The sequence below is a fragment of the Lynx rufus genome, unplaced genomic scaffold (assembly GCF_022079265.1).
Source record: "Lynx rufus isolate CCGP_SWC_20201006 ecotype Redwood Valley unplaced genomic scaffold, mLynRuf1.p SCAF_16, whole genome shotgun sequence".
Classification (NCBI taxonomy): Eukaryota; Metazoa; Chordata; class Mammalia; order Carnivora; family Felidae; genus Lynx; species Lynx rufus.
Window position 1 is genome coordinate 55142384 of NW_025814830.1, and position 69633 is coordinate 55212016.

The window sequence follows — 69633 nt, forward strand, 5'->3', positions numbered from 1 at the left end:
GGGCCCGAGTTCAAGTCCCGACGCTCCCTCTTCCCGTGAGTGCCGGCAGGCGCTTCTGCTCCCCGTGCCTCGGCCTCCCCACCCGTGTGGCGGGGGTGCTGGTAGGAGCACGTCTCTCGAAGCCCTGGTGGGCAGCTTAGGTGAACTAAAGGCCGTGCAGAGCTTCCGGTGACGGAGAGGGAAGGCGCGTCACCTGAGAAGGCACAGCTGCGCCACGTCAGAGCTGCACTCGCCGCCAATCCCGCGTGCCCGGCTTCACCACCACACGCCTCAACCACCAAGTCATCTCTCTGGGGTCCCCCCCCGGGGCCCTGCTGGTGGCCAAAAGGGGATCCAGCAGCGTGTCCCCAGGGGACGGGTCCGGCCTCGCCCTGTCTCCCCCACCCGGGAACGGGGAGCCTAAGGGTACACGCCTCGTGGGGTCCTTCCGAGGGCTGAACAAGTTAACCCGCCCTCTGAGGAGGGGAGGCATGTGTGGTCTGCTCAGAACCCGGCACTTGGGGCCTGAGTTTATTGCTTCCAAACCATCCACAGTGCAAAGCGTCCACGTTACGTGGTCACAGGTCAGCTCCCATTTTAGCCTTTGTGATTTAGGGACACCGAAAACAAAGGGCTCCATCCACAGGAAGGAATCCTGGCCCGCCAGAGGCACGGGAGTGTGCGCCCGTCTGCAAGGCTGTCCAGGCGGTCTCTGGTGAGAACCCAGACGACGACAGGGACCGGCCAGGTGGCCGGGGCCCCCGGGGGCCGGGGGGCGGGGGGGGGGTCCGGAGGGGCTTTGCCGCACACCAGCAACGGGCCGCCGCTGCCCCCTCGCCTACCAATGCCGCGAGGCACGGGCGACTCCACGCAGCAGAGGCCGCGCTGGCTCGGCGCCCATCACACCAGGGGCTCGCCACGGGTGGGGGGAGCTGCTTAGAGACGCGCAGACGGGCTCCGAGGGCAGCAGGAAGTCTGGACACAGAGCCACGGCACCCGGGCCCGCACGCTTCCGGACTGAGCAGGCCTCCGGCATGCCGCGGGGAGATCACACCTCCCCCGTTCCCCTTCCGGAAAACGCCTCGGGTGACCAGGTGAAGACGGGCCACAGGCACGGAAGACGCACAGAGGGCGCTGGCGTAGTCTGTGATCAGTGCCTAAGACTCCACCTCACGACCGACCAGCGGGGGGCTGAGGGCAGGTGGACTGCGGTCTGTGAACAGGGGCCCCCCCAGAAGCGGTAGTGAGGACTTAGTGAAATTCGGCATTCGCTTATCCACGCATGTAACTTGTGTTTACAGATTTTACCTTCGATGACACGTGTGAATACGTAGAATCTATATATGAACAGCACAACACGAACATTATACAACTGATTACTCCGAACAGCAGATCACCCTCCAAACCTGAAGCGGCAAAAATCCCCCGTCTCGCTCCCGCCTGCGATTTGGGCAGGGCTCAGCGGAGCGCCCGTCTCTGCCCCAGGAGACGACAGCTGAGCCGGCGCATCTGGGGCCAAGGGACCCCCTTCCAAGGTGGTGCTCCCGCAAGGCTGGTGAGGGGGTGAGGTCAGTTCCTCTCCGTGTGGGCCTCGCCCTGGGCAGCCGGGGGCTTCCTCACCGCGTGGTGGCTGGGCCCCGACAGCCGGTGTCGGCCTCCTCCTGCAAGCTGGCGGTCACTCCTGCCACAGCCTATTAACCACGCTGTCCCAAAGCCTGGACTCAAGGGACGGACGCAACGGACACTTCTCTCAATAGGAGGAGTGTCGGAAAAACTCGGGGCCACATTTTACAACTTTCACAGCATTTAAAACAGCTCAATATGGGGCTCCTGGTGACTCTCGAAATTGTGGTTGTGAGTTCAAGCCCATGCTGGGGATAGAGATTACTTTTAAAAAAATCCTAAAAAAAAAAAAAAAAAAAGAGATAAAACAGCTCCATCAATTCGAGCCATTACTAGGAGGGCAACAACAGCAGACAATATAAGCCAGTCTAGGTGAGGATGCTGTCCCCTCCGTCAGCTGGGAGAGAAAAGGGGGAAGGGGGTCAGGTAGGCAGCAGCCATTAAAGAATGACCTTGGGAAGTGACTGTATCTTCACGTACCCAGTAACCTCCTCCTCTTGCTTTTGTCTGGGGTTGTGTGTAGGATTTATTTTGAGGGTTCCCTTGGGACCCCGCCGCCTTCAAAAATTGTTTTTGAAAATGACTAGAATCCTTAAGTTTTAGGACTATTTGGGACACTGGTTGGATTAGACCCAGATAAAGGGGAAGGGAGCTTAGCAATCCCTATTTCTGCTGGGGGCTGGGGGTGTGAGAACCAGAATAAACATTTTGGAAACCGAGTCAGGTGCAAGCCAGGTGCTTCCTGGGGCCGCGGGGTAAGGCAGTCGAGAACACTGCTCCCCGGGAAGATTAGAGGTGGCAGAGGGAAGGGAAGGAATCCTCACTTGCGCTCCAATGTCTCGTGCCCGGTAAGATCATCCGGCCCTGGCCGCTGGTGTGCAGGGGGAGGTCTGCCGTGGTGCGAGCGCAGACGGAGCGGCGGGCCCCGGGTGGACCAGCCCTGGACCTGGTTAGTGGTTCTCTCTGCTCTCCCCTAACGTGTCTTCCCCTCTCCAGCGTCCCGTCGCCTGTGCTGGCTCCTCGGGCGCATCTGTCCTCAGCCCTCTTACCTGCGGTCCTGTGTCGTCACAGGTCTCCTTCCCCTTACGTGGTGTCTGGGGTGAGGCATGTGCGGGTCACGGGATGACAAGCACCGAGGGGCCACGTAAGGCCCCGGGAGGGTGGGCAGGCCCCTCCTCCTGAGGGCTGGCAGGGCGGGCCGCTGCCCAGCAACCGGGGCACAAGCCGCACTGCCCTAGCGACTTCCCTTCCCCTTTTTAGAAGTAAGACGAAGTTGGGCGTCTGCCCCCAAACATCACCGAAAGGCAAAGAATCTTCTGTTTTATCAACTCCGCTTGGGGGCAGCTGGACTCACGGGCTTTCGAGCATTTGAGAGGCCGTCTGGCAGCCTTACAAAAGCTACTCCTACTCAATACGCATGGGTTGATCTTGCACTTGAAGGGGTACTCCTCAGAGAGCTCCCGGCGGACGGCGTGTCTGGACTCTGTACGAACCAGGACCCGATACCCCAACGGGGAGCAGAGGAGTAGGTTCCTCCCTCCACTCAGGGTCTGTCTCTTAGGACGCCCCCTCCCCCATCCTGACACTACGGGTGGGAGAGCACACTCTCTTGAATTACCCTCTGATTCTCTCCGACTGGCCTGGGGCTCCCTCGGCAGGGAGGTGCGCATATCCTACGCGAGTCCTCCCTCCCTCTGCAGTTACTCTCTCGCTGCGGATTCCCACCTGCTTCAGAACTTTCTGTTCCGCTGCACTGCTACACGGACTCGGGGCTGCTCCCCTCTCCTCCCCTCCCCTGCCGGGCGCCATCAGGGACAGGATATCTCACCAGGGGGAGAACTCTCTTTATACTACTGAACCCCACAGCTATAGCACACAGCGTGTCCTTTTACTCAGACCTCTCCTCTTTCTTTCAGGAACCTTTTAGAATTTCGTCCATCCGGGCACTGGACAGCTCATTAGGTGTGTGCCAAGCACTTCAGTTTTGCTGCTGCTGCATCGAAAGGCGTTCAGGAAGTCACGGTCACTGTGGGGGAAGGCCACGGATTTACATGCTTCCGTTGGTTTCGCCTTTGAAGACTTTCTCCAGGCGAAGTCAAATCTTTCTTCAGCTAAAGAACATTTCAGTTTATTTCTCCCACTGTTTCGTACTTCCCTCCCCTGTTCCCTCTGCACTGGTGTCAGGAGAGTCCCGTGCCTTAACCTTCCGGCTCGCGTGTGCATCTATTCTGACCTTAGTTGGACTAAGCTTATGATGTTTTCATTGCTAAGAACCGTTTCTTGTTTTTTTTTTCCCTTACCAGCTTGCGGGTTGTATCTATCATCTATCTATCTGTCTATTTAAAAGAGGGTTCATGCCCAGGGAGGAGCCCAGCTTGGAGCCTGAACTCAACACCCTGAGATCAAGACCTGAGCTGAGGTCAAGAATCAGATGCTTAACTGACCGTGACACCCAGGCGCCCCCAGTTTATTCTTTTAACGGTAAGACGGCTTTCGAACCACCTTCTGATTCCCGTACTGGCGGTTGTGCAAGGGCTGGATGCGGTTTTGAGATGCCGACCGTCCGCAGACCACCGGGGCCTCGGGCACACGTCATCTGTGGCGGCCCCCTCTGCTGGAGGGCGCACGTGCGGCTTACCTGAGCGGGGGCTCCTCAGGTGCCCAGCCACAGCCCCTTCTCCTGTCCTCCTGCCTTCTTGCTGGAGGACTTTCTCCTCCAGGTCACGTCTTCCAGCACAAAATTCAACGCTAAACCAGGTGTCTGTGCTTTTAAGAGACATCTTCACCTGTCTCACTTGAGAGCAGAGCAGAAAAGGGCAAAAACTGACTCGACTTTTTCAAAGGAGCGTGGAAACCGTTTTCTCAGATCTCCCAGAATGGAGCAGGTGCTGCCTGGGACCCGCTTGCTTCTCAGAGTGTATCTGTCCTTCACACCTCATCTATCAGGTCCCTCCACGTGGAGACAGCCTTCCAAAGAGGCCCTGTGTTCATCTCTTTATTCACCTGAAGTGGATCTCAAACGGGAGGGACTGTTTCCAGCTCAATGATCTGGTCATCTAGAGGCTGGGGTGGGGCCTGGCCATGGCTTCTCAGGCCGAGGAACATAGGTCGCGCGTGCCTTCCTCTGTTCCAGGGGGAAGCCCGTAAGCCAGGGCCAGACCACACGACAGCCGGCCGCCTCCGGGGCAGAAAGAGCTGCTTCTCCCGGGCCTTTCTAGCTGCTGTGCCCAACGCCCCTCACAAAGGTGCTCTCCGGCAAGCTCAGTGTCGCTGCCACCCTGCCTGCTTCCACTGGTCTCAGCATCCAGGACTGTCGCCTGGGATGGCTCCTGGGACAGCTCTAGGGCCGTCGCCACCATCACTGATACCCGAGCCTCGGGAACAAGAGGCTGGGACACTGAGCACCCGCCTCATACTCTGAGTGCCCTTCCTGGTGGCCCTGAGAGACTGGCACTCCCAGGCCTGCCCAAAGCAGGAGGAGGAGAAAAGGCGTGTAGGCTGGTACGTTCAGGGTGCTTCTATCTCAGGCACTTGGGTCTTGGGTTTTGCTTGTACTGATCTATTTCCCACAAATATAAAAATGGTGAACTCACTTGGATTATCTGCATTTCAACATATCTGGATTATTCTGGATGCAACGGACAGAGAAGCCAAGCAAGCTGGCCTAACTGAGAGGGATGATGCCATAGCCCAAGGCAGGCTGGTGTCCAATTGCTGTGATCAGGCACGTTCCTCCCCCAGCCCACCGCCCCCCCACCCCCACCCCCCCGTTGGCTCTGACGCACCCATGCCCGTATCCCATGTTTCCCAGCCGGCGTATCCACCAGCTGTCCTCACGGCTGGGACACAGCACGGGGCAAATAGGACAGCCACACGCTCAGCTCCTGGTCTCCTGGAGCACTGGTCTAATGGTGACAGATCGACGACAACAAAGTCCACGAGACTAAACGAGAATATGTCAAATACAGGGAAAATTTATGGAAAAAAGGAGAAACAGGGCAGAAAAGCAAAACAAAAAACCGTGAGGAGTCAGACGACCAGACTGCTGCTCTGGGTGAGGGGGTCAGGTTCAGCCTCTAACATCTGAGCCGGGCACTGGGTGACGAAGCAAAAGGCAGCCACAAGGGTGGGGTGGGCGGTACAGGAGGGAAGAGAGAGCCCAGAAGATCTTTCCGCCCTTTGTTTGATTCCTGACGCCTTGGGAAAGAAGCCTACATTTACTGAGCAATCTCAGGGCAGGCTTTTCCGACGTCTCCACGGTATTTTCCTTGTAAAGCCAATAAGAAAGTGCTTTGGCGAGGGAGACCGAGTGCCTCAAGGTTTTCTTGAAAGCACACGCAAGCCAGGCCCTCCTGAGGTGTAACAATGTGCTTGCAACGTGCCCAGCACGACCTGTTGGTGAAAAAACTAAAATTTCTCACGTGTATACATTAAAAAAAAAAAAAAAATCTCCATGTAAATGCTTTCTTTGACTTTTTGCCCAGGATCCATTGCAAAAGTGCTTCTGTTTAGAAAGCATAGTTCAGCCAAAATCCAGTTTGCTTTTTAGGAAAAGTGGAGGGAAAAAACCAAGAAACGTGGGGCATTAGGCAAACCGGCATGAGCGTCTGTCACTGTCTGTGACACAGGCTGGGACAGCTCATTCTCCATGGCGGGTACCGCCTACAAGACCATGTGGAGTGGAGGGTGTTCTCCCGGACGGAGGGGTGAGGCCGGAGAGGCAAGGAGGGCAGAGCAGTGAGGTGCGTACCGCCCCCCAGTCACACGGGCTCTCCGTCACGGACGCCAGCGCCAAGTTGTGACAAACAGCTGCACCCAGGAGACCGCGCTTGTTGGCTTCTGCGACTTGAACACAGCTCTCCCCCTGCGGTGGTTCCAGACCCAGGATCCCAGGACAGCAGGGCGTGTACCTGCCCCTGACCCCTGCCAGGGCCTCGCCCCTTACTCCCCCTCCCCCCAACCACAAACCCCTGGCTGCCACCGTTTACTCCGACTCGGTCCCCTGCGGCCTCTGAATAACCAGAGAAGCCAGTGTGGTGGCAACACCCGGCAGGTTACGGGACGCAGACACAGCAGGGCTGGGACATGTCGGCCGTGAGCCACTGGCTGACTCTCTACTCGTCAGGAGGTCCTGGGCAGTGACACAAGGCCGGGCCATCCTGGAGAGGCCTGGGCCCAAAGCCGCTCACACAGCAACGCTCTGCCGAGTCCCGCTGCCACGCCCCTCCAGTTCCACGGGGACCGGAGCAGCGCCCCATCACAGGTCGGCGACGGCCGGGCGACAGTCACCCTGTGGCTCCTGCACGCGGCCGCCCGGCAGGTCGCTGGCCCTCTGCCGCCTGGCCAGTGCCACCGTCACGGTGGCCGCCCCCAAGCGCAAGCCCTGCAAGCGGGAGACGGCCTGCTGGGCGGAGGCCGGGGCCTGGTAATGCAGGAGGGCCCTGCCCCGGGGCCCCTGCCAAGTGAGCCTCTGGGGGACCGCTCCGAGTTCTCGGAGGGCTCTCTTCAGCTCGCTCACTCGGGCGTCCCGGGGAAGGTTCCCGACGCAAACGGTGCCAGTGGGCCCGTCCTCCCCCTGCGCAGGGCAGGGTTCTGGCAGGGGTGGGTCCCGGGGCCCCCGGACGGCGCTCAGGTGAGCTGGCTGCTGGCTGCTGGCTCCCAGGAGGCGCCGGGGCTCGTCCCGGAGGGTGACGTCTTTCCCAGCCTGCTTCTCTCGGTGACGAAGGCTTTGGAGTACTGGGATTTTCCCCATCACCTCCCAGCTGATCTGAAAGAGCAAAGCAGTCCCAGCTGTTCTCCGGGGGTCCCAACACGGTCACGAACAGAGGAGAAATCAAAGTCGCACGGGGGCCTCTGCCGCACACGCTCAGGTAAGCAGTCTCGGCCATGCTGCCCTAGGGGCCCACCCTGGCCCTCTGGGAAGCAGGACCCCTCGGTCCCCGTCCTGCCCCAGCTTAAGTGAAATCTGGGACCCCGAAGCCACTTCAGACTGTGCCCGACGTGCCACGGCAGCTGGCAGGAGTGGAACGGTTTTTTTTACTTGGGAAACAGAAAAGCGAAGGCCTCCTATGCAGAAGGGATAGCGGGGAAGGTCAGTGGAAAGAGGGTGACGGGTCACAGGTGGCAATCCCCCTGGTGACCTCCATGATAATCGGGGCTTTCTGCCTCCATGCCAGCCCCTCCTCCCAAGTCCCCACCCTGTGGGTGGGATGAGCTCTTTCACGGGGCTCCCTGGGGCCTCTCCCTTCCCCCCACTCCTCCACTGGAGGAGCGTTCCTCAGGGACCGAACCTTTCAACGTGTTGCCAAAAATGCAGAGACAAGGCAAAGCTGAAACAGAACGCCACTTCTGAAAACTTTCTAGCAACGGGTTCATCAAGCTACAAAGCAGCCCTACACGAAACGTTAAGTCTCAATGAACAGGATTTCTACTTTGGCTCTTTGGGAAGCTGCAACAAAGGAGGCGATAAAAGCACCCCGAGACAGGAGGCAGGGCCCCCCTCGAGTACCGGGATGGACAAGTGGGGTCCGCGCACAGAGGCGACTGACTCGAGCCCGCTTGCCACATGGCAAGCCCTTCAGGTTAGGCTGAGCCTGGACGACTGAACCCGGGACAAAACCCGTCTTCTGTCGTTTAAGGAATCACATGGCAGAAAAGGAAGAGAAAGGCACTGGTGAGCCCTTCTTAGCAATCCCCAGTCTTTACAGATGCGTTCTGTCCTGCGTTAGGGCACAGAGCTTGTACATGACCAATTACAGGGCATGGTGGGCAATGGTCCCAACACGGGACTTCCCACAAACGTGGGCACGTCAGGATACGTATCAGCGTACGAGCCGGATAGATGTAACTTCCCTCTACAAGTAAATAGCCCACCTAGTAATGATGTTCTCTTTCCATTCAGAACCGTATGTCACTAGAGTAATGGTTCTTATCCCCGGCAGGGGTCAGACACCTTGGGAGAGAAGCCGGGGTTCCTTCCCAAGGAGGAGTCCCCTGCAATTCTGGGCGCAATTTGCCAGTCTACTCCGGGGTCTCCAAACCGCAAGGGGCACACAGGCCCCAGGTTAAGGATCAGCGATTTAGAGAAAGGGTCAAAGAGACTCAAACACCCAAGAACGGTCGAGCCCCTCCTCGCAAACTTCAAGGCTGCTGGTCCTCATTAATCTGGCACCTGGTTCTCTCTGCCAGCACTAAGTGGACAACACGCCCACCTTGGCCCACCTCTCCGCTGGCTCAGATCCCTCTCCAAACGGACACCACCCTCGCTCCCGGGCACGGCCACGTCAGAAGCCTCTGTGCCCGGTTCTTGCCCACTCACGTCCTCAGAGCAGCACAGAGACTCTCAGCCGTCACAGAAAGACCCTGTTCAGAGACAACCTCCCCCTAACGTTTCCCAGTGTCGAGACGCCAAGAGACAAGCAAAAACCACGTCTGCATGGACACATGCGTGAGATGAAGCTTCTCTTTTCTAATCAAAAGGGATCTTTCTTCCACTGGACTCTCTGCAATTCTCCCGAACTGATTCACTCAAAGGTGACAGAGCTCCCAGGCCAGTACCCTGGAGGCTCTGGTCCCAAGGCGTCCGGAAGATGGCCTGGTCCAGCAACCGACCCTCCCACACCTCCATTCTACCTTCTTAAAGAGTTCACATTCCCGTGTCCTTTCAGAGTACTTAAAAACAGATTGAAACTGGTCATAATCAGATTCTTTTTATTTTCTAAGGAATCTCTACACTCGACGTGGGGTTTGAACTCACAGCTCTGGGATCAAAAATCACGTGCTTTTTTTTAAAGTTTATTTTGAGAGAGGGAGAGAGCGTGTGCCGAGAGTGATCAGGGGAGGGGCAGAGAGGGAGAGAGAGCATCCCAAGAAGGCTCTGCACTGTCTGCCTGTGCAGAGCCTGACGCGGAACTCAATCTCACAACCGTGAGATAGTGACCTGAGCCGAAATCGAGAGTTGGACGCTTAACTGACTGAGCCACCCAGGCGCCCCAAGTCACATGCTCTTCCAATGGAGCCAGCCAGGTGCCCCCAAACTGGTCATATAGGTTCTTCAGGATGTCTTGAAGTTACCAGATCTAGTATTTAGGAAGGATGACCCAACTCAAAGTTGCAATTACAGTCGGAGGAAACGTGTGACTACGTACTTCTGTGGCAACGCTGAATGTCGTTCCACCCAACACCCGCGAGGCCAGATCTCCTGGTAACAGCACTTGCGCCAGCACCCGCTCCGAGCGGTCTTGGCCGGGTGATCGCCCCACATGCTGAAACCCCCACGTGCTTCTGCCCAGCGAACCACGGGGCTCCCTCCGGCAGAAGCTAGCGTTCTCAGGGAACCTGACCCAGGGGGCGAGGTTCCACACTCAGGCAGCAGAGATCCATTTAAAAACGCGTCACGGGGGCGCCTGGGTGGCTCGGTCGGTTAAGCGGCCGACTTCGGCTCAGGTCATGATCTCACGGTCCGCGAGTTCGAGCCCCGTGTCGGGCTCTGTGCTGACAGCTCAGAGCCTGGAGCCCGTTTCAGATTCTGTGTCTCCCTCTCTCTCTGCCCCTCCCCTGTTCATGCTCTGTCTCTCTCTGTCTCAAAAATGAATAAATATTTTAAAAAATAAATAAAAAAATAAAATAAGAACGCGTCACATGGGGCAAAAGCACACCCGCTCCGCACCCCACAGGGGGGCGCTGTATCCCAAGCAGGCACAGGTACACACTGCGAATGGCTGAACAACAAAAATGTTTTCACTGGGTACGCATTCTGAGCTAAGTCTACAGCAACCGCAAACACACTCAGACACACACCCCACACACACACACACACACACACACACACACACACACACACCCCCTTTACAAGGGGAAATGCCAACTGCGTCACCGTTGCCTAAAACTGCTGGTCTCAAGACAGGATGGTTTCAGGTAAGGAAGGACAAAGCTCAGCGTCGGCTCATGCTTGCACGCCCACACGTTCTCAATGGAAAAATCTCCCCGACTAAGAGGTGGCCACTTTTGCCACTTTCCCAGCTGTCTGCCATTTCTGGGCTCTTTGCGGAGCGGCTGGGGCTGACGGCTGTCCCACAGCTGACACAGAGGCCTCTGTGCGCGGCTAGACGGGCTGGCTTCACGCTCAGGACAGTCCACGCGGTGCTACGCTGTTTTTCCTGGCTGGCCATTAGGAACATTTGCTACATCTGTGAGTGTGCCATGTGACACGAAAGATTTTTGCCTATTAACCAAACATACAAATACGTTTCTGCCTTTCAATAACTAATCATTCCATTAAAAGATAGTATAGCGAATTTAACTTTCTTTTATGTGCCAAAACCATTCTCCACTGACGTTTTACGAAGATCGTGCATAAACATACGTTCTCTTTAAAGATTAAAAATCCTGTCCCCTAGAAATACATGCTAAATCCAATGCAGATCAGCAGCCTAACTCTCAAGGCACCTGCGGCCAACTCAGAAGGAAGACTCCGGTTCTAACCTTGCCTCCGCCAACCCCTGGCTTCAGAATTTCACACCTGTTGCTTTTCCCGACTCTCCCTTTACTTGAGCAGAAGATACAGAGACTGGGAGGGAGGATCCTCACTCTGAAATGCTAGCACACGTTTGAGCTATTGCTGGCAAAGGAACAGGAACACCATACGTATTTCTCATGTGACATACAATGTCCACACAAATTACTACTGCCACACATGAGACCAACACTTGTCATTCATGGATCGAAAATACTTTTATTTAAAAAAATTTTTTTAATGTTTATTTATTTTTGACGGGGGGAGGGAGGGACGGAGGGAGACAGAGCATGAGAGGGGGAGAGGCAGAGAGAGAGAGGGAGACACAGAATCCGAAGCAGGCTCCAGGCTCCGAGCTGTCAGCACAGAGCCTGACACGGGGCTCGAACTCACCAACAGTAAGATCATGACCTGAGCCGAAGTCGGAGGCTCAAGTGACGACCCAGGTGCTTGGATCGAAAATTCTTTCAAATACGGTACTTTCAAATGAGCAAGGTGAAGTGACTCGAGTAACCAAGCATGCAAGAACACAGCACAGCTAATGAACGTGCTGTCTTCCAAAAGTCATTCCTGCCTCGCAGCATCTGTTGGCTAATTATAGTGTCTCCTGATTGTAACAGGGCTCAATTTGTACGTCTTTTTGCACAGAGATGATCAAAGGTGTCACTTAATAGAAAAGGCCCCACAGGGCCACTCCTTTATAATTATGCTCTTACTGTGGGTGCTGAAGGACCAGGAGGGCAGTGACCGCACACCATCGCCCCATCGCACGCCACGCCCACAGTCAGGAAGAGAGGGGCCGTTTGGGGGTGGCCACGGAATCACTACGCAACACGGGGTAAAATGGTGTTTACTTGCTGGAACACATGATCACCTCCAACCCGTGCCACACATGCCAGCTTCTGTCCGCACACTTCGGTGCCCGCCCATCCTATGCTGTTCGGAGGGTGGGGACAGCCCGACAGACGAGCCCACGAGCGCAAGGAGTCCCCTCCCACCGGGCCAGTTCGGAGCCGGGTGTGGCACGCGTTCCTGCCAGGCGGCTCCGGGCTCAGCTCCACACCGGGGCGTCCGCCGCGCGGGGAAGAGCGGCCCGTGTGGCCCCACCTCACGTACAGGCAGGTGCTCTGCACCAGCAGCTGGGGCAGGCCAGCGTCGCCCCCACGCACAAGCACAGGACTCCTGAGAACTGGGGCATCGTCTCAGGCGCCTGTTCTTACCCCCTGGGCGCGCGGCAAAGGGAGGCTTGTTGCAGAACTGGAGGCGAGCGCCCGGGGAGAAGGCTGCCCGCGGAAACCGTCTCTCCTCGGTAGTGTGGACGGGGGGCACGCGCCCGCTGTGGGAAATTCAGAAAACGGTGAACAGATATCAGAATCCCCCTCTTGGAGACGGCTACGGTTCACACGCGGGCCTACTCCCGCCCCTTCCTGCGCGGGTTCCAGCGCCACGGGCTGAGGACACACGACACCGCAAACGTGCAGAGACGCACACACTGCCCGTCCACCCGGCACATATCACACGAGCGTTTCCTCTCACCTTCAAATACTCTCAAAAGGCTGCGTGTACTTTAATGACAGGGTTGGCATCTGGGACCCTGACGCACCTCAGGGCCCTGCATTATATGGGATGCACGCATCTCTACCTGAATTTCTAAGTATTTCTCTAGGACAGGTTCCTAGAAGTTCAATTACTGGGACAAATACAGCAAATCTTTTTAAATGGAAGGATCGGCCTAAGTCCCCGGCCCCGTTGTAGGTGTGGCTCAGTCCACATCTGGCTGTTACTTCCAGACAACACTGTGATGCGGGATCGGAAAGCGGGCGTCTGCGTCCCAGGACGGCTGCTGCTCACAGAAGAGGTCCCTGTCCCCAAACCCTTTTCCTCAAGGCATGTGTCATTCTCAAGAAGTCAGTCAACCGGCGTGGTGACCATCTGGGAACAGCACTCCCTAACAGCTGTGGATGCTACAGAACTTTTTGTTTCTTTGAGCCTGTATACAAGGATGACCCTGGCAGAGCCCCATTTCCTCACTGAAGGACAAAATGAGTTGATCCGAGAAAGACAAACATCCAGACGTTGGTCAACAGAGTCCCACTGCTCCCTTCCGTAATCAGTGATGACACCTTTCCCACAATTACTGCAGGGAGCAAAGGGGCTGGGAAGCAGTCCTTTGGTCTGTGGCTTTGGTGGCAAGGAGCAGTCTCGTGGGTGCCCTGGGTCTCTCTGGAGCTGCAGCCACACCCCGTTGCCTGACCATGTCTCCAGGGTACCCTTAAATAAGTATCATACCCTCCATCTACCCCATTCTAGCTCAGCAGACGTCAATAAAGGCACGGGTCTCGCTGTCCTGAGGTCCGGTCCGGTGGGGCCATGCGAGGGGAGCGGAAGTGTCAGAAACAACCTGGAGCCCCACGCGCAGAGGGCCCCGTCCTGCTTTCCAGATGCTCGTCTGGGTCTAGCGGGCAGCCAGGCTCTTGGGCAGGACACTGCACTGCTCTGTCGTGACCCGCCACCTTGCAGCCCTGGGAGCGGATGGGGCTGTGCGGGGGCTCCAGCCAGAGCTAAGGCCTGCAGGTCACTTTGCACATGGCCATCCACATCTACCCGGGGGTTTGGGACCCACCTCAATGGCCGGGTCTCATACCGTCCACCGGCCAGCTGGGCAGAGATCCTGGGAGGAACACCTCCTTTCACCGGGTTGGACCTGCTGGGCCAGGGGCTCAGGGGAGGCAGCTTGTGGCTGGAGTGGGGCAGTCATGGCACCTTGTAGCTTAGACAGGGAAAAGTCCCCTGAGTTTGACAGGTCGGCAGGTGAGAGGCCACTCTGAGGGAACAGAGGAACCCACACGAACAGAGCAGACGCACTTTCCAGGAGGAACGTCTCTTTCTCCTTCACCGAGAGGCAGTGAAGGGCACACGGTGATAACGCACAGCCACGGAACGACTCGGGCCAGGCCCAGTCTTGGCTCAGTGAACGTCTCAAAGGGGAACCGTGAGGACGCTGCCAGCACCAACAGTGTCCAGGCACGTTTCTCACAATTACCGACTTCCATTTCACGCCTGTGACAGCCACGCCGGCAACAAAGGGCAAGTTTAGCCAGTGCTTCCGTGCTCTGCCTGTGGGGTCAGCACCGACGCTCTCCACGCTACAGATAAACTAATGGGGGGGGGGGACCTGCAGAGGGTGCACCAAGGTCACAGATACAGCGACTGAGAGGCCCTACAGTGGCTGCTGGGCTCTCCAAACTACTGCGCCCCCTGGTCACCCGTCTTTAAAATCACAAAGCACTTGGGGCGCCTGGGGGGCTCCGTCGGTTAAGCGTCCGACTTCAGCTCAGGTCACGATCTCGCGGTTCGTGAGTCTGGGCCCCACGTCGGGCTCTGTGCTGACAGCTCGGAGCCTGAAGCCTGCTTCCGATTCTGTGTCGCCCTCTCTCTGCCCCTCCCCTGCTCATGCTGTTTCTCTCTCTGTCAAAAATAAATAAAACATTAAAAAAACTTAAAGTCACAAAGCACAGGCAGAAAAGAGGACAAGGTGGGTCAAGGGCCCCCCCTCCCCACTGCCCAAAGGAACTACAGCTGGACAGCAGAGTCCATACCCGCTGGCCCCCAAGCGGGAGCACCACGTGCCTCTCTCAGAAGGTGGGACAAAGGCCAGGGGAATCGAATGCTGCACAATCTTTGTGTATTAAGAACGAGTAAAAAAAAAAAAAAAGAAAACGTATCACACTTTGTGCTTATTTCGTAACCTTCATCTGGGAGGTCTACAGTGGTTAGAAAAAAACTGTGATTCCAGATATTCCACAAAACAGACGAGAAGCAAACTCGGGGATTCTAATACCCACACGACAACAGTCTACGGGTAGAATATCCACAGGAGGATATGCCAACGTGTATCTCATAGTCCATCTGAAATCAAACCGTATCCTACGACTGAACTTCCCCACCCTTTCCCAAATCCTCAGTGGAATTCAGGGGTTCCCAATGTCAGTGAAAATTCCTTCCGGCTGCACACAAAGCGAGGCCAGAACAGAAGCCCCAGGGACTGGAGAAAGTTGCTGCTTTCACATGACCCCGTGCAAAGGGACGCCCTGTGGTGGGTGAACTAACACAGGACCCCAAAATGAGAAATGGCCTTTTAAAAGTTTGAGATTCTTGGGGCACCTGGGTGACTCAGTTGTTTAGTGAAGCATCCGACTCTTGATCTCGGCTCAGGTCATGGTCTCACAGTTCGTGAGTTCAAGCCCCATGCTGGGCTCTGTGCTGACGGCACAAAGCCCGCTTGGGATTCTCTCGCTCCCTCTCTTTCTCTCCTCCTCCCCTGCCTGCACATGCTTTTTTTCTCTCTCTCAAAATAAACAAACATTAGATAGATAGATAGATAGATAGATAGATAGATAAAAGTTTGCGATTCTTGTGACACCAAGCTGGCTTAGTCGGTAGAGCACACAAATCTTGACCTCGGGGTTGTGAGTTCAAGCCCCACGTTGGGCGTGGAGCCTACTTAAAAAAAAATAGTAAAAATAAAAAATAAAAGTTTGAGATTCTTGCTCAGGCCTCATTAGCAATCGATCTTCCAGGAAGGGGCTGAAACAGTGGGGGCGTCAAAAACCAGTAAAGGCCCCAACGCCCTACGTACAAAGTATGGCTACTTCTTTGGGATCCCTGGTTCATTTGGTTTTCTTTTACACACGAGGAGTTATCTTCACCTAACACGACCAATAACATCACCTGTTGATATTTTTCTTGTTAAAATCAGCAGAATGTGACCATGACTATTCCCCAAAGCAACACATCTTTGTTTTTCTTCCTGGAGAGGCCGCCCAGAATCTTCCTAATGTGGGCTGCAGTCGGCCTTCCGTCTATGAAGTGCCGTCCTCCAGGGGACCTGTAGCCTTGCTGTAGTCAGCCTCTTGTGTAACCTGCCCCGACTCACATTCTCAGCCATGAGCAAAGGCCACCTTGCTCCTGTGACCTGTGTATCAGCCTCCACTCAGAGCAGCTGTGGCCCCGAATTCCAAGTTAAACCCAAGTTCTCAGGAGAGACACCGAGGGACATCTTAATACTCACTAAGGGTGCCACTGGCTTCCCCACGGTGCTCAGCACGCACTCGGACCCCCACCGGCCCACTTTCAGGTCACGCCTGCCTCTCCTCTCTGCTTTCGTCGGGCTAACCTAGAAGGAGCCCAGAACTGCCTGGCCGTGGCGTCTGTGGGAAGGCCCACTGGGCCGTAGCATTTCATTTTGGTGTCAAGCTTGGAGGTGGAGGTTACGGGGTCTCCATGCCCAAGGGGAGGCTGCTTTCCAACTCTGGGCAATTCGGGTTCCAGGGATGGAAGGTGTGGAACAAAGGCTTCAGTTCATACCAAGCCCAAGCTGTGCCCGTCTCCTCAGTAGCTCTGGCCGGCAGGCGGGGCCCTAACCTGCAGGCTGGCCTCTGGGACCGACTTCCTACCGCAGACTATCGTGCCGTGTGCCGTGCAAATGCTGCGGATAAAAGTCACCAAGGCATCAGCTTACGAAGGCCACGGGTACCGCGTGGACAGCCAGGTCACACGAGACAATCTGGGACTCCCAGCGAGAAAGCCGACGAGGCAGCAGGAGGCTGTGGCCAGGACGGTGGCACGCAGCCCTGAGATGAGACCCGCCAGCAAGGGTGTCGGGGCATCGGCCCTCCGAGTGGGCAGCTCTTTCTGCCATGGACAGCTGGTGCCCTGCGGCGGGAGACCTTGCACCTGCCTGCTTACCAGAATCCCACAGGTTTGCAAAGTATATTCTTGGGCCCATGCCGGGAGACAGATTCAGGAGCTCAACTGTTCAAAAGCTCGCGGGTGATTGTAACGCACAGACACGCCAGGCCTGGGGACAGCTGCCATGCCAAAGGACGCCACACAGGTGGGGATGCCTCTGAGCTACAGGCCACTGCCGGCCACGGCACCCACCTTGGACCATAAGATTCCCGTTGGCTTTGGGCGCTCACACCCCGTGGCAATGACTCTCGTCGGAGTGAGAATGTAGTCCACGGTGAGGTCGTGGTCCTCGAGCAGCGCTTCAGGTATGTCGATGACCTGGTCAAACAGAAGGGGGTGAGGGGGCTGGCGGGCACACGGCTCCCGTGCTCACCGCACACACAGTAGACGCACGTGCCAGGCCCGAAGGGAGAAGGCCGCACCCGTCATGCTGCCAAACAGATCCGGCCCCCGCTGATGGCCACCACTCGCGACAGCCGCGGAGCGAAGGCAGAGACCACTCCGTCTCTGTCTCTCTCCCTCCCTCCCCTCCCGCTCTCTAGGGTGTGGCAGTGGCTCTGCTGGGCCCGTACACGGGCAGCACCTGGCAGTCGTGGACGATGGTGACCACTGGTGTCTCCGGGCCGACCGCTCCCATCGACACCATCATGGCATATTCCAGATCAGCGTAACCTTCTCCCTTCCCAATTCTCCAACCTGAGAAACACGCAGAGCATCAGTAGTATCTCCGGAGTACATGTTTCATTAGGTCACAGTGGAAGCAGAAACCGGGACCCAGTATCCCCGGCCCCTCCTCAGAAACTGCCACAGAGAGCCCACGGGCGGGCGGCCCCCCAGTAGTGGGGTTCAGGGGACAGAAGACACTGCGCATGCACAGCGGTCAGCACGCAGTGACGTGAACCTCGAGCCCTTTAAACGTGTTACAAGAGGAAATGGAACCTTGTGTTTGTATGAGCAGAACTCAGGTTTAAAAGTAACGAAAGAGCGGTTTCTAAAAAGATTAAGAACAAATTTCTACTAAACACAGAATCTTTTTAAGCTATTTCTCTTGGAAGAGAAATAAAAACGAAAATGAGGGACAGGCGATTTAAGACGGCATCACTTTGCCTTGTGAAAAGCGCCACAGGGGGGCGGGGCCGGCGGCCCTGGTCCCAAACTGCAAAGTCCGAGGTGGGGCGAGCGGAAGGCTGAGCCCGAGGCTGGACGAGAAGCTACGCGGCAGGAAGGAACGCGGCAAGACGGGAACCTGGCTCCCAAGAGGATCGACACCGTGCCGTTAGGAAGCCCGTGACACTGCAGAAATCCTGACTTCTGCACAACCTCAGCATCAGCATCATCACAAAGGGCATCAGTGCTCATGGGTCTAAAATGCTGGTCTGTCACGCAACTCTTACAGTCACCAACGTCCAGCCACGCGTGAAAATACACGAGACAAAGACAGTTCCACGCAGAATTGTCTGAGTCACAAAGGATGTGGACAGTCTGCACGAAGAGACAGGCAGGTGAGCAGCAAACACAAGAAATGACCACCTTTGCTCACCATGGAATGCAAATCAAGCGGCAGGTGGCACACGACGGCTCACTATGGGACAGGTAAGCACCAGAGTGTGGTTATTCTAGTTACTGGCACGGGAGCAGGGAGGGAGGCGAGGTGGGTTATGTGGCTGCAGCCACCGGGGTTGAAAGTCCACCCTTTGCCTCGGCAATTCACTTGCTAGGATTATGCCACGGAAAGCCCTGGAAGGCACCACAGACTCAACCCCAGGACTCTGGCTCCCTTTAGCGTTATCTGTAAGGGAAAAGCCAAAACCAAACCCTGGTGACACCTTAAGTGCCCATCAGTCTGCAGGGACGGACATCATCTGGCAGGACACACAGTGCCGCATGTGCTGCTGCCCCCTTCTGGGGAAACAGAGTCAGCACAAACCACCCCAGAGAGAACGCAGGACACGTGTGGACTCACAGGCATCTCTCTCACAGACACAAGGAACTACGGACGGTGGACGCCTGGGAAGGGCACGGGTGATGCTTTGAGAAGCGCCTGATCATCTTTGAAAAGAAGGCCCTGCTAACTGCCCCTTGCCAAGAGCACGGCCCCAAGCCTGTCCCCGGGCCTCGCGGCCTCTGGGAAGCCAACCCCAACCTACCCAGGGCTGTGCTGCCCCTCCTCCTCTCCTCTCCCGCTGCACCCACCTCCGCCACCTGGCACGTAAGGGCCAGCCCTGAGGTCGCTTCCCAGATGATGCCCAGCTCGAGGCCTTAGGGTCCCTCTGCTGACCCTCGCCGGTATCAGTGCTCACTTCCGTGTCGGGCACTGAGCACATCACACCGCAGTTCAGCCGCTGTGTCTGCTCTTCCCAGGCCCTGCGGCCCAAGGCAGAGACCACCCAGAGCTGGCCTGACACGGGGCCCAGAGCAGGCACCCAGGAGACGTGTGCCTCTGGGGACCCATCCCCAATGACACAGACAGAGCGCGTAACTGGAATACAGAGAAAGCAAAAGCGCGAACGAAGCACTACAACGGCTCCCCTACTAGGGCAGAGTGAGAGACAGAGGCGAGCCCCCCGCCCCCCGCCCCCACTCCCCCCCTCCGAATGGCAAAGCACCAGGCCTCCCGGTCAGGTTCGGGACAACACGCGTCGCCCAGAGGCCGCCGCTTCCTAACGGAAACAAAGTTTAGAGCCTGACGTTTTCCCATTCACTGGAGGTTCTCCAAAACCAACCATTACTGACACACTACACACAAATCCAGCTCTGGTTCCAGGTAGCTTAAGAACAGAGGAAATATCTCTCACCACCTGAACAGAGATGATGTCACTTTATTTTTCCTGCTAAGAAAACTGAAAACACTGTAAAGGTATTGAGTGTGAGGGACAAAATGAATGAGAGAGACAGTGGTGACTCAGAGGACAGGAACGTGTCCAGAAACTGAAATTACTTACCGTCAGGGTCTAGGAGACGGAGAGACAGCAGAATGTCACGCTGCAGGTCACGGTGCGATTTTAACCTTACCTTTTTCAGAAACGGCAACGGACCCCACCACCACCAAATCCACAAGGACCCTGGAATCCAAGCCCACGGGGGTGCTGTAGTTGCGCACGCCCTGCGAACAGAGACGTGGGCCTGAATGCTTCCCGGGCGGCGAGCAGCTGGCCCCCCTCACAGTCCACGGGCGAGGAGCTCGCAGGAGGCAAACTCGTGCCCTACGACAGGCACACAGCATCATGGGAGCGGCATTGAGGATAATTTCCCACAGTTTCTGCCCCAGGGCAGATGGCGCTTTGGAAGGGACAGCACAAATGGGTAAGGCGGTAATTTCACAATACGGAGCAAATCAGAGGAGTGCCGTGGTTAGAAAAGAGGGGGGGGAGTCACACGGAACCATGTGCAGACCCCTGTGCGCCCCGTGACCTCAGCAGGAGGAAGCTCTCTGACCCTCAATGTCGCCATCCGTAAGGCAGAGGCGCTGCCCACGGCCTCGTCAGGCTGCTGTGGAACGGAAGGAGGTGGCGGAGGTGATGCACTTCGTGCATGAGATGGGGCCAGCAAGCGCGTGGGGCAGACTCATTAAGTGTGAGATGCTGGGGGCCGCCACTGGCACGCAGAGCGTATTCACTCCTGAGATAGGACTCAACCCACACCCACCTAACGTACACACGTTTACACTGAGGGGGCCCGTATTTCAAGAACAAGGGGGCTGATGTGGTCCTGCGTCTCAGACGCGAAGGGGCACAGATCAGTCCGGCAACCAGATCACGGCCCCGCACGGACCCACGTCTGTGTCCCGCCCTCCACTGCTGGGCACTCGCCACCACACGGTGACAGCCGTTGTGCCACTCGGCTCTGGCAGCACAGACAATCAGCGCACCACGACCCGCATCCGTGCACACGCGCGGCCGTGAGGCTCTCTCCACGTTGCCATTTTCCCCAGCCAGGAAGAAAAGGAAAACCTCCTTCTCGGGTTCCGGTGCGTCATGTTGTAACAGAGCCCGAACTCGGCCATTCAAACCCTCCTGAAGCTCAGTCACGAGTGCTGGCCCGGCTCCGCTCGGGGCCCAGTCACACTTTCAGGGGCACGTGTGAGGGACCGGCCACCTGACCCGGGCCTCAACCCCAGGACGGGAACTGCGCTTACTCTCCCGAACCTACGACTGCTGTGCGGCTCATCACGCTCCCCGCCGGCTCTGGGAAACGCGAGTGCGTACCCGTGGCCCGTGCTGCCAGCCGCGGACCATCCCACAGGGTGCGTTTCTGAACACCAACCAGAAGCACGACCGTCTCTCGTTTTTCTACTTTGAATTTCCCTTTGCACTTTTTTCTACACGTGTTTTATTACCGTTCTCTATTACACGGGTTTTTGTAAACCACATCAGATTCTATTTTAGGAATAAAGTTATCGATAAGTAACAATAAGCGTTCAATTTTTAAACATCAGACTTAAGCGGAAAATCTCTTTTAAAAAGGAATATCTCTTAATTATACAGCTGGCTACAGACACAATTAGCCCACGGTCATACACCAGGAGGAAAATCGTGTTTAGGTGACACCTCTGCAGCCTCCACTGAAATGCCCCGTGTCGCAGAGCTGCTGATACACAGCCTTCAGCCGAAACCACTGAAGGAATGAATTCTACACCATTTATTGCACGATTCACATTTGACCAGCATTATCTGGCCAGGTGACCATCTTATCCTGCTTGTATTAAAATGATGCGATGGAAAAAATAAACAGGAATATCTTGATGCCTTAGTTTTCATTCCCAATAGATTAGGAATCAAAACGAGCGGGGGTCTATTCCAGGACTCTGAAACAAGTCACCAGATTCTATTTCTTCATCTGCAAAACACAAGGCAAATCCCACTACAGGGCAGCCTAGGATAGTATTTACACACTTCCGTTTGACTACACTGTGAGACACTCCGGAAAAGCCCGTCCCCGAATTACCCAAGTCGTTATTCAGAACTGCTGAGGCCACTTCCAGCTGAAGGGTTCTGCAAATCCCTGAGTCCCCACTTGCTCTGGTGGCAGTTCAGAAATCGCTAGGTACCAGACAGTGACAGGCCAACACGGGGAGGTGTCAGAGGCCAGGCAACTCATTTCCTCTTCCTTTTTAACGGGAACTTTACAATCTGCAAACCTGTGCCAGAGGGAAACCGAGCAGCTCAAGTGGAGCCCGTGTACCTGCGGTTCTTCGACGTGGCTCCTGTATCACGGGACGGGTGGATGCTTGTCCACTTCTGCTCATCTGGCTTTGCGGGAAATGAAGTTCAGTTCTGTGGGGCACTTTGCGCCCGCACTTACCTGAGAGGTGGCGCATTTTCTCAAGACGTCCTTCGTTGCGCCGGGCGGCGGCGTGATCTTATTAAATAACCCCGTTCTCAGCCGTGGTGTTGGCACCAACAATGTTTTTTTGCTCTTTTAAAAGAAAGACAATCAACGAATTATAAAGTTAAACCCAGGAACTTCTTGTGCGCATTTTTAACGTTTCAGGCGCAGAGGCAAGCTGCTGTGACTGGCATTGTTGGGGAACGACTTCTTTGCATGCCTAATTAAATACAAAGAGTCACTCGGGCCACTGGCCCACCCCACAGCTGGTCATCAAACACGAATTCTAGTCTACTTGCCACTCAAAATCGACAGGCAATGACGATGCAAATGGGCACAGAAGCCCAAGGATTCCAACCAGGCCCTTCCTGTGGCCCCTCCCCAGGGTTACACACTCTGTAGGTACAATGCTTTCACTGGGCACCTGCTGCCCGGCCTGAGCCTTCTTTCTGTCCAGCAGATTCCAATCTCATTATAATCGATATTTTGGATTGACCTGAGTCCACAGCCCCTTTTCTTCTATTTAGTTCCCAAATGCCTTGGTTCTCCAAGTGTGGTCCCCAGCCAGCAGCGGCCCCTGGACGCCTGTGACAAGTGACCAGAAGCTCAGGGGGCAGGCACACAGGTGACTCTGATGCCCAGGATGGTTCCAGAACCACTGCCACAAGCATCCCTGCAGATTATGCAGGGGCAGCCCATGAGCCAACTGTAAACTTATAAAATCTTTGGTGTAAAAAGAGTATATTTCAGTCTTTGTGCAGGAGATGACAGCCTGAGACCAACACAAGACCTATAAAATCGCGGGTTGGCATACTTAAAGCCACGACAGAGGAAATATTTCAACACAAGCCGTGACCACGTGCTCTTTTCGAGTGTGAAAGAGGTCTGGGTTCATCTGTAGTCTGGAGACACTGGTGTGCTACATATTATTCTGGTTATTCCCTCTTTTCTGGAAGCTTCTCACCTACCAGCTCAGCGGCTCTCAACCCTACCTGCGCTTTAAAATCACCTGGGGAGCCGTCTAAGACTTAGCCAAGGCCCAGGGCCACTCAGAGCCTCTCATTCAGAAGGTGACACCGGCAATGACTAGTTTTCACAGCTCCCTGGGTGGGGCCGACGGGCGGCCAGTGCTGGCCTGGCCAGCGGCTCTCAAAGCACCAGTGGGGTATCTGTTAAAAAGAGGCTCCAGAAACCGACTGAAGGTCTGGGAAACTGTGTATCCCCAAGAGCAGGCTTCCGTGTCCCCAGGCACCGGCTGTGGCCACGTGCGCCACCGTCCCTGCCGGAGCTCGGGAGGTGTCGCAAAGCCTGCAGGTCTACCTGCTTCCCAGGTGATTCTTAAGCTACTGAGTGTCCAGCAACAGCGAGGAGCCGGCGGCCCCGGAGCCCCAGAGCGCGGGGAGCACACGTGTCTTTTTCACCATCACGTCCCCGTGCTCTCAACCTGGAATAGAGCAGCTTCTCCGGCGTGGCCATTTCTCTCCCCTGAAGACAGAGAGATGGGGAGGGTGCTGCTACTCCATCCGCCACGTGGCTGTGCTCCTACAGGACGCCGGGACTCATCTCCAACCCACTCAAGGCTCTGACCTTGTGCTGAGGGGCCGACGGTTAAGAACCTCGCACACGGACAGAGCTGGCCCCGTGGTCACGGTGCGGGTCACGATCCCAGCCCCACCACTGCCGACGTGGGCCTCGGCCAAGTCACCTGACCTCTCAGGGTCCAGTTTCCTGTGTCACGAGGAGCGGGGATCTCCCCTACAGGGCAGCTGGTAGGATTTAATGAGGTGATACAGCCAAGTGTTCAGAGAGAGCTGTGCCCTTGCACACGGCGGGCACTCGCTGCAGGCCCTTCTCTGCTGCTGCAAAAATTACCTCATTCATTACAGTGAACTATTGTCCAGGAAAATAAGGCTGGCAAGACAGAATGCTTCCAGAAGAAAAGCCTAAATGGGGGTCTCCCCCTGGGGCTGAACCACAATCAGCAAACGTGAGGATTCCCCACACGCGAGCCTTGGAAGGGGCAGAGCAGGAGCCCCGCACCCCCTCGGTCGCCGCAAAATCACCTTCGGGTGCTCCCTTCGCCACAGGCTGCAGGGCGCCCCCAGGCCCGAGGCCTCGGGAGCCGCGGGAAAGCCGGCCTGCCACAAGGCGCACGGCTGCGCAAGGAGCTCCGGGGATCCCTGTTCACGTTCTCCACGGCGACTGGTCTCAGCAAAACAACAGCCACCATCACCTTGAATCGGTGATGTTACTACCGCTGTTATCTGCATGTTACTGCTTTTACGGTTTAGACTTAACTTACACGTGTATTTTGGTTTTACGGTTGCATGGGAGCTATGAGCGTTTAAGTTTATACCGTTCTGTTTACACGTACTAAGCTAGTGAACTGACAGCAACCCTGGGGGAGTTTTTTTTTTTTTTTTTTCTTTAACAGGGGCCTACATATTTTAGGAAACGCTGTTCTGATTTGTATATTCTGGAGATGTCATCAGATCTCTCACTCACGGGTTATCAAAAATGTCAAAGAATTATGATATAAAAGCAGCAGAAGTAAATAATCTTTCTCTTCTGACGAAGCACATCCGATTTAAGAATGCTCGAGGTGACCGTTCTGAACATCTTTTACCTGTGGATTCAGGAACACTCGTGACTTCTGACAGACAAATGAAAGACACGTGGACCGTTCTCAAGTAAAACTCCCAGGGTGTCCTGCACTGGAGGGAGTCAGAAGCCCCATCTTCCCCAACAGAGGCTTGCGCCCATTTGCAGGCACCTGGAGCCCGCATCTCGCCAGCGGCCAGGGCTCTGGCTCAGGAAAACGGGGTTACCTGCAGCGCCAGCAGCCGGATGCCTTCCAGAGGTTTGTCGGGGTCCACTTTAACTTCCCGTGTTCTGGCAAAAACTTCTAGGTCTCTGACGTTTTGGCAAGCCAGATAAGAGCCCTAGTTAGGCAAACAGACAGAGGTGCACTTACGTCGAGGACGAAGAAGCGAGCGTTTGTCTGGGGAGCGTCAGGATTGACCTTAATGGTTCTGGCCATTTTGAACGCCTGCAAGCGTGGGAGGTGCTCGGCAGCACGGGAAGCACCCTGTTTTTAAATGCAATTGCACATTACCGACAGGACGGCTGGATCCCGGGCCTACAGCACACGCGAGCGAGCGGCTGCTCTAGCTTTTCACCCAGACAGGCGGGGGGGGGGGGGGGCACTAATTCTCAGGCAATATCCAGGAGTCGCCCAGAGAAAAGTCTGGGAAAGCAGTCAGTGTAGAAAGGAGCTAAAAAAGCCAGCCTCACCCCAATTTATTTTTATTTTTTTAATGTTTATTTTCAAAGACAGAGAGAGTAAAAGAGAGAGAGAAAGCGTGTGCCACAGAGGAGGGGCAGAGAGAGAGAGGGAGAGCGGGAAACCCAAGCAGGCTCTGCCCTGTCAGCGCAGAGCCAACGTGGGGCTCGATCCCACGAACGGTGAGATCATGACCTGAGTGGAAATCAAGAGCCAGACGCTGAACCACCCAGGCGCCCCATCCCCAGTTTATTTTTAACTGAAATACGATATACATTCCAAAAAGGCGTAGACATCGTGTACAGTTTGATGAATTTTCACAAAATGAACACGCCTGTGTTTACTACTGCCTAAACCAAAAAAGAGCGGATTACCACCAACTCTCCAAGTTGCTTCCTTTTTAAACATTTTTTACTGAATCTGTGCACCTTTCTCTTTCTCCTGTACCTCACGGCAATTTCTCTCCCTGGGAAAACAAGCACTAAAACAAAACAAAGCAGCAACACAAATCATACAAAAAGCACGGGTTTTCGAAGCAACAGGGGCTTGTTTCCAAGAGGCCGGGGGTGGGGAGACGAGGTCCAGCCAAAATGGAGGATGACGGCAGGAAACGGCCACACATGCTTTGGGCTGACGGGGCATCGGTGTGTTTTCAAAAAGCGCTTTGTCGGGGCGCCTGGGTGGCGCAGTCGGTTAAGCGTCCGACTTCAGCCAGGTCACGATCTCGCGGTCTGTGAGTTCGAGCCCCGCGTCAGGCTCTGGGCTGATGGCTCGGAGCCTGGAGCCTGTTTCCGATTCTGTGTCTCCCTCTCTCTCTGCCCCTCCCCCGTTCATGCTCTGTCTCTCGCTGTCCCAAAAATAAATAAATGTTGAAAAAAAAAAAAAAAAAGCGCTTTGTCTTTCTTGTGGAAAAGGAGCCCAAATTAGGAGCTGTGTACGCTTGCCCGTCCAAGCAAACTTGTTTCCTGTGAACGCTACCACACACAGGCATCTCGGATTAGCTTCTATTCTGCACACGGGGAAACTGAGGCCTGGCATCACCGGGGGCTGCTGAGGCCTCCTTTCCAAAGAAACTGGCTGGGGCTCCCCTCTCAGAGCGCATCACTCGCTGCTGCTCTTAAGGAGCCGCTTGTGAAAAGGCACCACAATGACATGCTTGCAGCCAGGACAAGTGTCTTACTCCCTGTCAAGGGGTGAACAGGCCCCACAGCATCAGCTCGTGACAAGACGCCACCAACCGCCAACCCCGCGCAGAAGGGCCAGCGGCCGCGAGAGCGAAGCTTAAGTGACTGGGATGAGGGGCGTCTCAAACCAGAGGCCAGGCCAGCGGCACGGATTTCGCACCACTACTCACTGCCCACCCCACTCGGATGCACCACGAGGCAGGACAGTGACCGCATGACTATCTCGCTCACTCGGGACTCTCCTGTTTTCCTTCTGAATGCTCCGGGAAGGCTTCAGTACCTTGAAGTTGGGAATCCTGTGATGAACAGGCCGGGGAAAATCCGCTAAGTTTCGTGATTCCATGTAGTCCCAGATCTGTTCGCGAATGTCCTGTTTGGAAACACCTATGGCAACAGAGGGTGGGGGCGGTTAACGCGGCACAAGGGAGTCCCGCAGAGGTGCGGCCGCTCCAGCACGCTCGCGCCAGACCAAGCCAGCGCTTCTCATCTGCACAGCGAAAAATCAGGGTTAGTGATAAAGTCGCAACAGATTGGTAACGTCCGAAAACAGAGTAAACTCAAGACAACCCAGGTGTTTAATCCGGCCCTGCTGAAAACAAAACGCAATCCAAGCCCCACGCCCTGTCCTCGCTTGGAAATGCGTGTGCCGCTGGGTCAAGGCACTGCAATCCTCAGTCTGTCCAGCTTTGCCATGGCCGTGATTAGTGCGCTCGGCTGTAAATCCAGAAAGCTTGTCTTAAACCTAAGTGCTTTGTAAACCTATTATTTTGGATTACCAATTACAACCTCCTTTATTAGCGCAGGAATTTCTTTTTTCTATATCCAATTTAGGAAGGTGCATTTTTGGCAACAAATAATCTTTATTTGAGCAGAGCAGTGTTGATGAAATTTGCATTAACCACGTACTCTTCCTAAGAGTTAAGAACCATACGGAGCAGTCTCCGGTTAGGTACCAGCACCTTCCTATAGGCATATTTTTAAGTATTCACTTAATTTCCATTTTTGTTGGTCCAAAAGGATATCCTCGCACTTGCTCAGAAGTCTGTTTCAAGTCACTTTACTTACCACTTGACCTGTTTTCTTTTCTTTAGTATTTATTTTTGAGAGAGATACAGAGAGTGAGCAGGGGGAGGTACAGAGGGAGAGAGGGACACTATATCTGAAGCAGGCTCCAGGCTCTGAGCTGTCAGCACAGAGCCTGAAGCAGGGCTCGAACCCACGAACCGCGAGATCATGACCGGAGCCACTCAGGTGCTCCGTTGTCTGTTTTCGTAACAACTTGTTGTGCGGCCAGCACTGCGAATCATGAGGCAGGGGACTCCCCATGAGGGCATCTCATGCGCGGGTATGCTCTCAACACCAACGAGGGCGAGTGCTTCCTACCCTGTGCCGTCTGAAAGTCGCCGCAGGGACACACATGCATCGCTGTGGCTGGCAGTGAAAGCCGACCTCTTCTTTTCCGAGAACTTGGATGGTGTCCCTGACAGCTGACAGGAGGTGCTACAGGACTGTGTGCGGCTGGGACACCTCTCGTCACCTTCCTGGGTGCATACCTGGGGCAGGTACAACTTCACGGGTCCCGAGTCTCCCTTAAATGAGTGCAGGCTCTTGAGAAGCGACCCAAGGGAGCGGCCCAGGATCAGAGAGAACGGGGAGTTGCCTGGACGGGTGGTGGGATGGGGCTGGCAGCTGGCTTCCCCCCATAGACATTTCTGAACAGTGTGGCTTTGATTCATGTGAATCAGTCACACTCCAAAAGTTTATCTTTCATAACTGGACACTCTTAACACAGGCAAAGGGAGCTATACTGACAAGCCCCTCCCCTGGCCGCCTGCTGGCTACCAGGTCCCTTGCCCCAGGGCGGTCAGTGCACCCCTTGTTTTTTCTCCTGAATTCTTCCCAGGTACGTCTGGCCCCACACAGGAGACACTTCCTGTCACCACCTCTTCCTGAGGCGGCGCATCACGCAGACAGCCCACACTGCCCCGCACATTGGTGTTTTTGCCGGACATCTGGCAGATGGGCCCATGTGGTATACAAGAGTGCCGCTGTCCTCATGGGAAGCCGCACAGTTTTCCACTCTAGGGACAGGTCAAAATTTACCCAGACAGTCTCCTTCTGAAGGGCAACGGGTGGTTTCCAATCTTCGGTTACTGACGTGCACTTCGCCACCTGCTGCCCATTTTGCCCCCACGTGTTAACCCCCCACGTGTAGTTCTAAGGGGTAAGGGCCACAGCCACAGGCTTCCACTCGCCTACACCGTCTGGCTAGGCCTAGAACTCCCCAGCACAGCATTCGGCCCAGTCCCAGAACCTCTTGGGGCCACTGCAGGCGCCGCTGGTGCCTCGTGACCCTAGCTGTGCCTCTGGGCCGCTCCAGAAATCGGCGCTGCAGCTGTGGGAGCGCTTCGGGACCCGCGTCTATAAGACGCAGGCTGGGCTCACACTGCTGTCAGCCTGGGTGGGGCCACACAGCCAGTTTCCAGCACTTGGCTTGTCTTTCCCGCCGGGAGCTCTGTTGGCAAGTTGGCTCAGCTCTGTGTCCCTTGGGCAGACCCTCACTCTTCAGGCCTCAGCTTCAGCACCACCTCCAGGAAGCCCGCCCCCTTCCACTCTGCTCCAGTGCCTGGGGATCTCTTTGTCACAGGGTCACAAGGAGCTCTGGCCTGCAAAGCCTTGCTACGCACGTCGGCCCCATCTCCCACTATTCCTCGTTTTGGATTCAAAACGTGGCTCTAGCATTGTTGGTCCCTGGTTCCACACACCTGCCCACCTCTCTGCCTCTCAGGACTTGGTACCTCCTCTCCCTTCAGGGACACACCACATCCCCCTGGAAGTATTTCGAGGGCCCAGTCACAGACAGATGTCCCTCCTTCAGGAACTTGGAGCATCCTAACTGTCTGGTTTTTTCAAACACAATTACATTGGCACAACTATAAGATTACTACACTTATCACTTTCACTAACAACCCACAGGTGCTACAGTATCCCCAACACCGTGCAGGATGCTGTGTGGGACACAGGAAATATAAGAAATTGTGACCCTTGCTCTGGGGAGTCCATCACAAACATCTGAGTGACTCCCATTTAGAAAGCAATGGGCTGGTTGGAAGGTGCAGGGAGCCTGGAAGGGCACAGGTCCTCCTACATGTGGAAGGTTACAGAAACATGGGAGATGATTAGGATAATAAAAGATGACACATATTTATGTGTGACATGCCCGAACCCTGTTCCATAACTGCCTATTCACTCCCCTCAACAGGTTGTGGGCCCCGTCGGGTGAGCTAGGGTCTCACTCATCCTCTACCTCTGGCTCTGAGCTCAGTCCCGGCACTTGGCAGGCATGTGAACTACCAGCACCTGTTTACTGGGCGCTTCACATACTGCACACCTGGGAAGAGCAGAGGTTTATTTATTCCCAGACCCTGGCTCACTGTGGGCTTTAGTATTGGGTGTTATCCTTGCCAAGAAACCCTGCAACCATCACCAAAGCTCTTCTCCACGAGAGGAGCACAGGGGCAATGAAGCAAGTGTCCCCAGTGCCTGGACAGGGCCTGGTACAGTGACACCTCAGAAAACATTTAAGAGGGCGGTGATTTTTTTTTTTTAAGTTTACTTGTGGGGGGCGGAAGGGAGGGGCAGAGGGAGAGAGAGAGAATCCCCAGCGGGTTCCGTGCTGTCAGCGCGGAAAGGGGGGCTTGAACCCATGAACTGTGAGAACGTGACCTGAGCCGAAATCGAGCCGACTGAGCCCCCCAGGCGCCCCTAAGAGGACGCTGCGAACCGGCGTTTAAGATACATTGCTTTGCAGCCGCGCCCCTGCCCCTGGAAACCAAGTTAAATTGGTTTCCGGTGAGCCGTAAGCGCAGCTCTCACAGGTGGTAGTTACGACCGGCACGGGGCCCACCGACACCACCAGGTGCACAGCAAGTAGCCCTCTCTCTCTTCTCCCCATGACAGCGTCGGATATCAGGGTCGGAGACCACCGCCGGGTAGACCCCCCCCACGCCCCGCTGGGACCCCTCCGGGTGCCCCCGTCTCTCCGGTGGTCCCCGGCCTATCCCCTCTGGCCCCGCGCGCCTCTCCGGTGGTCTCCCGGCGGCCGCTCACCTACTCCCCACTCGGACAGTGGGTGACCCGGCGGCCCCTCACCCGCCCACCCCGTGCCCGTCCGGTGGCCCCTCACTCGCCCCCACGCCTGCCCCTCTGGTGGGTCCCGCCCGCGTCTCCAGCAGTCCCTCACCGGTCCTCCGCTCCATGACGACGCGGTCGGCGAGCGACGCCTCCAGAGGCGGAGTCGGCGCGGAGTGACGTCATCCGCCCGCGCACTCTCCCCGCGCCTGCGTACTGACCGCAAAGGGGGCGGGGCGTCGCCGCGGAGGCCTGGTGTGAAGGGCATGGAGTGCGCATGCGCGTGCGTCTCCGCGGGCGGGGTGGAGGGACGTGCGCAGAGAGCCTGGCTGGGTGCCCGGGCTGTCATTTGTTCACGGAGCAAGTCAGTGTTGAGCGCCCGTTCCCACGGGCGTTTGCAGGGCGCTGGGGCTACCGAGGTGAAGAAGCCCCCGGCCTCTCAGAGCCCACTGCCGATTCCAACACACCCGCCTTCTTTTCTGTTCCCCCAGAGGCCGCCTCCTCTGAGAAGGCAGCCTTGATTGCTCTTCCAGGATGTGATTCCTCTTCTCTGAGGACATACCGAGGGCATTTTAAGATGTCAGGTCGCTGGAATGGGACCCACTGCGGGTAGGATCGGGCCCAGCCCGGCCGCTGAGGGAGTCCGATGTGCTCCCTAGGGCCACACTTCGGTGAACACCCCTTGGTTTTACCGTGCGTGGCCTCTGGATCTCTAGAGACCGAAAGAACGTGGCAGCCTGCCTGTGCTCGGCACGTAGGGTGTGTCAGTCTAAGGGCCAGGAACTAGCTGCGGAGACGGCCAAGTCCGAACCCTCTCTGGGCTCCACCCCAGCGGGACCGAAGGAGGGTCAGTTGGCGGGGAATTCAGGCTTTAGGAAGATGACCCTTCCCAAAAGGAGGCCGTCCCAAACCAAGTCGCCAGTAGCCACCTCCCGAGTGATTGCACAACCTTAGCCGCGCGCCTCCTGCATCATAAGCTCCAAAGAAGGGGCGGCTACTTTTCAGAAGTCTATACCCAAAATACTTGCTAAGATCCTGGCAACTGGCAGCACGCTTGCAAAATAGGCAAAGCGTTTCAGCGTCCACCTCCAGATGCGGGAGATGAGGTTCTGGGTGTTCCAGAGACTTCCTCAAGCTCCTACAGAACGGATCCTATGCCCTTTGCCGTCATCAGAGAGAACATAATTGATGACAGTAGCAAACGCTGCTCCAAATGTGCCAGGCTCCAGGCTGAGGGCTTCCGAAGTCACACCTGAATGCAGTCCTCACAGCAGCGGTGGGCAGCAGGGGGCATCCACAGGGGGGGAAACAGAGACTGGAGATTTTGGGGAGCCTGGCCCAGAGTCGCGGAGCCGGGAAGAGGCAGCACGTGACGTGACCCCAGTGTGCTTAACTACAAACCTTGCGGCTCCTGGCCACACCTCTGCCTTCCTAGGGGGTATTCGTGGCGTTAATACACAAAGACATCAGCAGCCCTTCGTGCTGCGTGGGGGTGGCCGTGTCTCTTACCGGCTCCCAAAAGGTTATAAAGTGCAGAAGGTTATAAAATAGAATCTCTCAGGGAGAGTGGTGTCTTTTCCCACTTTCGGGAAAACACCATAGATCTGTGGAGAACATTTTATGCAAATTGACCCGGCCCCAGCAGCGGAAATGTGTGCAAGACTCACTGTGCTCAGAGCAGCGACCAGGGTGCTAAGCCACAGCCCAAGTCCCTCAGAAGGGAGGCCTGGAGCATCCCCCAGGCAGTAGCAAGCCACGGGGAACAAACCCCCTCCCTGGAAATTTCAGAAAGCAGGTGGCACTCCCCAGGCCATTCCCCTTGGCTCCTTTGTTCCATGTTTCCAAATTAGAAGCGCCCCCAAAGCCCAGGCACTTGAACGAACAGACAGTTGTGAAAGAGACACCCCTTAGAAGAAACTGGCTGGCTTTCCTGTGGAAAGGTATTCTAGAACTTTGACCCAATGCTTTAGACTCAATCATATAGGTACACTTGCCCCTGGGTCCCTTGACAGTTTTTAAAAATAGACCTAATACAGCCATTTTGGGTTCACAGCACAATTGAGCCAAAGGTACAGAGAGCGTCCCATACACTCCCCACCTCCCTCCACAGCCCCCCCCTCCAGGATCAACATCCCACGTCACAGCAGTGCCTTCATCACCATCACCTGTGACTCATCATTATCACCATGGACCGAATGTCTGTGCCACCCTCCCCCCCCCATATGTTGAAGCCCCATGCCCCAGGTGATGGCTTTCGTGGGCGGAGCCTTTGGGAGGTGACAGGTCATGAAGACAGAGCCTCCTTGGTGGGGTCAGGGCCCTTATATGGGGGACTCCAGAGAGCTCCCTCCCCCCTTCCGCCGTGGGAGGACACAGAAAGAAGACGGGCATCCGTGGACCGGGAAGCGGGCTCTCACCAGACGCCCATCTGCTGTGACCCTTGATCTTGGACTTGCCAGCCTCGAGACCTGTGGGAAACAAAGGCTTGTTTAAGCTGCCCAGCCTGTGTGATTTTGCCATAGCATCCCGACTGAAGGCACACTCAGAGTCCACAGTTGACGTTAGGGGGTGTTCTTGCTGGTGGACATTCCATGGGTGTGGACAAACGTATACACGTGGACCCGTCCATTGTGGTATCGTACAGAATGGTCTCACTGCCCCCATCCCGCCAAATCCCCTGCGGCACCTGTTCGTTCCCCCTCCCTCTCGTCCTTGGTGGCCCCTGACATTTTACTGTCTCCATAGCTGTGCCTTTTCCAGAATGTCATAGAGTTGGAATCCTGTAGACGGTAGCCTTTCCAGATTGCCTGATTTCACTCAGGAATACGCACTTAAGGTTCCTTCATATCGTTTCAGGGCTGGGCAGCTCTTTTCTTTTTAGTGCTGAACATCATTCCATCATCTGCACAGACCACAGTTTATTCACCCCTCAGCTACCGGAGGATACCTGGGCTGCTCCCAGGGTGTGCGTGGGTTCGTGTAAGGGTTTTATAGCTTGTCACAGCTTTTCCTTGCGTGTTCTCTCGACCCCTTCGAAGCCGGCCGGAAGGAACACATAGTGAAAAAGGCAAGAGCATGGAGAGCTTGGCCATGGATCTCCGAGCTGTGTGACTTAGGGCAATTCACTCACCTCTCTGGGCGTCTTTTCCCTTTTCTGTAAAATGTGGGGGAAGGGATTCCTCCATTGGAATGGGTGAGAGGTCAGAGCGGCCGGGGACGCGGGGAGTCCGAGCACACCCAGCCCTCAGCAGGCACGCTGTCATCGTCCCATAACCATCCTGCTAGACAGACAAGGGAAGCTGTTGAGAGATGAGATCCAGTGATTCACTGAGGTGCCGGGGTGCTGACAGCCAGCCCTCTCCCCGTGTGCGCCTCTGAAACGCCAACGCCTCCAGCCTAAGCTTTACGGGTACGAACTTCAGATATTAAATGCCACATTCTGCTTTCTGCTGCCCGACCTCCCCCCTGCACCGTATGCACATACACACGCAACTCCTAAAGTGCTGAAAACAAAAGCAAGCAGAGATCATTCTAATAACAACAAAGACTGGCTCCCGGGGAGCTAGCAGGTTCCCTTCCCCCTCCAGGCATCCCTCGGTTATCTGGCTCTGCTCCTGAGTTATGCGCCCTCTCCCATCCTGGGATCCGCTGAGGCTGTCCGTCAGCGTCTGGCATTTCAAGGCACGTTCTACCAAGGCAAGGCGAGGACGCCCGAAGTGTCACAGCGATGCCTTGCCCCCACTGCCCAGGTCAAGGGTGTGCCACACGATTCAGACTGCACCCGGCTCCTGTCTCCAAATTCTGTCCTCCCCCGGTGTCTGCGGCCACTGCCTCCTCCCTCCCTCCTCTTCCTCTCCTGCCCTCCTCCTCCCTTTTCCTCTCCACCTCCTCCTGCCTCCTCCCTCCTCTTCCTCCCCCTCCCTCCCCCTCCTTCCTCCTCCTTCCCTTCTTTCCCTCCTTCCTGTCCTCCTCTCTCCTCTACCTCCTCCTTCCTCTCCCACTCCTCCCCCCCCCACTTACCCTGTGTCTTGCCCTCCATGCACCTGCATTCCCCCCTGCATAGCTTCCAGCTGTGACCTCATGGACACACTTCTCCGCCAGCCTTCCAGGCCTTGTGGGGTCACCAGCTTGCACACTCAACCCCCTCTCTCAGCCAGACTTCCTCTCTGTCAACTCGTCTTGGTCCTTCTCCTCCTTCCTGCTTTTGTGGGTGTCTCTCCCATCCCACAAATGCCCTCCCGCACCCCAAATTGGCCCAGTGGCTAGCAGGTGGGAAGGGTGGGGCGCTCGAAGAGACTCCTCTATCAGAGCGGGGATGGGCCAACACCGCAAAGGTCCCTGGCAAGGAGCAGCGGACTCAAGAGGCATCACTTCAAGGCACAGAGGGGACCGGCACTGGGTCTAAAGCTGGAGATGCGGAGGGTGGGCAGAGTCGTGCCCGCTCAGAGCTCTGCCGGCGTCGGGCGAACCCAGATGCTAACGCGAAATATACACGCGGCTGCAGTGACGCCCCAGGGACAACCGGGCGCCGTTTGGGTCACGGTTTGAACAGCCCCCTTGCACACGGGAACCAGCCGGCGTCTTCCAAGTAAACTTACTACCATCTTTCAACACAGAGCAGGGAGGCAGAAGATCACAGCCACCCTCACCGAGGAGAAAGCCTGTTTTCTCGAGACAGTGGGTGGCTGAGCCCAAGAAGGGGCTCGCGGTCTCTGTGACTGGGGAGCCGGATGGCAAGAGGCTGCTGTTTAGCCGTGTGGTGCGCGACCCGCACGCCTTTAAAAAAGCAGTATAATTTCTATCATACGCGGAGCTCCAGAAATCCTGCCACCTTCTCCTGTCGTGCACCTTCCACCTTCTCCTTGAATCGTGAACGTTGATGGCACGTGGTTATTCGGCAGCTGCACCTACTGCCTCGTGGACGTAGGATGGTTTAAGAGGCTAAGAACTGAAAAGGTCTGCGTGTGTTTTTGCCAAAACAGAAGTTTCGGCCTGTGAGCCCTTTTCCAGGACAGCCGTGGAGCATTTGACAATGCTTCCCGTTTGCGACGCAGCCTCTGCCTAGAATAAGTGCCAGTAACTGTTGGGACTGAGTCCTGGGTTTCCGCCCCTAACTGGGGGACGAGGCCTGCGGTCACGGCAGGAGAGCAGGGTGTTTCTGAAGCCCGAGGTGACATCTATCTGTTGAGCTTACAATCCCGGAGCGTGGATTCTGTGCCAGGCACAGCAGTGAGGTGTGGGGTGCAGTGGGTGCACGAGGCAGACCAGGTCTCCCCCTGCCCCCCTGCTCTCCCGCTGCTTGTATCCTGGCAGGGGTGGAATCCTGTCAGAGGATCCTGTCGGGTAGGGGGAAGCGAATCAGGATGGGGGTGGGGTGAAGGACGGGAGAAAGCAGATGGGAGGAGGTCTCAGAGAAGGAGGCAAGGCAGCAAGGAACTGAGGACAGGGGACACAGGCAAAAGGGACAGCACGTGCAAAGGCCCTGTGGAGGGTCCAGGTTGGGCTGGCGTTGGGAGTCCCCGGTGTGGACACTCATGTGCAAAGGCCGGGGTCCAGCAGGGGAATGTTCTTTGCTTTCATGGGATTCCTAAAGGGTGAAAAGCACCCAGGGCCAGCCACGCTCAGACTCCTTTGGGGGCACAAGTCTGCACCCCGGACTCCATTCAGTCCTTTAGAGGACCCCTGGGGCCTCCCTCGGTTACTGCCACCGTGAGACCCCGCCGTCACTTTGAGGCTCTGCTCAACGCTGCCCTGCACGGTGACCCCAGTCTGGCTTATTCACTGGGGCTCACCCCACAGGTGAGGACCAGTCACTGCCTCCCTCTTTCTCTCCCTGCCCTTGTCCACACAATCAAGCCCTGTCTGCACCTCCCAGAGAATAGTCCGCTTTTCACAGGCTCCGATAATGAGTCATTTACCCCACAGGGTTAATGGCAGGGTTTCCCGCTGGTGATATAAAAAGGTAAAATTTCGGGGACATTGACTCACGTGTGTTCAGAAGTCGTGCCTTCATGCATACACTATTCACCATGTATATATAGTTATAAAATTATGTATCTGTTTCCATTTAGACTATTTTTATATGTATATAGAAGTTCCTAGTTTAACTTTTTAAGTCTCTTTTGACTTCCAAGGTCCTGACCCTAATTCCAGAGTGACGGGCTGAGAGATTCAGTCCTATCACTTGGCGGTTACAAGACCTGAGTTGATTACTTAGGGCCTCTAGACTGCGCTCACCTCCCCTGCAAAGCAGTGATATTAATAGTGCCCACCCCAAAAGAGGATTAAAGGAGCAGTCAGGGACCGATCGTCCAGCACATAGTACGCACACATTAAAGTTTCTCCTATACAGCAGGCAGGAAAATCTTGAAAAAGTCCTACATTCATTCAACAAACATTCTTATGCACCTGTTACGTGCCAAGGTGTCACGCCAGGCCCTGGGACTGCAGAGAGGAATTAGGCGGCCACCAAGGGCCTAGAGAGGTAGGGCACGAGTGGCACACGTAAGGCTGCCCAACCGGCGTGGGCTCCGCCCCACCGGCGTGGGCTCCGCCCACCCGCCGGGGCACGGGCTGACCGAGCTTCCGGTTCTCTGGGGGCACAGAGCCGGGGCTCATGTGACCGGCTCTGGCCAATGAGCTGTGGAGGAAAGGGATCCACGGCTCTTGAAGGCTGGACCGCTTCATTCCCAGGGCAGGATCTCTCTGTCTTGCCCCTGGCGAGGTGGTAGGAGAGACAGCTCTTGAAAACTCAGGCTCCTGAGTGACTGGAGGAGCAGAGCTCCTGCCAACCTGGGACTGGCCCAACAGGAAGTCACTGAGACTTGGGATGGCCTCTCACTGGGGCTACACCAGCCTCACGTGACTGATACAGCCACTAGGCAAATCAGTCACACAGCAATCTGGCTAAGGGCAACCACGCAGAACTTACAGAGAAGCATGTAATGAATTCCTTTGCGAAGAAATGTATGTATACCTTTAAATTTTTTTAATGCTTATATATGTTTGAGAGAGAGAGGGAGAAATGGAATCTGAAGCCTGCAGGGTCCAGGTTCCTAGCTGTCAGCACAGAGCTGGATGTGGGGCTCGAACCCATGGACCATGAGATCATGAGCTGAGCCAGAGTTGGACGCTTAACCCACTGAGCCACCCAGGCGCCCCATATGCATATCTTTAACATCCTGTTTGGAAAACATCTATAGGACTCTACTGGATTTCTTGCATCTTTGTATGAATTGTGGCAATTAATTGTGGCTTGAATTATAAGGCAGAAAAGTTCCTTAGAGAATCAGCTTTTTTTTTTTTTTAATGTAACGACCATAGGTAATGTGATTGAGCCCATGGCTGTTGACGATTATTTTTCAGAAACGTCCAGAACGCAAGGAGAAGGGACACCAGGGCCAAGTTGGTCCCCACATTGGGTCTTGCGACTCCTTCCATGGAAAGGTGTTTGCTTTGTGGCACTTTCCTTCTTAACTTTTCAGAGTGACAGGCGTGTTTTTTCCCCATTTTTTGTTTTCATTTTGAAAAAATGTCAAGCTTACGGGAAAGGTGCAAGACCAGTGCCCAGTGAATCCCCACGCACCATAGGTTAGAGATTTTACCTCACTTGCCATTTGAGATGGGTCTCCCTTTCTCCCTCCCCCCCCCCCCTGCCGTTCACTGTGGTACAAGTTGCAGCAAGGATGACACGAACCCTAAACACTTTGACGTGTACCTTCCAGAAACGAGGACGTGTCCTTGCTTGGCCACACGCGGTGATGACACTCGAGAATTTTAACCCCGATACAAGATTATTCTCGAACGTGCACTCCAGATTCACATTTCCCCAGGGGCTCTCGAAACTTCCTCTGTTTGCTTTTGAAATTTCCTCCGTTCACGATCAAGCACTGCCTATGGTTCTCCGGCTTCTTTTGTCTTCCCACCAAGGATCGCCCTCCCCCCTGTTCTTTCGCACTGTCCACGGTGCCACGTGGACTTCAACTCCCGAGAAAGGCCTCGCTCTGCGAAATGGGCTCCGAGAGGTTTCATCATGGACACACCTGCTGTCCCGGAAAACAGATAATTGCTAGGAGCCGGACGATGATGGATTTTTAAGCAGCACCACGGATTCTGCTCATCCCAACGGTTCATCGGGTCCCAGGTAGATTTGGGAAGCCTGGGACCGCTCTTATCCCGGGTCCCTTGCCTTAAAACCTAAGGCGTCTCCTGAGCCCAAGGGGAGACTTTGAAAGGACCCTGGGACAAATGTCTTGAAAACAGAGAAGGCCCAATCTCCTTTCGCTTGTGGCCTCTTTGAATTCTCTGTTGGGCCTCAAAGGCAGAAGCTGCAGACATGTTTAGGACTCTCCCTCTGGTTAAAGCCGATGCCGCCCGCACAGCGTCCGGGACAAACGTTTTTCCGATGAGTCCCCTGAGATCCGCACCACGCCTTGGGCAGAAGGACAGCTGCCATGGGGAGACACAGTTTGTCCAACAGCCCCGGGGTGGGGGTGGGGTGGGGGGGGGCAACACGTAAACTTCTAGCCACCCGAGAGGCACAGACTTTTATTTGCTCCAAACCTCAGCGAATCTCTTGCTCCTGAGAAGTTTCAGAGACATTTTCTGTTTTCCCCGCAGATCGTGTTCTTGACACATTGCAAAGCTATGGGAAACGTTTTCCTTTTTCTTTTTTAATGTTTATTTATTATTGACAGACAGGGACAGAGCATGAGCATGGGAGGGGCCGGGAGACACAGAGTCCGAGGCAGGCTCCAGGCTCTGAGCTGTCAGCACGGAGCCGGACGCGGGGCTCGAACTCACAAACCGAGAGATCACGACCTGAGCCGAAGTCGGACGCTCAACCGACTGAGCCACCCAGGCACCCCTGTTTTGCTTCGTCTTAATCCACCGGCGGCGCTGGGGCCCGCAGTTTATTTTCAGCGTCTCTCTGACTCCACAGGTGTTTGAAGGCTTCTACTCCCGCGCTGCAATGCTCACGTGCATCCAGACGGTGGCAGCACCTCCATTGCGACCAGAACGCCCGGGTTTCCTTCTTCTTTTCCAGAGTAGTTCCCCGGTTGGCCTTCAGATGGCGCCAACACCACAGGCCCGCGGCGGCCGCCGCGTCCAGGAGCCCAATGCGCCCGGGCGGGGAGGCTACGCGGTCGGCTCGGGGGCCGGAGGTGGGGGGAGTGGGGCATGACCCGACTATCGCCCGCCTTCATCGTCGCTCATCGTTCTGGAACCACACACGGCCCTCTGCGGGCCCGATTCCGCTCTGGGCTCCGTGACCACTACATGAGCAGGGGAAGCCATCAGCCATGAGTTAGGAGCCCCCGATCCAAAATACGCTGGCAGGTTAAAGCAAAGATCGGAAACATGGTTTTCGCAAAGTCCAGGTGTGTGGAAGGTGTTGTTATGATAACCTGTGCAAACATCTCGCCCGGAGTCCTACTGAGCGGAGAAGAAACCTAATTCCAGGGGCAAAGGAAAATGTCTCTCTCACCTTTTCTATCTGGATTGTAAGGATTTCTTTCCTCCCCACCCCGCTTTTTTTTGGGGGGGGGAGGGGGTGGGGGGGCAATAGTAATTTTGGCCACTCAAGCAGGGGCTTTCCAGATGACATTATTTTAAACCTGGACACGCTTATAAATACAAACTCAGACAGAAACTATCATTTTTGAATCTATTTTCCATGGTCCACAGTTATTTTGGGTTTAGCTCTGTGCTGTGATAAAGTTTTTTTTTTTTTTAAGGCACCTCATAAAAGCAGAGGGAATAATATTTCTCCAGGAAGCCTACAGACCGAGGAGTGTTTCTTGGTCAATAGTTTGCATTTCCGGTAAAATTGTGAGAAATCGAGGTGCGTGGCAGGCCATCCGGGAGGAAGATGTATATATACACACACATATATTTATTTTATAAAATGGAGCTGAACATATTAAAAAATAATAAAGTCAAATCGTTCACCTGTGAGCTGAGGACTGGGAAACTTTATTTTACTTCGTTGCAAAAAAAAAAAAATTAAGTTAGAGAAAGACTCGGGGACCCATAAAAAATATAGTGTTTCAGAAGTAGAACTATTCAAGAGACTAGCAACCTGGTTTGTGCTTTGCCTCTGATTGTGAATTCATCAGGAGAGCATACCATTCATAGATGACGCACACAAACACTTTTCTTTTGTTCCTTTATTGAAAATGAATGGCACGTCTCCACTGCCTTCTCTCGCCTCCCCAAAGCTGAGCGCCCTCGGATTCTCTCACACCCCTTTCCCGGGAATCAGGCAAGCGCCTGACGGAACAGGGGTAGGGTGGGGGCCCAAACCACGCAAGTTGTATCTTTGTTCTTCCCTACCCAACCGAGGGACGACCTCCAGAAGAATTCTGACCAGCCTTTAGCCCTTCTTATGAGCGTCCTTCCCCCTCCAGGGGAAGCGGGTAAGTGTGATCCGATCGCCCGAGGTGTTGGGGGAATAAATATTCAGTCCACAGATGAACTGACTTTCCGGGGTACCCAGAGGAAAGGGGAAAGCTTTGAAGGGCGCCGACCTCGGGTCGCTCCAGGTCAGTATCTCGACCGTATCAGCTCTGGAGGTGTCCCAGCCGTTTGGGATGGCTTACCCCGTCCTCCCACGGAGCCCTGGTGCCCCAGTCACCTTATCAAACGCCAGCCAAACAAAAAGGACCGGCGCAGAGTAAGTCAGCCTGGAGAGTCCCCAAGAGGCTTTGGCGGGAGCGGGAGGTGGGCACTGCGCCCCGGGGCTGGCGATCCAGCGCACGGGGCTGGGGGCAGCTTCCTCGCCCCGAGCGCGCCCTGCCCCGCGCCGCGGACGCGCGTCTTGGGGCGCAGCCCCCGCGGGAAGCAGGCTCGGGTTTCCCCTCGCGGGCTCTGCCTGGGCCGGGCGGCTGGCTGCATTGTTCCCGGCTTCGGGGAGCGCGGGAGCCGGCTTGTCCAAGGGAATTTATCTCTGGGAAAAGGGAGAGGCACTGCGCAGCTGGACGTGGGGGCCGCAAGCGTCGACGCGGCTGGGGGATGCGGGAAATTAGCGGAACGAGGCCGCTCTGTTTCCCCGAACCCCACAAAACTGCTCACGGGGCCGCCGACGATTTGCCGAACCCGCGGCGCACTTAGAGGATTAAATTCTCAAGGCATTTGCCCCTTCCCCACCCGGACACTCCCCTGCAAGCCGGCGCGGCCTGCCTCCTCCGTGGAGGCGAGGGGCATTCATTCAGTTTCCAGAATTTGCCTCTAAAAGCTTTGCAGGTCATCTTGACGGCCCAAACCTGCAAACCCTCTGTCGATTATTAATTATTTGCTTCAATGATGACAACATCGGGGGGCGGGGGGGGGGGCTTGCATTCCAATCCAGCACGCTCGCTTAGAATCCATTGCACCTGGGCCCCCCTAATTAGGAAATCTAATTATTCGCCTCATCACTCATTAATAAGAAAAACAGTCCCGGGGTCTTTGCTACTTACAGGGTCTTGGGGGAGATATTGGACTACATTAATCGATTCGATTTTATATTTCAGATGAACTTTATCTGCAAAGGAGCATGGGTGTCTTTGCTCCCACCACCCCCCCTCCCCGGGGGCATGCTGGCCCATTAACCAAAATGTGATAATGAAATAATTTTTAATAAGATATCACTCTTTTTAAAAAATCTTTTCAAGTTGAGCCTGAACTGCAGAAAAGTCTGGTCCAGCGCAGCTGGGTCTTAGAGCCGACGGATTCCGGCGCTCCTCGCCCTGATTGGTGCCGACTCCCCACAGCTGCCTGGCTATTGGCGCAAAGTCCCCGGAGGGGGCGTGGCCGGACGAAAGTAAAAACTTGCTTTCAGCAAGAAGACTTTTGAAACTTTTCCCAATCCCTAAAAGGGACTTTGCCTCTTTTTCCGGGCTCGGCGGGACAGCCACTCAGGACCCCGGCTCGCTGACCCTCGGGGCTGCCTCTTTGCTGGGGGGCTAGGAGAGCCGCCTTCCCCCCGTTGGCGCGGACACAGGGGCCGTCCGCGGTCCGCTGCGCGCGTGGCGCCTCCACTGCGTCCCCGCCGCCCGCCCCGGCTGCCACCCTCCGGTCCCGAGAGCCAGCGAGAGAGCGAGCGAGTGAGCGAGCGAGCAGGGGCCGGCGCTGCGCTCGCCGGGGCGCGCCCTCCAGGATGCCGATCCGCCCGGTCCGCTGACAACCGAGCGCCCCTTCTCCGCGCGCGGGCGGGCACCCAGCGCCGGCGCCTCCCCCGCCTCGCCCCCGAGGCTTCCCGGCGCCCGGGGCTCTCCCCTTCCCACCCCCACCCCCCCCCGCGCCCCCGCCCCGCCACCCCCGCCGGCTCCCTTCCTCTCGCCCTCTCGCTCCCTCGCTCTCTCTCGCTTTCGCAGGGCCTTCCCCGCGGTCCGTGCGCGCGGGCGGCGGCGAGCCGTCTCGGACGCAGCATGCAGGCGCGCTACTCCGTGTCCGACCCCAACGCCTTGGGAGTGGTGCCCTACTTGAGCGAGCAAAATTACTACCGGGCGGCGGGCGGCTACGGCGGCATGGCCAGCCCCATGGGCGTCTACTCCGGCCCCCCGGAGCAGTACGGCGCGGGCATGGGCCGCTCCTACGCGCCCTACCACCACCACCAGCCCGCGGCGCCCAAGGACCTCGTCAAGCCGCCCTACAGCTACATCGCGCTCATCACCATGGCCATCCAGAACGCGCCCGAGAAGAAGATCACGCTGAACGGCATCTACCAGTTCATCATGGACCGCTTCCCCTTCTACCGCGAGAACAAGCAGGGCTGGCAAAACAGCATCCGCCACAACCTGTCGCTCAACGAGTGCTTCGTCAAGGTGCCCCGCGACGACAAGAAGCCGGGCAAGGGCAGCTACTGGACGCTGGACCCGGACTCCTACAACATGTTCGAGAACGGCAGCTTCCTGCGGCGCCGCCGGCGCTTCAAGAAAAAGGACGTGCCCAAGGACAAGGAGGAGCGGGCCCACCTCAAGGAGCCGCCCCCGGCCGCGGCCAAGGGCGCCCCGGCCGGGCCCCCTCTAGCGGACGCCCCCAAGGACGTCGAGAAGAAGCTGGTGATCAAGACCGAGGCGGCGTCGCCCGCGCTGCCGGCCATCACCAAGGTGGAGACGCTGAGCCCCGAGAGCGCGCTGCAGGGCAGTCCGCGCAGCGCGGCCTCCACGCCCGCCGGCTCCCCCGACGGCTCGCTGCCCGAGCACCACGCCGGCGCGCCCAACGGGCTGCCCGGCTTCAGCGTGGAGAACATCATGACGCTGCGAACGTCGCCGCCGGGCGGCGAGCTGAGCCCCGCGTCCGGGCGCGCGGGCCTGGTGGTGCCGCCGCTGGCGCTGTCGTACGCGGCCGCGCCGCCCGCCGCCTACGGCCAGCCGTGCGCGCAGGGCCTGGAGGCCGGGGGCGCGGGGGGCTACCAGTGCAGCATGCGCGCCATGAGCCTGTACACCGGGGCCGAGCGGCCCGCGCACATGTGCGTCCCGCCCGCGCTGGACGAGGCCCTCTCGGACCACCCGGGCGGCCCCACGTCGCCCCTGAGCGCCCTCAACCTCGCCGCAGGCCAGGAGGGCGCGCTCGCCGCCGCCGCCGCCGCGGGCCACCACCACCAGCACCACGGCCACCACCACCCGCAGGCGCCGCCGCCCCCGCCGGCGCCCCAGCCCCAGCCGGCGCCCCAGCCCGGGGGCGCGGCCGCCGCCGCCGCCGCCGCCGCCGCCGCCGCGGCCCAGGCGGCCTCCTGGTATCTCAACCACAGCGGGGACCTGAACCACCTCCCGGGCCACACGTTCGCGGCCCAGCAGCAGACTTTCCCCAACGTCCGGGAGATGTTCAACTCCCACCGGCTGGGGGTGGAGAACGCGGCCCTCGGGGAACCGCAGGTCGGCACCAACGCGAGCTGTCAGCTGCCCTACAGATCCACGCCGGCGCTCTACCGCCACGCCGCCCCCTATTCCTACGACTGCACGAAATACTGACCTGCCTGGCCCGCTCCGGCTTCGCCTCCCACACCCGGGCCTCTCGGGCAGTCCAGGCGCGCAGAAAAAACCAAAAAATATGCCCACCAGCTTTTTTTTTCTCAGACTCAGGAGCAGAGAGAGCTCGCGCCCGGCCTCAGTCCTCTGTGAAGCTTCAGGTAACTTTAATTCGCTGCCCCGTTTCCGAGGTCCTAAAAGAACCCCCCCCCCCCACAAGGGACGCGGCCCGGCGAAATGAATATTGAGTTTTAAGCCCCCCTCCCCTCCTTCCAGGATGGTTGTGCTGAATGCTGCAGCTGGGGTTTAAAAAAAAAATTAAGTTACGGACCACATCCCAGAGCGACCCGGTAATGACTCTCTCTGTAGAGACCCCCATAGGTCTACGGGGGGGGGGGTCTCTATAGATTACGTCTGTGCTGTGTGTAATTTTAAATTTCTCTAACCGTGCTGTACAAATGTGTGCATTTGTAATCAGGCTATTTTGTTGTTGTTGTTCAGAGCCATTAATATAATATTTAAAGTTGAGTTCACTGGATAAGTTTTCATCTTGCCCAACCATTTCTAACTCCCAAAAGGAAAATTTAAGAAACCTACGTGGGTTTTTTTTTGTTTTTTTTAACGCCCTGTACACTTATGAGGCATAATTCTTTTCCCGGTGGTAGGTCTTTTACAAAACAAGGAAATAATTTATTTTGTTGTTGTTGTTGGCGGATAAAGAAGTCAAGTATCTGATACTTTTTATTTACAGAGTGTGATGGTTTTGTATAGTAGATTCCTCCCTGAGCATTCCTAAAAGAAAAAAAAAACTTTAAAAATTTAACTTCACCTGTGTTTGTCTTATGTGGTGTCAATTGTTGTACTTACCTTAAAATAAACCCATGTTGTTTTTCTGCCCCAAGTCCGGACAGTGTGTTTGTGTTCTCGCAGCTTTTAAAAACAAGGTGTGTTTGCAAATCCACCTGTTTTGATCATATTTGTTACGCAGGCGGGTGAACGCATAGACGTATACAGATGCTCGCAGGGGACTGGGGACGCTCCCCTGTTGTCTTGTTAGTGACGGAAAGGACTTTCCATGAACTCAGATCCCACCCTGGCCCAGGCAGTGGAGAAACGTCCCGGTTGGACGTGGATGTCTGAAGGACTGGGCGCCTTCACGTTATTCGCTGCAAACGTTTTGCTAAATGCAAAAAAAAAAAAAAAAGCCAATTGTCAACACAAATAGTACCACCGTTCCATCTCAAATTCGGCGATCCCCAACTGCGGAAGCAAAAGACAGGGAAGACCCAAGTTTTTCATTAGTTAACTACGAACCTGGGGGAGTCCTGCTTTCCCTCCGATTCCTAAAATGCGGACTTCCTTCCCCATCGCAATGGCTTTCCAGAAAAGAACGTGCAGTGGGCCGGAGAAGGTCCAAAGGGGATTGATTCTGGTGGCGGTTAGCTCAGAGGTGGATTTCAGACCCCTTTACGTCTTGATATGGTCTCTTAATCTTCACCCTACTGCAGTGAAAAACTGTAGAGGCTCTTCGGCCTTCGAATGTAACTTACGATGCTTTTGGAGTTCTAAATTTACCAACTCTTTCGGGACTGTAAATCACAGGGAGATGATTGCCTTTTCAGTTTTGATATCTTGTCTTTAAAAAGTTTTTAATAGCAATGAAACCATTTGTGGGGTGTGGCTGGGGCGGAGGGCGGGAGGGGGGTGAGGGGATGATTTTATTATCTCTTTCACTGGCCCAAAGGCACAATTTCCCCCCCCCCTCCCCCGCTGGTCTCTGAGTGCGAGTTTTGAGGCCGGGGCTCCAAACTGGGGATTTGTTTCCCACCCAAGGAGGTGAGCTGTACTTTGCTTAGGGCGAAGCGGGCGTAACATTTCGGGGGATGATGATTTTTCCAAAAGGTGATTTTCCTTGGTGCAGTGGCATTGAACAGAACCTGGTTTTGTGTTGTTTTAACCATGGCAGTTTGTCTCCAGGTCATGCTGATGTAGTGCTGGGGGAGGTAGGAACGTAATAAATTTCCCCGTATGTGCCACACAGATTCTTTGGATCTGTGGCCCCAGAGGTGACTAGTGGTTAAGACTTAAATGCTGCATTCTGTTCCTCTTCATAGTGCTCGGGATCGGGGAGCCCCGGCGCTTGGTGTCTGACCTCCAGCAGGCTCCCAGGCCCCCTTGCCTTGGTTGAGTAAGCTGGAGTAGCCAGCGAGGAAAGAGAGGGAGGCCAAGAGGCCCCCCGCTCCCAGCTCCCAAGGGCAGCAGAGGCCGGCCCTCCCTGCCCAGCTCCTGCGCTCCGGGGCCATTTCGTTCCTGTTCTCCAGATGATGCTGGCGCTGGTTTCCGGGAGGATAGTCCAGCCGGCTTTCTCCTTCCCCAGGCTTTTCCTAGAGTCCGCCCTGAAAGTGCGTCCTCCTCTCAAGATTCGGAGTTCAGCGGAGGTTTGAGAGACACGCAGGAAATAAAGGGGAGAGAAATGGGAAAGAATTCGGCGAGACCCGAGCTGCCACTGAAGCCACACGGGGACCTTCTGTCTCAGGGAAGGCCCCTCTGAGAGCAGTGCCTGTGCCGGGGCGCTGGCCCAGTGAACAGCTCAAGAAGGGACCCCCGCCCGCCCGGGAGACGAGCACCCTTCCATTTCCCTAGGAACGTGGGCAGCTCGAGGGATTGTGTCCGGGGCTTTCTCCAGGCCTCTGGAGGCGGCAGAGGGAGGGGTGTGTGAGGCCACGGCACGCTGGGATGCCTCGGAACCCGGAAAGCTTCCTGACCCCGAGGCCCAGGGGCCAGGGTAGGTGCGGGTAAGCTCCCCCAGGAGGCCGGCCATGTGAGCTGGACACGGTGCTCAGAGCTCGCTGGGCTCAGCGCTCCCGCCTCAGCAGCCCCGCTAGGACCTCGGGCCTGGGGACTGAGCGGCCTCGGGCGCCTCCCTCGGGGTGGGGAGATCCGGCAGCAGCGGGGAGCGGAGCATCCCGGCGGAGGCGGTGGAGGCGTCTCGGGCCGCGTTGCCAGTTCCCGCTGCCCTGGGGCGTCTGCCACCCAGCGCGCAAAGACGCAGAGACCGCGCACGGCCCCGGGCTGTCCTTGCTCCACGTATCCGCTCCCCTCCCCTTGCTTCGGCCGCTGGGTCCTCGCGAGGCCCAGGGCCTTTCAGGAAAAGGGGAAAGGAGGCCGACGGTGGAAGGGCCGGAATGTTGGTCGCGGGCTGCTGGGACTCCTGGCGGGCAGCTCTGCGGTCCGCCGAGCTCACTTAGCACAAAGCCCCGTGCAATAGCCACGTTCCCTCCTGATCCAGTAACGTGGAACCAGGCAGGTCTCAGAGCTACTGTCAATAAAGTGGGAGCAGCCCCAACACCACGGCGGAGACCGCTTCCTACAGAGTTAACCCTGCGTGCCCGACTGGCCTTGGCTGCCTGGACCGGTTCTACCCAGGGTCCAGTTGTCACAGATACGGGCCGCTGGGAAAGACTCCCAGGCTTCTGACAATCCCGAACATTCCCAGCCCCACAGAGGCTGCAGCCCGGAGAGCCTCTGTGGTTCTTGTAAGACTCGGAGACATGCCCCACGCTCACGGCTCTCGAGGGGAGAGGGACGTGTGGGGTGTGGCCCAGCCCAGGCCCCTCTCCCGAGGCCAGAGCTGAGCCTGCCGCCAGGTGGTCCTCATCCCCTGGTTCAAGTAGCCTGTCCCCACCCACACCCAAATCATGGTGACACGCGTCCCCCAGTTGCCTGAGCGTTGGCCTAGGAATTCCACGGCCACATGATGCCAGGTGAACAAACCATTTCTCCTGGCTGGCCTCAGTCTTCTTACGTGTAAAATGACCAGGTGGGTGTAAGGGCGTTTGGGGCAGCCTGGCACCTTCCTTTCGGGCATAGGCTCCTGCAGCGGGCCCTCACTTATCCCCACTCTCCTATCTGGCTGGTAAGAAATGAAGATCAGAAGTGAGAGGGAGGAGCAAATGTCCTGGGGTCCTGTGAACTTTGGTGCTTGCCTCCTAAATCTTTTGGGGCCCATCTCCTCTCTTTTACCCCAAGATTGCCTGGGGTCGCCTTTGGGCCTGGGAGAGGCTTGTAAGCTGCATTCAAAGCAGAGAGCACGGAGTCCCCAGAACACCCCCACGTCCCCCGGGGAAACTAACCCCGGTGCCTGAGTCCTTGCCTTCTCCCTCCTCGAATCCACTCCGAATCCAGAACACTGCGCGGGTGTTGGCCAGGAATTCACTGATAACCATAAACCTGAGGTGAGTGCAAAGAGAGACCCGAGAAGAGACCCGTTAATTCACAGGGAGAACTGACTCTCTCCGGAACGTGCTGGGGGTCTCAGCACCTGTGCCTCGTGCCTCAGGGAACGTGTGCCTGTGTCGTCCCAGGCGGGACGCTCCTGACCATCAGGGCGCGGTGGCCGTGGAGAAGTGGAGACCCGAGGTTTTATGCCCTGGGTGCAGCCAGGGCCAGGGTGGGGGGGGGCAGCCTCCAGGTGAGCGGGGCACAGGGGACCAGTGCCCCCAGAGGAAGCCTTCGGGCACCACATACTCGAAATGCTTTCCCAAACTTCGAGAAGCGTTCCCTGCCTGCCTCCTTTTCGCGTGGCCTCGGCTCGCCAAGGCATTTGAAACGTTTGCTTTTTGACATAGGCATGTAAGGGAGGCTGCAGGGTTTCAGACACTTTGCAGTCAGGACGGCCACCACTGCCCTGATTCGTGCAAGCCTTTCCCGGGCTTCGGCGACATTCCTGCTTCGTGGCCAACACAGAGAGACGCAGCCCGGGTACAGTGTGATTCTCGAATGTGTATGTCTGATGCTGGGGTGGTTCTGCCAGTGTCGGGCTGGTGGGGATTTGATCCCGGGACTGTGTGTGTGTGAAAAGCTGGCACGGGGCGGGGGGGGGGGGGAGGAGGCGGGCTGACAGATGGACTGGCCCCCCGGCCGCACAGATCCTGTTAAGGAAACGGAGTTGGGGAGCATGGGGAGGGCTGCCCCGGCCTGGGGTACAGCTTTGAGCTCAGTCTGTATGCCCACCCAGGCGGGAGGTCACGGAGGCCAGAGAGGCCCCTCTGACCCCCGGCTTAGTGGCCCTTGGCCCTGGGTCTTACCTTTCCCAGCAGCCCCGTGGGGGCCCTCTCTCTGCCTGCGTGTTGTTTTTACAGGCAACCTCCTCAACGAGCCTGTCTAAGCTGAATCCACACGCACCAACTGAGGGCCTCCACACAGGCCAGCGGAGGGTTCGCGTGACCTCAGGCGTGCCCCCTCTAGCTCTCTCGGCCCATTTCTCGACTGCCAAATGGTAGGACCATCAAGCAGGGTTGTGGTTGAGGACGAGTGAGCCCGACACAGGTCAGGAGAGTCCAGGCCATAGGAAGGACTCACGGCTAGCCGTCAGGGTTTACAGGGCACCAGGAGAACAGTGGTTCTTTGGTCTCGGCCAACGGTGTACGTCAGGCCACATGCTGATGTGCCCTAGCCATGTGCCCTGACTGCCCGTTTTAGACCCTTGAAATTACTGCTGGGGACAATATGGGCTCTAAGGAAATCAGTAATTTGGAAAATCCTGCCCTGTTCTCTGGGCTTCAGCAGAGCGTTATGTTCATTCCCCCCCCCCCCCCCCCAACGCAGCAGGAACCTGCTCCAGACATACCTCGCGGAGCCGCTGAGGACACCCAAGGATGTCAGGCCTCAGAGAACCCGCCTTGGCAGGAAAGCGTGTGCATTCCAAACCCCCCCCCCACCCCGTTCTGCTCTTTGTGACCTCTGTTGTCTGGGGTGTTTGGTGCCCATCTGTAAAATGGGCAAACCCGTCCCTTCCGTCTTTTGAAGATGCCGTGAGGGTTCTGGAGAGAGCTTCCACGGGGCCCTTGGCATCCACACACAGTAGCCCTATTGTAACGGGGCTGTTCCCCTGTCTGCAACACTTCCTGTTAGCTTCCTGGCCTCAGTGTCCGGTCTGCAGAATGGGAGCGGTGAGGACTTCTGTGTCTTCAAGCCAGGAGGAGGACTGACACGACCCGAGGGAGCTCTTATGAGGGTGCCAGCACCTAGTAGCGTTGGAGACGTTTCAGTGATTAATATTGCCCTTGTCACCACCATCTCCAGCGGGTTCGGGACATCAGGGAGGTGACCTGGCTGAGGAAGTCCTGTATCTTTCCACCCTCCGCTCCAACCTATCGCAGGTATGATCCGATCGTTCGTTCGTGTATGCAGACTTCGCCAACTGTGTTGACCCGGAGAAAAAGCGGTGCCGTGTTGGGAAAGATGACACAGACCGTCCATGACTGGAGCGTCTGATTTCCAGTTTGCTAAGGAGCAGAGGAAGGGGAAATGCCCTTGGGGAGGCTGGATGGGAGCACCTCCTCTCTCCCCTCCCCTCAGCCTTTTCCTCGGAGGCCTCTTGGGACCTGGCTGGTGCCTGGCCTCTGCCCAGCCTGCGCTAGGACCAGGGTGCTCCCTGCCCTCATCCCACACCCACCCCGATTTCTTCTGGGGCCCCAGAGTAGGAGCCACCAGGGTCCTTCCGGGAGCCTCCCTTCACGCAGGCTGGAAACCTCAGGGCTTTGCTGCAGGCTGGGAGATGCGGGGGCACTGACTTCCGAGAAGCCTGCAGCTTGGGGCGACGTAAAGACTACGAGCCTAGGGAGACCTTCTGTGTCCCCGCCTGGCTCTCCGGGCTACCCGCGTCAGCCTGGCCGGCTCCCAGGCTCCCCTGCCCACCCCCGACCAGGCCTCAGAACTGCTCTCAGCACACCGAGCTTCCGCACGAGGGCGCATCGGCGCCCGGACGCCGAGGGCTGGTGCCCTGCGCTCCCCGGAAATATGCCCCAGCGAGGGGCTCCTTCCTACAGTGGCCCCTCCTAGGCTCAAGTTACAAACTCGTCGCCTGGGAGCCCAGGATTCGTCCCCGCGCGGGAGCCGGGCTGGGGCGCCGCGCAGGAGCCTCCCGGGGATGCTCTGCGAGCGCGCGGGGCGGGACGCGCCTCTCCAGACCGCGACTAGAACTTGAGTTTTTTGTTTTTTGTTTTTGGGGCTTTTTTTTTTTTTTTTTTCTCTTTCCTCCTTTACTATCAGTGCCCCGCCCACCAGCCTCGCGGTCTCCGCCTGCCTCCGGCCCTCGCCCAAACGGGGCGGTGTTTACGATTGTACAAATTCAAGCTCGGGTTTGCCTTGGAGTTTAGAGGGAGCGCTGCGGCGACGCGCCTTTCCGGAGAGGCAGGGGTGCGCGTGCTGGACTTCGGGTGCCGGGGAGCTCCAGGGAGGGCTCCGGGTGCGGAGGGGCGGCGCGCCGCGACCCCCGTTTGTCTCCTCTGGGTCTGTTAGAGGGGGCGCTGAGGCCGGACCTCGAGCTGGATCCAAGCTTGAGTTTGCTGGGGGCGCGCTGGTCTGGAGAGGTTGGGTGACTCCCGGGGACCATGGAACCGCCGAGTTGCGTAAGCTCGGGCCTGAGGTTGTTTTTTCACCCCGGGGTTGAGAGGGGTGCGCCGGTGAGAGCCCGAGCGACGACAGCGCCCCTCCCCCTCCTGGCTAGAGGACTGTCCTCGACACCTAGGCCGGAGCCAGGCGGGGCCGGACGGTTGGCTGAAGTTAGAAATGCGGCGCCCTGGAGGGGCCTGGAGGTGTCCCAGCGCCTGGCCTGGCGCTCCCTCAAGCCGCTCCTGCACCCAAACCGGTTTTTCGACCCTGGTTTTGACTTCCTTTTGCGTGTCGTCAAACTTACCCACTGCCCTGCTATCTACCCTGAACCGCCGAACGTCAGAGTTATTTTATGAATTCCTCATTTTGGAGTGGGGCTCTTTCCCTTGTTCCGGGGGTGACCTGGCCGTTCCTGACCAGGTGTCGCCTCTCTGTGACAGCAGGAGCAGCAGACATCCCCGCCCCTAAGGACTGTGGTGCCTCTGGCCCCCTTCCCAGAAGAGGGGACATTCCTACGCCCACCTGCGCCCTCACCCCCCTCTCTTTTCTTTCCCCATGCGTTTTACTCAATGAGACGCTAATTCAATGATCCCCAGTGGGTTTTTTTTTCTTTTAAAAAATTTTCAGCAGAGATCATAAACAGGAACGAGTCACAGTAACGCCCCCACCCCCGCCGAGGCTCACCGGGGAGCAGAAGACACGGCTCCTTCTGAATCGACATCATTCAGGGTTTTTTATTCAAACCATGACGTGGCTGGATGTAAAATGAGACGGGTGGGGGTGCTTACACCCCAGGGTGAGTGGGTGGGGGGGGGTGGAGAGCAAGCAGGCTTCCCAAATGCTTAATGTAATCACGGGCCAGCTGCGTGCACTTGTAAAGTTGTTATAACCCCCCTCCTTGTTATAAACAGGAAAGCGCAGAATAGAAAGCAAGAGACCCGCATTCACAAATACCAGCTCTCCCGCGCCAGCTGCCAAACTCCCCTTTTATGGTGTCCCGGGCCTGCAACCTCAGCCCCATCAGAAAGACCCGAGTTTCTCCCCTCTGAACTCTCCAAGCCGGGTTATTCTGAAACCACCCTCAAGCAAGCTGTGTGGACCAGGTACCCGTGCCCTCTCTGGCACCCCCGTCGCCCTGTGCCTTGGCTTCCGGAGAAGCTGGAGGTAGAGGCTTCCGGCCTCGGGATGCCAGGTTCATCCTGAGGGTTTGTCCAAGGAAAGCTGCCTCCTGTTCTCAAGAGATTCCCAGGGCTCTTAAGACAGACGCTCCTCTCCTCCCACCCAAATATCTAAAAAAAAGAAAAAAAAAAGACCCCAGGAGGCGTTTTATGAGACCCTGGCATCTCCATCTCCACGAAGCCTGGGAGAAGAAAAGACCTTTTGTGGGAGGCTCCGGATTACTGGGCTCCCCCCACCCCCACCCCCCCCCACCAGCCAGCGGTAAAACTCACCCCTGCGCCCCCCGCCCATCTCCGCCTTGCCTTCCTGGCCCGGCAGACCCTGCCACCGAGGTCCACATCCTGCCTCACTGGCTGTGTGTGCTTCCAGCGTCAAGGGGTGGACGTGATATTTCAAACATCAGATCAGTGCGTTTATATATTGGGTGCCCGGAAATTTTTCCAAATAAACACAGCTTGATTCAACTTGGGTGGGCGGACTTATCAACAGACTAATTCTATAAACAAATGAAGGAATAGCCCCGACACCGATTGGCTGGTATCGGAAAGACACGTGGAGGGGAAAGCTTGGAGTTTTTCGGCAATGAAATTTTAATTACTGTGGGTGGGCTGAGCGCACAAGGACTGTTTATCATAGACAATTTATTTTCCAGCGCTAAGTCAACATATAATAGCAAACTTACAACAATTATTTAACATTTGTAAAGCCATGAAGGGACAGAGCACGGAGCCGCCGCCGGGGAGAGCGGCGGAGCGGGAGTCAGGCGCACCGCGGGCTCCCCGGGAGGGCCCTCGCGGCGCGGGGCGCAGTCCCTGAGCCCCTGGGTCGCCCGCGTCGCGGGGAGCGCGGCGCCGGCTCCCGCTCGCCATGAGCCGCCTCTTCGGTCCCCGGCTGCCCGCTCTGGCCGCCTCGCCCATGCTCTATCTGTACGGCCCCGAGAGACCCGGGCTGCCTCTGGCCTTCGCCCCCGCGGCCGCTCTGGCCGCCTCGGGCCGCGCGGAGCCCCCCCAGAAGCCGCCCTACAGCTACATCGCGCTCATCGCCATGGCCATCCAGGACGCGCCGGAGCAGAGGGTCACGCTGAACGGCATCTACCGCTTCATCATGGACCGCTTCCCCTTCTACCGCGAGAACAAGCAGGGCTGGCAAAACAGCATCCGCCACAACCTGTCGCTCAACGAGTGCTTCGTCAAGGTGCCCCGCGAGAAAGGGCGGCCGGGCAAGGGCAGCTACTGGACGCTGGACCCTCGCTGCCTCGACATGTTCGAGAATGGCAACTACCGGCGCCGGAAGAGGAAGCCCAAGCCAGGCCCAGGGGCCCCCGAGGCCAAGCGGGCCCGCGCGGAGACCCACGAGCGCGAGCGCGGCGCAGAGGCGCAGCCCGGGGCGGGCAGCGGGGCAGGGCGCAGGGGCCCCGCCACCCCCCGCCGCGAGGGCGCGCCCGCGCGCCCCTCGCCCCTCGGGGGCGGCTCCTCTCCGCCCGCGCCCCTCCGCTGGCCCGGGCCCGCGTCCCCGGCGGAGGACGTGGGCGACGCTGTCCAGGGCGCGGCGGCGGCGGCGGCCTTGGCCACGGGCCAGCCGGCGCGCACGGTGGATGGTCTGGGGTCCCCTCCGCGCCCTGCCTCCCACAGCTCTCCCAAGAGCTCCGACAAGTCCAAGAGCTTCAGCATAGACAGCATCCTGGCGGGAAGGCAGGGCCAGGAGCCCACCGGAGGGGCCGAGCTCCCGGGGGGCGCCAAGCCTGCGCCCCGCAGCTGTCTGGGTGCCTCGCTTCTGGCCACCTCTGCGAGCCTCCCTCCGCCTTTCAACGCTTCCCTGATGCTCGACCCGCACGTCCAGGGCGGCTTTTACCAGCTCGGGATCCCTTTCCTCTCGTATTTCCCTCTGCAGCTTCCAGACACGGTGCTTCGCTTCAGTAAAGCAAACGGTGGCGGTTCCTTCCCCTACCCTGGTCTGAGCTTGTGAGCGGCCGGGTCCCATCACCGTCACCGGCGGGAAGGAGTCACGGTTTTTAAAAAACGAGCTTTCCTTCTGCAACGTGGGGATCCCGGGAAGTGTCACCAACTTTTGCGCGCAGGTGGGCAGGGTCTCCTGCCTCCTCCAAGGTGAGGTGGACTTTCCCAGAACCCGGAGCACCTTCGGAGATTTAAAAGACCCCGTCCCACTAGGACTTGGGCATCTCAGACCTCCTGCGGAGACAGCAGGAGACTTCCTTGACCTCAGGGCAGTCTAAGGGCATGATCTCCCACTCCCCACCTCGGGTCCTGCGTGTCCGGAGCACCAAGGGCCCAGACTACCCGACAGCAGGACCCACAGATGCGGTGAGGGTGGTTTCAAACAGAACCACCATCTATCTGACGGTGGCCAGCTCCCTTGTTTGTCCCTGTGGCCCAGGTCTTGGCTTTGAATCTGTGGCGTGATGGGTGTCTACAGCTGGGTTTGTCCCTGAAGTCCCGGTGTGGGGGCACCAGGAGTCACCTCTGTTTTTCAGGTTCTTCACGAGATCTAGGGCCTGGTGAGGATTTAAGACCAATGTCCAGGTGGACGGCTAAGAAATCACATTTCTATTTTAAATAGAGAATTTCTCTCTCTCTTTTTTCTTTCTAGACATTTTGACTGGGGATATGCTATATTCTTTGGCTAGATGCTTGACTTTTTCCTACAACGATGGCCCTGTGAAAATTCTATGTTAACAACCCCTATTAAGAAAGTGCACTCTATACGATAGCGTTTTGTTGTGTTACGATAGCTTGCCAGTCAATTCTCATGATCTCCAAGACATGTTACCAACATTCGCAGGCATCCCGTCTTGTTGCTTCTGTTTTTAAGGGATCAAAAGATAGCAGGGGACACTGGAAGTGTGTGACGAGAAGGGAAGGTGTCGTAGACAACACAAGACTTTCCATGTGCATGTTTTTTTTCAAGCTCTGGGTTTGGGTTTTGCTGCGTTTTCCAGAATTGCATAGTAAAGGACCACTTTTCCTTAAGAAAGTTGGATGGAAACAAACACACACATACAAGCAGATACTGGGAGAGATGGGTCATGCTGGGCAGAGAAAAGGAATCTTCTGATGATATCTGCTGGAGGGTGCCTCTCTGGACCCCAAAGAACAGGAGGCTCAGGGGGAGGGTTCTATCAGACATCCTCTCTCTAAGCCTCTACCCTTGGGCCTAGAGCCTGCAGCTAAATAAACACCTTATGGAGGTGACTGGAAATCTGGGGGGGGGTGGGGAGCAGGAAGGCGGGGGCGGGGGGGGGGAAGTGCTCTGCAACAAAGATCTGCTTAAGAAAATGGAGATTTTTACAGCCCAGTTCAGCTTGGAACTTTCGGGAAGCACATCTAACCTCTTACAGTATCTCTCTTTGGGTTGCGTTGGGTGGGAAACTGGGTTTTCTGAGCCTCCAGGTTACCTTAATTTTATCTGACGTGGGAAAAGGCACAATAAGTCATGAGTCCTGGAGGTAAACTGAGATAGACCTCCCAAATAACTTTTAAAATGATTTCCAGGACTTATAGAAAAATGAACACAAGCTTTACAACAGGAGAGCCTAGTGGCTAATATATTCGGAAGGACATTTCAGACGAGCATAGTCATTTAATTATTAGTAAGCACAGGGTTGGCTTCCCGAGAATTTATCCCTAAAGCCACGTGCTACCGATGCATAAATTTCCTCGAGCACGTTCTACCCAGGTTGGCGGGAACATTTGGGTGAGCTGGAGAGTATCCTTGATTTTAAGAACTTTGACAAGATCCCACTGTTGACATCCAGGCTCACTGCGATTAACACACGGGGCAGTGGCAGGCCTGTCTCGATATGTTGTTATCCCAGAGTCTCAGCCCCTGTGAATAAAGTTGTCTTTTCATTAACCTCTCAGTGACTGATTCAGTGGATTACTGGGGGGAATAAGCAAACAGTGTAACAGGAGAGAGGAGTCAGGGACTACGTTTCGGAGCCCTGTCAGCGTCTCCGGGGCTCTGGCTTCTGAGCGTTGGGCGCCCTCACCACACCACAGGAGCAGAGCAGCCCGGGGCTAGTGCTTCCTGCCCCAACACGGATGGCAACTCCACTGTATACCCTATGTTTTTTGTTTTTGTTTTTAATTTCTCCTCTTTGGGTTTGATTTGCTCTCTCATGTGTTCTCTTAATTTATGGTGGCTGTTTCTGGAGAAGCCAATAATCGACTACGGCCATTTTTGAAGGATGGTATGTTAGAGTTACAATTCCAATAAGTATAAGGTAAACATTATTTTTATGGCTCAGGAAAAAAAAAAAAAGGCAGGAGTACGTATCTGCTTTGTAAGAGAGTTTATAGTTATGTAAAGAGAGCTTCGGTTACCTAATCCCCTCACTCATCTGGTTTGGGAAGGCTGACGGAACGGACAGTCGGGTGATGGAATCTGCAGAATCGGTACGGTCCCGTGAACGTTCCTTCCCACTGAAGAAAGAGAGGACGCGTGGGTGGGTCTTAGGAACCCAAACAGCTGCTCCAGTTGTGATCATGGTTATAATCACGGCCTCCAAATTACAGATCAGTAAGAAAAAAAGTTTCTACTCTTAGTTAAAGCGAACTCACCTTTGTATTTAAAAACTTTTTTTTTTTTTAAATGTTTCTTTAGTTTTGAGAAAGAGAGAGAGAGGGCGAGCAGGGGAGGGGCAGACAGAGAAAGAGACACAGAACCCGAAGCGGGCTCCAGGCTCCGAGCCGTCAGCACAGAGCCCGCCGTGGGGCTCGAACTCACAGACCGCGAGATCATGACCTGAGCTGAAGTCGGACGCTCAACCGACGGAGCCACCCAAGCACCCCTCCCCTCTGTATTTAGTGTAGACCAGAAGCAACCTTACCGTTCTACTCTTAGGCAACCTGGAGATGCACTTCTGTGCTCCCATCTAAACAAAGCGAACAGATTCTGGCTTCTGAAAAAGGTCTTTGGGTCAAGTTCAGTGTGCACACGCCCACACAGACACACACCGATCACGTTACGCACACTGATGTGTGCACTGATCATGAAATGGGGATGTGGCAGGTGTGCGATGTACAAAGATACATACGTAAGTGTGTAATAATACACGCGCATGGGTATATATATGGATACACGTATTTGTATATGTGCGTGTGTGTGTGGGCACCTGTGTACAGAATGTTCAGAAATTCGTCTTTTTCTGCATAAAAGTGGGACAGATGATCTCAGATCAAGTGCTGAATCCTTTCAAACGAACACAACTATAGATTTTTTCAGAAAGATTTTCTTTTTCGGTACAGTTCAAGCCGGGGAAAATTGGGGTTTTGCACCATTATAATGAAAATAACAAAGACTTCATTAAAGAATCTTGGCGGGCACACCAACATCGAGACCTTTACTTGTACGACTCTTACAAGGATACGAGAACTTTGCAAAGGCTTTTTGCTTTGGTTTTAGATGTCCGTTGGCTCTCGTGGTAGCTCACGGCCCTCCTGGGTCCCAAATGCCCCCTAAAGTGTTCCGGAACCAAAACAGGATGTGATTTGCCATTTTCGGGTCTGATCGCATCTCTCTGAGAAGGACTCCACTTGTGGTCTCTCCCATTTCACGAAGCGTGGTCAGCGTGTATCCATGTGTGGGTTAAAGAATTAGCCACATGTGCTGTTACTGTTACGGCTGAAAGCCAGAGCCCGTCTGCTCAGACACTGGTAGGCTAATGTTAACATCATAAACGTGGCTGACGCTTCCAGTGGCTGGCCGTTCTCAAGCGAGAGCCACGACTTTGTATACTCTTCCCGTCTTCATGGTGGCTGGAAACATCTTGCCTCCACGAAGTAGGGGTTGTTCCACAGGGTAACAAATGCACGTGAGGATAAGCAAGGTTTATTCTTTAGAAAGAAAGAGCGTGTGTTTGCTGGAAAAGCAAAGTAAAATTCTTTGGATGCACATTTCTAGCGGTTTTGAAAAATGTGTCTGCATAGCGAAGTGGCAAGTTCTCTGCTACCCTTGTCCTTATCCAGAGGTTCCTTACTGAGGAACCCTAGACTTGGGGTTCTTCGGGGTCAGGCAGAAACCAGATATGTGCACAGCAACGTGGTGTGGGCCAATGGGGAGTGGGAGGCCTGGGCAGAACTGAGGGGTTTGCTTCTTCCAACGGCGTCCGTGTGCCAACTGCACTGGGCAGACCACGTGAAGGGCACATAGGCCCGATGTGTATTCGAGCCCAGGCTCTACATCACGGCGGGCACAGGAGAGTGACTACAAAATTCAGCTGTGCCCGGAAGGTGGCATAAGGAAGGCGGTAACCAGAGCCCGTGTCCTAGGTCCCGGGGGTGCACACGGCCAACTCAGTCGTCTTTGCTCACCCTGGCAGCGAAGAGGGAGGCTGAGGGGAGATGGTGATGCCAAGGTTTGGTGTTAACATTTTCCCACCGGGCATGAGAACCGGTGCTCCAGCAGGAAGCAAACCCACTCTGATGGGCCAAAGGAAAAGACTAGGGTGGAGGGACTCTTTATGAGGGAGGGGGCCAGGAGAAGTGCACCCCCATGGTGAGCAAGGGGTTGTAGCCACAGTGTTGGTGCAGGTGGGAGCTGAGGAGAAATTCCCCAACCCTTCTCCTCTCCCGCCTTCCAGCCCTGTGTTGATACATCTGACTGCCCGCCCCCCACCCAGAGGTCCAGCCTACAGGGGCGCCCAGGCAATGCGGTACATAGGGGTGAACTTGCCAGGACAGGACGGGGGAGGAGGCACTGTAGTGGGGGCAGGGCACACAGCGAGGGCCCAGCACAGTCGAGGGGTCCTTCCTTCAGGGCCGTGGGTGGTGGCTGCCCCGACCCCACTGTTGGTCCGGGAGCTAAGACTAGGACGACACGGAAAGCTGCAGCTGGCCGTCCAGGAGACCGGATTCTCCCATCTGCCAAACTTCCTACAGAGGTGACGCGAGTCCCCCATCTGAGACCCTCTGAAGTAGGCAGGGCCTGGGTCTGGACTTAGCTCCCTAGGGCCCTGTTTCTGGCCATACAGTCTCTGCCTTCACAGCTTTGAGCCTGAGTCGCTGGGGGCTGTGAATGACTGTACGCGGATATCTATCAGTTCACTGAGAATCTAAAACAAAGTCCCCTTTTACTAACAGTGTCCTGCACGTGGCCGGTACATTCTCCTCCTGTGGGATGCGTGGTCCACACGCTGGCGAGGGCATCCCCCGGCCCAAGTCCAGAGCAAGAGGGGGCACAGATGAAGCGTCTGGGCCCCAGGACAGCATCCAGGTCAAGCCTTCTTGGAAGGGTGCAGGGCCACTCTGCTGTCCACAGGACCGTGTCACCTTGGACAACACTAAGTTTTAAGCATGACTCGGGTCCTCATGACGTGCAATGTAAAATATTAGAAATGCCGTGCCTCTCCAGCATGCTGCCGTCACACATCTTTCCCCGGTAACTGGTCCCCACGTACCGCGTTGCATTTCTCCAGGTCTCTCTAGACACACCCAGGAGCTGGGAAGGATCCCTCTCATTACTGCCTTGTTGACTTAGTATCATTCAGTAGGTTGAGTTTGGGTGGGGGTGGGGAGGGAGGGGTATGTTATCCTGGTTAAGAGCGTGTCCTCGGGGTCCACCAGGCAGAAACCATCAGCCCTGCCCTGCCCTTTCGTGCTGTGTGACATCGGCCAAGTGACCTACCTCTTCTGTGCCTCCCCACTTTCCCACCTGTACAAATGGGGACGGTGTCAGTAGCTGCTTCACAGAGCTGTCCCGAGGGGGAAAGTGCGTGACGGGTACAAGTTCACAGAGCAGTGCCCGCCCCAGTCCCCATCTCAAACCGGCAGTCATCAAATTGCCCCCTGCACAGGGCTGTTGTCAGAATTAAGTTAGCTAATATGTGAAAAGATATCAGGCACGCAGAAAACGCTCAGGAAGGGGGAGGTCTGCATACAGACGTAGCCTCTAATCTAAACACTTCTGTTTTATGAGCCCGTTTGCGCCTTAGCTCCGCTCCCGTTATGTAATTGGGGAGGTATCAGCAGACTCCTGGGGGCTGCTGACTTCTCCGGGTAGCCTGGGATCTATTTTCATCTCTTCGTGGCCATGTCCCATCTCCTGAGATGATCCAGCCGTCTGAACGTGAAACCAAAAGCAAAGGAAAGCAGCTGTGCGTGGTGGGGGATCCTAGGATAACCACAGGAGGCCCAATTTTGCGGGCCACGGACAGCGAGGTCCCTTTGGCGTCTCCTTGCTTTGCACAGTTTAGAGGGGCTTCCCAGGGCGGGCTGTCTAGCCATTGTGAACCCCAGGGGCCCTGGGAATGAATGCGAGTCTTTATTTCTGCCCTCCGCACAGGCCACTCCTGCTGGCCAAGGGGAGGCCCCACCCCTCTCCTGGGGAGAAAGGGACCCACCCAGGGAGCAGAGCTCACGACACTCCTGGATTTCATAGCCCGCCTTATAGCCTTATAAAGCGGAAGGGACATTTCTTTAAATGCTGCGGCTAAATATAGCAGGGGCTTGGTCAGCTAGAACATTTTTAGAAAGCACATTACAAATCAGGAATGTTTTGGAGAAATAAATAAACTTTCCCACATTTTTGGACTTTGAGTCTGCACTGTGGGTTCCATCTCCGGAGCCTGATGGGGGGGGTGGGTGATGAATAATTCATGTTCGGGCTCCCGCTGGTGCCCAGGACCCTGGGGGTGACTTCTCCTCCTTCCCTTCACTGGGCGTGTGGGTTACTGCACAGGTGTGGGGGTGGGGGTGGTGGGAGACACTGTCAGGTTAAAGACACCCCAGTGTCTGAGGAGGGGCCGCTGGGGGACATCAGGAAGGGAGGAGTGAAGAGAAATAAATCTATGTCTAGTATGTTTCACTGCTCCTCTCATCCCGTTCTGGGTGTTTGCTGCATTTCCACACGGGGTGTGGATAATCCCAGGAGGCGGTGGTGTCCATGCACCCTGCTGTTGGATGACTGGAGGCTGGGGTCCCTGCCGGCACCCGGGACCTGTCCCCACCACTCCCATCAGGCTGGCCCCTGGTAGGACCGGACGGGGTGTTTCCAAAGGCCGCTCAGGCGGGTCTGCTCCTCAGCCAGAAGTGACAGCCATCAGGCGAGGGGCCCACGCCGCCGGGCGCATCGGTGGGGGCCGAAGGACCCCCCCCATTCTGTCTTCTCATGTGCCCGCATTTGTGAGCAGGTTTTCATTTGGTCGGAACAGATTCATGGTTTCCTTCCACGACCTCAACTGTCCTTCTGAACTTTGGGTGGAGATGTCCCGCAGTGAAGCTGCCTTTGTAGAAGTTTACGTGTTCGTGAAAGAAACGTGGACTGTTTCGAAAAGTATTACGAAGAGAATAAACCCGGGGTGCCTGGGTGGCTCGGTCGGTTGAGCGTCCGACTCTTGGCTTCGGCTCAGGTCATGATCTCACGGCTCATGAGATCGAGCCCCGTGTTGGGCTCTGTGCTGTCAGCACGGAGCCTGCTTGGGATTCTCCTTCTCGGCCCTTCCCCGGCTCGCATGTGCTCTCTCTCTCTCAAAGTAAATACACTTTTTTTTTTTTTTTAAAGAGAATAAACCTGCAATCCCATAATCACCTGTAACAATCCTACCTCCAGCAGATGATGGCTGGTATTTCGAGGATATTCTGGTAGTTCCCCCGAGACAGACAGGCAGAGAGAGGTACACGCATACGTGTGCATACACACGCTCACATACATGCCTGTGTATAAATCGGGTTTTACTCCCTCACTGCCATCACCCCCACCAGCATCATCATCACTCTGTCACCGAGGAGCTGTTTAACATTCTCTGTGCAGGGCCATGCGCAGTGCTGGGGACGGAGACCTCTGTAAGGCACAGCCCGTTAATTGCTGACAGCCCAGCAACAGGGGAAGGTGATCAGAAAATAGATTTGCTTACTTACTTACTAAAGCTTTTCATCGTGAAGCAACTATACATTCACAGGAAGGTACCAAGAGCTGTCCAGGGAGGTGAGAGAGGCTTGATTTGTACAAGAATGTTTACGTCACCTTGTAATTTAATTTCAATTTCTGGCACCAGGGATTGGGGACAGGGACCCCCACCAAGTGACCTCTGGTTGACACATCTGCTCGGTGACCTTGCCGTCCCCTCCCTCACGTGTCCCAGGCACACCGGACCCCAAGTTCTGCTTTCATGTTGGTTTCCGTTTTCCCCGCACTTATGGAGACAGCTTCGGGCGGGCAGGGGGACTTCTGTGATCCGCCGAGGCTGGCGGGCGTCCACCTGGCCCGAGCCCCGGGATCGCCGGGGGGCGGGAGGCTTTACAGAATGCTGACGGCAGGGTCACAGCCCCAGATGGTTCTCTTGCCCAGCTGAGTGCAGGGGCCAGTGGTTTCGATATCTGTAAGGGAAGGTTTGAGGTCAAGTGCCCGGATTATTCAGGAAAACCACTTGGAACGACGAAACAAGAAAGTAGGCTGGGGACTGAGGGAAGCAGACCGGCTGCCGATGTCCTCAAGGCTCCGCTCCTCATGGCTCCTTGCACGCCCTCTTGGGAGAAGGTTCAGACACACACGTCGTCAGCCCTGTGAGGCTGGCTAGAGTCTCTCCACCCGATGGGTGAGCGACATCAAGGTGGCGGAAGGGGAGCTGAGCAGTCGCACGTCGTCAGGGACAACCCGCGTCCGAGACGGAGGCCGGCCGTTCCCGAAGCCCCCGCTGTCCTTCGCGCCCTCCTCATGCCGCCGCACGCGGTGGCGTTTCCCAGAGGTGCCAGCCCGCGTCGGCTCCGGGTGAGGGAAGCACGCGCGTTCAGGGACACGCAGAGGGCGGCGGGAGGCTTCACATCTCCCACGATCAGGAATGTCGCCTGTGTCGCACGGCCTCTGTGACACGATCGCTACTCATTCTTCAGCTAACAGAGCGAGTGGTGCCCCCGGGGACCTGGGGGGCTCGGCCGGTTGAGCGACCGACCGGCTCAGGTCACGATCACACTATTCACGAGTTTGAGCCCCGCGTCGGGCTCTGTGCCGACAGCTCGGAGCCTGGAGCTGCTTCGGATTCTGCCTCTCCCTCTCTCTCTGCCCCTCCCCTACTGACGCTCTGTTTCTCTCAGAAATAAACATAAAATAATTAAAAAAAAAAAAAAAAGAGTGAGCGCCCATTAGCGGCCAGGCCCCTGCCGCTACTTAGGAGATTGTAAATGAGCCGGACCCGGGTCTCCTCCTCGAGGGCTTTATGTGCAGCTGGGCTGCACACAGAACAGCCCCGCGATGCAGCTACCTGACTCAAATGCCGACGGCACCGGGCCCGACGGACCCTGTGCGGCCTGTCTTTGTGAGATCCCGACAGCCGGCCACCGAGACGGTGGCACAAACCACGTGTCCCTCAGCTTTGCATCCCTCTTGGATTTTTAAGCTAAAGGGCCTCTCAATCTCCTCGACCCTCCAGCCAAAAAAAGACTCATTTCAGGATGCTTAGTTGCCACATTAAAAAAGAAAAAGCCGAAAAGGAAGCAGGTGAGGTTAGTTTCAGCCGCGTATTTTATTTAACCCCACACACCCAAAATATCATCATTCCAGCGAGTCACTGAATATCAGAAAACACCGCGGTACTTTCTTTATGGGGTACTACGTCTTTAAAACCCAGCGAGCGTTCTGCGCTCACGGCACGCCTGGATTTATTATTTGTTCATTTTTTAATGACGTTTTTCAGTGTTACTGGGGGGGGGGGGGGAGCCGCGCGGCAGGTGCAGTCCCATCTCTCTGGCTGCCCTTGTGCACGCTCCTCTGGAAAGGTACGGCCCCGCACAGCGCTCGTCCCTGCCGCGGTCAGCCGCGGAGCGCCGCACAAGTGTCTCCCCAGCCTGCGTCAGCTCTAAGAGGGCGAAGGTCGTATCACTTCTGTTGTGCTCCTTTTTGCTGTCATGGCTAGTCCGGTGCCTGCCACACAGAAAATGTCACAGGGTTGCGTTTTCCCTGATGCCCGACTCTCCTCTGCTTGAGTCCCCCAGCTTATCGTGAGCAATTTCTTGGTGCATAGAGGGCAGTGAGTACTTGTCAGGCGGATACACAGTCTTCCGGAGGCTCCTGCCCCCACTCCTGTTGTCTCTTTCCACCTGGGGTCGCCCCGATCCCTTTTCGCACTCAGCCCGGGAGCCAGCGGTAGGGCTCACCCGACAGGTAAACGTGGATAGAATGAACTGGGCCCTGGGAGCCCGGCCTGGCTTTTTCCCCTGGGAGTGAGCGACCCTCAGGAGACGCACATTCCGTTTACCCTCAAGGGTCCGGGGCTGAGGGGCATGGGTGATGCACGGCTTCTGCGGGCTGGTGGGAGGTCTGTTGCTCACCACGGATATTAGCCACATTCTGCAACGGAGCTTTTAACATAGATGTTTTTACTTCTTTCAACCCAATTCCATCATTTCCCAGATGGTTCAGAATTCAGGCAAACCCCCAGTTTTACTGGCGAGAACCCCACCAAGGGGCAGGCAGGGGGTGTGAGCTCCCCGGGGCACCACATTATACGGTGCAGGGCCCCAGGGGGCTCCCAGGTCCCCGTGTGCGGCGTGGGGGTCATGCTCTGGCGCATGAGAAAATGCTAGCCAGGGTAGCATTTCTCACTCTGGACGCACCCCTGCAGGCGAGGACCTCCCTGAAGAATCAAAGGGAGTGAGGTCTTTAGAGCACCATGGAAGAGACCCAGGGCTCCGTGTTTAATCTCTGAAGCTTCCAGGGAGGCAGGGAGACCATTCACACTGCAGACCTGACCTCTGGATTTATAGGTTTTCGAGTGAGTTCTGTCCTGGCCCCTCTGGTGAGAAGGATGCTCCCGGGAAGCTGGGTTTGTGGGGACGGGGGCGGAATAGGAACAAGAGGGCGGGGTGGCAGCTGGGGACTGTGAGAAACAGGAAAAGTCCTTGGAGCTCCATTAAGGGCAGGCGGTTGTCTTTCCCAGCATCAGAATAGTCTCCATGGGCCCCATAATTCACGCTGCAGAGCCGAGCTGGAAATCGGCTCAGAGAAGCCGTTCTCGGGATGACCACCGGCTACAACACACGCGTGCGCACGTGTATGTATGTGCGGGCATGTGGGTGTGAGTGTGTGTGCCTGTGGGGGCGTGTGCATGTGCGTGTGAGTGCAAGCGTGTGCCTGTGTGTGTGTGCGCACGTGTGCATGCACACATATGCACATAGGTGCCTGTGTGTGCCCGTGCCCGTGCCCGTGTGTGCACGCGTGCGTGTGCGTGCACGTGCGTGGGTGCGGAAGAAAAAGGCTTCGGGGGGACAAGACCGGGCACCAGCGAGCCTCCCTCCGCCCCCGGACCGGGGGAGACCCTGCTGGTGCCCCAGCACCTCCTCCCCTCTGAATCCCACAGTCTTTGTTTTCATTAGCAAAGCAATATGTAATAATAGTTGTTAAAATAATTGTATTTCTGTTTTTACATCTGTAAAGATTAAGTTAAACAGTATGAAGCCCATTAAACTATTTCATGACACGCTGCCGTAAATTGCCCTCCGTTCCCACTGCTACTATTATTCCAGAGTAAACTTCAGAGATGGGGCGGCTGCCGCGGAGGGTTATTTATAGCGGCTCATTCATCAATAAAAAACTTCAAAAGGAATCTGTTACTCTTCTATTGGGAAGCCAAAGAAAACGCACATAAAGACAGCCCTGTTAAGAAACAAAGCGGAGGTGACCGCAGGACATTTAGTTAAGTAAAATCCCGATTTCTAACAAATACCAGGTCGCAAAAAAAGAGATTGCTGGCAACGTGAGTCCATTTAAGCAACCCGGTTCCCATTGGATAGTTAAAATAAGCTGTTAAACAGTTGTATTTACGTTGGCTTCAAAGGGCCTGGGCCTCCTTTGGGGTTTTAAAAGCGTAATAGGTTTGTGATCCTGACGCAGCGAAGCAAATCTTTTCATCTTAAGCAAGCTCAGGGGACGGACTCATCCCCTTGCCTCTTGCTTATGCTTTGAATCTACCGTTTTCTTGGCTTTTAATATGACACCAAGTTGGGGGCCGGAGTCGAGTCTCCGATGGCAGGCACACCGTTCGTTGAGCACTTACTACGTTCTCGGTGCCATCCTTCAGAAGCAGGTACTCTTGGCTCCATTTCGCAGGCGAAGAAAACTGGACTCGAGGAGAGCTCGGTCCGTCACATGGGCCCCTGAACATCACCCCTCTGTGACCCCGTCTTTGGCTACATCTTAGAATTGTGGCGATTTGCCCGGTGTTGGGCCCTGAGGCACGACCCGATGCAGCCCTTGGCACGTTCACGGACAACACAAGTGCCAAACACCTGGCACCTGGCTCCCCCACGAAGGCAAACCCCCAAATATCAAACGATGGGAGCCCTGGTGTTTCTTGGCGTTTCTGTGCCTCGATCCTGCGTGGGACCCTGGTGGGCACGAGGCTGAGGACCCAGGAGATGAGCTGTGGGGAGGAAACCAGGTCTACCCGCTCCGAGTTGCGGAGACGTTTCGCACTTCTGGAGGCCGGCGCTGGGATGCTGGCGGTGACGACGCAGGCCCGAGCACTCACGACTGTGGCGCAACTAGCCTGTGCTGGGAGCACCGCCAAGCAAGAGCATCGCGGGTTCTCTGTCGCCTATTTTTCCCAGGCCTGTGATGTGAGTGGTCGCGTCGGGCCCATTTCCCAGGTGAGCGGACTGAGGCTCAGAGGGACTGACTTGCACAAGGCTGCTCAGCTGGGACTGGAGAGAGGGCTCAGCCTCGGGGGAGGAGTGGGCGACGCCCGTCCTTCTCTCTCTGCCTGTGCTCAGGAATGGAAGGCTCTGGATTCGGACAGGACGGGGTCGTGCCCTTTGCCGTGCAGCCTGTGTACGACGTGGAACTGGCCAGGCGGCTGAGTCGAGGGGGGAGATCGGCACACCCTCCGCTCGCCAAGCTGCGCACCCCGGGGACGGCGGCCCGGGAGCCGGCCCTGTCTGCCATGGGAATCTGTCTCTGCTGCTTGTTAGCGAGTTCCACAGCCTCTTGGGGACTCAGATTTCTCACCCCTCAAATGGGGCAAGAACATCAAGGCGGTGGCGAGGACCGCGCGGGATGAGGTCATTTATCTGACTGGCGCAGCACAATCATCGCCGCGGCCAGCATCGCCCGGGCGCCTGCTCTGGGCCAAACCAGGAAGGAGCCTTTCCTGTGGACTCACGTATCCCCTCCGGCAGCGCTGAGGTGGGGGGGCGGGGCTCTTGCTATCCTCACTCCGCAGACAGGGTGGGTAGCTTTCCCAGCAGCACTCGCTCCGAGTGGGAGAGCAGGGAGGCCAGCCCAGGCAGCCCGGCTCTGGAACCTGTTCTCGTCCTCCGCTTTGGCAGGTCCTCAGTGAGGAAGGATGGACTGGGTGCCTCGCTTTACAGCACCCCGACGGGGCAAACACGAGAGAGGGTGCTTATTCTGGACGCGTGCGGGCCGCCAGGCATTCTTCGTACCGCTCCCGGGACACCGTCCCCAGAATGCTCTGCGTCACGTTCTAGGATGCTGTCCTCCCGTTTGCAACACCTGATCTGGGCAGGCAGCCTGTGTGTGCTCGGGAATGGGGGCCGGGAGCCCATCACTGGTGTCACTGCCGTGGATCTCGGCAGGTGAACCCCGGCAGAGCTGGGAGGGGCCCCCGTCACACCTGCCTGACCACAGACCCTCCTTCTAGGGTCCGGACTCTGAATCTCAAACGACACGCACTTTGTTTTTCTTCAGAGCCTGAGGCAGGTGCCCCATGTCAGGCACATAGAGCAGGGACCCAGTTACTTCCTTCTGTGGGAACCGTATTCGTTTCTCATCGATGGCTGCGAGGGGAGATTCGGAGGGCACCCCTGATTAGGGCTGGAGACCACAACAAAATGGAAATGCTGCCCGCTGCAATTTCCTTTAATTTCCTCGAATGCAGTTACCGAGGAGAACGGGTAACTGCAAAGCCCAGAACCACTGTCGGGCCCCCTCGGAGGAAGCTTCCAGCACACAGCCCGCGGACAGTCTGGCCCGTGGATGCGGGATGGAGGAGGGGGGAAGCTGGCGCCCACCCCCGCCTGGCGCTCCCACCAGCGCCTTCAGGAGGTCCCCTCCTTGGACCCGCCCTGAGGACCGAATGGATGCGGCCGCCTTTTGGATTTGCTGCCCACCTCACCCGGTTTTAAAAACGCACGGGGTTCCGTAAAACCGAAAAGACATTTGCCACGCCCCTTTCCCCCTCCATTCTAAAACCCGTGTGGATTTGAAGGGGAATTTAATGCATGTGTTTCTGATCTGTTTGCTCTTAGCTCATCAAAACCTTGTTTCAAAAAAGCCATTTGATGTCCAAGGAGACGTTGGAGGGGCTTTAAATCTTTTCAAAGTCTTCCCTTCCCGGCTTTGAAATGAGCTGTT

General features: G+C 56.4%; 3 protein-coding genes across 4 annotated transcripts; 2 read left to right on the forward strand and 1 right to left on the reverse strand.

Annotated features, from left to right (window-relative positions):
• Nucleotides 1-5567: 5567 nt before the first annotated feature.
• On the reverse strand, nt 5568-30963 carry MTHFSD (methenyltetrahydrofolate synthetase domain containing). 2 transcript variants are annotated; one of them, XM_047078883.1, is made up of 8 exons: nt 30903-30963; nt 26940-27043; nt 25021-25134; nt 22169-22282; nt 19880-19970; nt 17451-17563; nt 17060-17185; nt 5568-7369 (listed from the first exon to the last, which is right to left on the reverse strand). In XM_047078883.1, exons 1-8 carry the CDS (start codon nt 30916-30918, stop codon nt 6860-6862), a joined length of 1188 nt encoding a protein of 395 aa, XP_046934839.1. In that variant the 5' UTR covers nt 30919-30963; the 3' UTR covers nt 5568-6859. The 2 variants fall into 2 exon arrangements, with proteins under 2 accessions (XP_046934839.1, XP_046934840.1); XM_047078884.1 differs by lacking the exons at nt 25021-25134; nt 26940-27043; nt 30903-30963 and having other exon boundaries at nt 19880-22004; nt 22169-22249.
• A 12237-nt stretch (nt 30964-43200) lies between these two features.
• Nucleotides 43201-44745, forward strand: FOXC2 (forkhead box C2). Its single transcript, XM_047079009.1, has one exon. It carries the CDS (start codon nt 43201-43203, stop codon nt 44743-44745), a length of 1545 nt encoding a protein of 514 aa, XP_046934965.1.
• A 9438-nt stretch (nt 44746-54183) lies between these two features.
• FOXL1 (forkhead box L1) lies at nt 54184-55281 on the forward strand. Its single transcript, XM_047079016.1, has one exon. The coding sequence runs from the start codon at nt 54184-54186 to the stop codon at nt 55279-55281; it is 1098 nt and encodes a 365-aa protein (XP_046934972.1).
• The last annotated feature ends 14352 nt before the right edge of the window (nt 55282-69633 follow it).

Bases quoted from the DNA above. Each gene is read 5' to 3' on its own strand.
- MTHFSD (XM_047078883.1), bottom strand. The intron at 19,971-22,168 runs GTAAGTGCGGGC...CTCTGTTCGCAG, and splicing joins GAAAATGCGCCACCTCTCAG to GGCGTGCGCAACTACAGCAC. The intron at 17,186-17,450 runs GTGCTGCCCGTG...CTGTTTGACCAG, and splicing joins CCATCGTCCACGACTGCCAG to GTCATCGACATACCTGAAGC.
- FOXC2 (XM_047079009.1), top strand. From the start codon at position 43,201: ATGCAGGCGCGCTACTCCGTGTCCGACCCCAACGCCTTGGGAGTGGTG.
- FOXL1 (XM_047079016.1), top strand. From the start codon at position 54,184: ATGAGCCGCCTCTTCGGTCCCCGGCTGCCCGCTCTGGCCGCCTCGCCC.